This window comes from Triturus cristatus, chromosome 6 (genome assembly GCF_964204655.1).
Source record: "Triturus cristatus chromosome 6, aTriCri1.1, whole genome shotgun sequence".
Lineage (NCBI taxonomy): Eukaryota > Metazoa > Chordata > Amphibia > Caudata > Salamandridae > Triturus > Triturus cristatus.
The window spans coordinates 1,728,317,119-1,728,389,207 of NC_140589.1; positions in this window are offsets into that span (position 1 = coordinate 1,728,317,119).

Genomic DNA, 72,089 nt, shown 5'->3' on the forward strand with positions numbered 1-72,089 from the left:
TAAACATGTACAGATACCAGCAAAAAACATAATTAGCATTTAAAAAATAAAACAAAATAAAAAAACTACTAGCCTTTCAACAAATCAAATTCAAGTTACAAAACTGCTAGTAAGTAGAAATACTTTACCAATTAGAAACATTATAAAAAGGAAACAAAAATATGCAAGCTCTGCTGCACAAAAAAACAACCACTGCTCATCTGAATCTACACACAGAAAGGCTGCAACACTCTCAAAAAATAAAGCCCTACTACATCAAAGTAAGTACTAAATTAAAACATAGCTTAAACCTAAAAACAAAAATAATTTAAACATTGTCTTGTAGACAAACATAACTAGCAATTATTTAAACATAAATTCTGCAGACACAAAAAGAAAACCAAGCCATATAATTATAGAATAATCATGTTGCAGCAGAGGTAAATGAAATGTAAGTAGAATAAATAAAATACACAATAAACCATAATCTATCAAATAAATTCATGAAAAACAACGAACAAACAAAAAGAAAAAAGTAAAATCAACAAAAATTGAATTTAAGTAAGTAATGTCACATATGTTATAAAACAGACGCATAACCTATTTAATAGCATATTATATATATACAGCTAATAAGTACTACAATGAGAATTACTAAGATTTCGTACTTCAGGACAGTGAAAATAATTACTAAAGAATCATTGTCTATTTAACTAACAATAACCTATTAATCCTAACACAATGTATGTAACACATGAATGATGGACGGAACGTTTAAATAGTGCCCAGCACCATTCAAATAAATATATACTGTACATCAGCATTACCACTACACAAATGTACCTTTAGTATATTCACTTTTACCAAAGATGCAAAGTGAAACCTACAGTTAATGATTAACACTAATCAAACAAAATAGAATAATTGAATCAACCATACCTTGATTTTGAGCAAGGTATGATTTCCTCAATTGTAAAATCATATCCAGACACAGCAATCCAAGGGTCCTACTTCCATTATAATCAATGTATACAACAACCAACATTTTGGACAGAACATGAAACAAATGGCAAGTTTTGGTAAGCATTTTTTAAAAAATTCATTAGCCTTTATCCCTGTCATCAGTACCCAAACACTAATTGATAAAATCCCCATACTAAAATTAATAAGAACATTTACGACTAATAAACTAATTTGAAGACTCTTGCACTGGTCACCTGCACAAATCCGGACGCAGGCGCCAACAAAACTTTCACATTCCATGATGGAAAGCCTATAATAGTATCATAAACAAAGAGAGGGATTATAGGGCTTTTGTAGAGGTCCAGCATACAGAGCCCAAGCTGCAATACACAAAAAAAGGAGTATGCTGTTCCTCGAGGGTTAACATGATAAAAAGAGGAAAGCGAGAGATATATATGAGAATGCGTACCAAAAGGACAGTTATACCCGTCACCTCCAACCAATAATGTGGGTCCTGAGGGGAATTCCCTCTTTCCGAACTAGTGCCCTCACACACCCAGCCAGCTAGGTGTCATGCTTCATCATTGGGCCTGCTCCTCGTTGGGTTGGCGCTGCAATACCCTACGGGCTCCCAATAAGTGGCTCTTTTGCGGAGATCTTTTGTTCCTTGCCAATTAGTGAGGTGTGAGTGAGGGGCCTAGCAAGTGTAGGTGTGTGTAAAGAGTGAAAGTTAAAACAGGTTAGGTAACCAATATAATTTATTTGACTCTGGTTCCTACTTGATTAAAAGAAAAAGGAGAGGCGGTTTTGTCTGACATAATAAATCAGAACAAAGTGGTGCTCTACTCCAATAGGTCAACATGTTTCTTGCCTTGACAGCCCCACCGGGTCTATGGCAATTCATCAGGACCATGAATATAATGTGAAACTACCTACACACCGTGGTATATGTGAAAAAACTACCTACCACTTGAAGTATTGCTGCAGGTTAGATACCCTCAGATGTGTTCTGGAAAAGAAAGGGTTACAGCATATACATAAATTGCCGGGTATGCTAGCATTCAATATCTCTCTCATGTTGATGGTTTACTCAAAAGAAAAACCCTTTTATTTAAAAGGGAGAAGTTCCCTTTAACATTATATTTATTTATTAAAAATTGTTTCCATGATGTAGTCGCCAACTGTGCAACTTGTGAACAAAGTTCATGATAAAACATTAGCTCCTTCAAGGAATATAGACTCACCTAATCAATCTATACACCTCGCCTCAACAGTATCCGGCGGGCTAATACACCAGCGGATTCAGTATCCTGGAAAATGTATGAAAGTGGACTAGATAAAGCAACCACACAACCAAAGTTTCAATTACCATTCCAACACACAAGGTAAAGTAGGTGACAAACGTATGTCCAGCAGAATGGTAGATTGATTAAAAGCCCGCCCAGGTTACAATGTTACAAGATGCAAGGAGCGGCGTGCATTGACACTAGGGAAATTTAAGGTATCTCATAACTTATTAAATACTGTTGCAGGCCCTGTTGAAAGTATCCCGCCATGGAACCTGTAAATCTGAACAAGGGGGTGTAAAAAAACCTAATAATATTGAGGGAACAAGCGAACCCAGAATCGCGGGGGCACGTGTCAGTGATTACATCCAACTGGAGGCAAAACGCTGTAAAGTAAGTATCGGTCACTGCCCAAGGGAAGGACCCACCACCGGGAATCCTAGCATTGCCACAAGTAGATAAGGATTCATCAGTTGATTTAGATGGATAGCACCCTACTTACCCAAAAAGACGGTGTTGAAGTACTAACAACCTACCCATCCCCGTCGGTACCGGGTGATGGTAGGAGGCGTCTTTCTCATCAAGATATACAGCCCCCAATGAGGGTGGCATACCGGAAGTGACGTCAAATGCGTCACTAGTGTCTATAACGATAGTATCTAGAACGCTAATCTATCTAATTTATAGAAAGGTACTGAATCAAAACCAGCGGCCTTATCAAAATGTGCATAAAGGTACCGCAAGTTTAGTAACGAAACCCCTAGAGTTGTTGGACAATTATAAAGCCCATACTGGTTAGTGCAAAATTAGATGTATTACACCCACATTACATAAGGTATAACGTTCTAATAGGGGTTGTTCCTAAAATACATGTTCGTCAAAAGGGGTGCAGGGCCCTCACTTGATGGTAATTAGTAGGGAATGGTGAGTGTATATATACACAATCCGGAGCAATGTACACGGAAACAAATGTATAATAAAATTGCTATAATACAAAGTATACAAGATTAAATGCACAAAAAAAGTATAATGCAAGAATTAAAAAAAGGTGATAACAGGAGAGGCCATTCACGTCACTGGTAACCTTCCACTAAAATATGGGCCAGAAGAGGCAATTTGCGTCTCTGGTAACCTATAAAGAGAATCCCACGGGGGTAACCCGTTTTTTAATATCATAAACAAAGAGAGGGATTATAGGGCTTTTGGAGAGGTCCAGCATACAGAGCCCAAGCTGCAATACACAAAAAAGGAGTATGCTGTTCCTCAAGGGTTAACATGATAAAAAGAGGAAAGAGAGAGATATATATGAGAATGCGTACCAAAAGGACAGTTATACTCGTCACCTCCAACCAATAATATGGGTCCTGAGGGGAATTCCCTCTTTCGGAACTAGTGCACTCACACACCCAGCCAGCTAGGTGTCATGCTTCATCATTGGGCCTGCTCCTCGTTGGGTTGGCGCTGCAATACCCAACGGGCTCCCAATGAGGGGCTCTTTGGCGGAGATCTTTTGTTCCTTGCCAATTAGTGAGGTGTGAGTGAGGGGCCTAGAAAGTGTAGGTGTGTGTAAAGAGTGAAAGTTAAAACAGGTTAGGTAACCAATATAATTTATTTGACTCTGGTTCCTACCTGATTAAAAGAAAAAGGAGAGGCGGTTTTGTCTGACAAAACAAATCAGAACAAAGTGGTGCTCTACTCCAATAGGTCAACATGTTTCTTGCCTTGACAGCCCCACCAGGTCTATGGCAATTAATCAGGACCATGAATATAATGTGAAACTACCTACACACCGTGGTATATGTGAAAAAACTACCTACCACTTGAAGTATTGCTGCAGGTTAGATACTCTAAGATGTGTTCTGGAAAAGAAAGGGTTACAGCATATACATAAATTGCCGGGTATGCTAGCATTCAATATCTCTCTCATGTTGATGGTTTACTCAAAAGAAAAACCCTTTTATTTAAAAGGGAGAAGTTCCCTTTAACATTATATTTATTTATTAAAAATTGTTTCCGTGATCTAGTCGCCAACTGTGCAACTTGTGAACAAAGTTCATGATAAAACATTAGCTCCTTCAAGGAATATAGACTCACCTAATCAATCTATAAACCTTGCCTCAACAGTATCCGGCGGGCTAATACACCAGCGGGTTCAGTATCCTGGAAAATGTATGAAAGTGGACTAGATAAAGCAACCACACAACCAAAGTTTCAATTACCATTCCAACACACAAGGTAAAGTAGGTGACAAACGTATGTCCAGCAGAATGGTAGATTGATTAAAAGCCCGCCCAGGTTACAATGTTACAAGATGCAAGGAGCGGCGTGCATTGAACCTATAATAGTACCATCTCCCAAGAAGCAAAAACTAATAATACAATTGTGAGGGTGACATCATTCTTTCCAAAGAATACTTGAAAGAAACCACCCTACAATATAAAAAAATACTCCAAGAATAAAACCTGTCTTGAACAATCCCTAACACAACTGAAACCAAAAATATCCATACAAACTGAACAAATGTATGAAATGCTAACAATCACAATGTGATTATTCACTATTTACCAAGGTCTACCCTACCTTGAAACAATAGACAGAACACTACTCACAAAATATCACCAGAAAATAATTCACAAAATAAACTAACATAAAAATGCAAACAACAAGCTAAACAGTTTTAAAATAATGAATTGCTTCATTTGTATTGCTAACAATAAAATATTATAATAGTGGATAATTATCAATTCAAAGAGATGAAAAAAATCATTATTTCTTAAAAAGTCTCAAAATAACAGAATAAACGTACAATAATACACAGTGTACATAGATCAAAAACAGTACATTATGTAACAAAATGAGACGAAAAAGAATGACAGAATAGCAAAATATAAAGATAGGCAATATAATAAATGAATCCTACCCAACAAATGAGTTATATACAAATAAATAGAAGCCAAACTAATAAGAACACTTGTAAAAAAACATACAGGCAAACGCACCCTCAAAACAAACATACCTCACATAAATGGTAACACACTGGTCAAAGTTCCAAAAAATAATTAAAAATAGAAAATATTTTCTTATGATAAAAATATATAATGTTAATGTAGGAAATATAATGGAAATTGCCTAATTCACGTGCCTCAAACAAATATGATAAGACCACACACTAGCCATAACCTAAATACAAATACTACCCTTACTAACAACCTCCCACCTTCCTTTTCACATTCTAACCTTGGAGAATAGGTAAAAATGTGCCCTTTCTTTACCAGGTAACAGCAACAAGGATAAGAAACCACTGACTCACAGAGTTGCTGCTGTCCAGAAAGGATGAAAACAGACTACAAAATAAAGGACACAGTTAAAAAAAGACAGGTAGAATAATTATAATGAAAACAGATGTCTTGACACCAGAAACCACTATAATATATAAATGCAAGTATTGAATATATTTCCTGAAAAATGAATAACATGTTTATAAATTGTAAAAATATAAGAAGGTTTTTAAAAAATGATCTACAAAGAAATGCAAAAATACATACAATACTTGAAGATGAATGAAAATTAATTTATTTACAATATCTGTTATTCTATAGAAATACATGAACATGAAAATCATCTTATAAAAAAATATGAAAAACAACATGCAAGGAAACTTTTATGTAAAACTGAACAAAGTTGTGCATCCAGATAAACATATATTTTTAATGTAGAAAAAATAAAATAATATTTAAACTAACTTTATCTTTTTACTAATTTAAATATTCATATCTTTATACAACATTTACCAACCTATAAATAAATAATAATTATTTCTTAAAGCAATATATACTTTTTCCACTCCTCTCTTAACCTCTTTGGGGAAAATGGGTATACCTGCGAAGATACTCCGTTAAAAGCTATTTGTAGCAAAGGTCCCTGTTAAAAGCTATTCGTAGATTGAGTGATCTGGTCCTGAGGAATTGCCATTATGTGCATAGATTAATAAGGCCAGAAACATACCGACCCTTTAGGTGAATATAGATGGACATTATTTCCCATTATATACCAGCTTTGGTTTTCAACTTTTAACAGGGACATTTGCAATAAAGTACTTTTAGAGGGCTACCCTATTTAATTTTAATCTCTGGTTTAACAATATTCAGATGAATGCAATATTGGGATTCTTTAGACTCTGCACCCAGTGAGAAAAGATCTCTGGCAAGGAGCCCCTGTACAGGGACCAATTGGGAATTGCAGCTCTGGCCCAACGAGGAGCTAGCCCAATGATAAAGCATGCCACCTATTGGAGTGGATGAGGACTCTTGCTCTGATAATTTCAACATCCTGTTTAACCTGACAAACACTATGGTACACGAATGGTGTTAACCTGAACTTTCTGAAGGAACAGCACATTTTTTCTTTGGAGAGTAGATTGAGAGTAGTTTGAGGGACTTAGGATCAAACCTCGAGGCAAAGGGCATTCCCTGGGAAGTTGTTACATCTCTTATGGATTTCATCCTGTGAACATCACCCTGTGAACGCATCATTCACCATATTCACTTTTCTGTTCTGTCTTGCAATATGCTCACTGATGGCAATTGTCTACACATGTTCCATATTGCTGTGACTCATCCCACAATGATTTAATTCACCCTCAACTCTAACCAATTATTCTTCACTGATGGCCTTGGTGCTATTGTGACAGCAGCTAAGCCATGTTCTGATTGCTCTAAAGGAAATTCTTTGGTTAGGTGGTTTGCCCTGTTATTCAGGTAATGCAAAAGTTGCATCTCATTGTTTAAAGTTTGTCTGTATGGTTTGACAAAGTTTTCAATAATATTAGGTAGTTGACTTCTGTTTCCTTCCCACCTTTGCCATCCACTGTTTTTAAAGCTCATCCTTCACTTTATGACATAATTGTCAGTAAATATGGAGGACATTATATAATCTTCTGTTGGACTTGGCCCGTTTTGCAGGGTCACCCTTAGATTTTTGCCTTCTGTTGCTCAACCAATTTTTGCAACCATTAGGACTCTGTGCACTTTTTCCCTGCTAACCAGCAGCCGCGGTCGGTAGTAGGGGTAACTGAAGGGCGGTGACGTGGGGAGGAGGAGGGGCAGGGTGGGGGGTAGTAAACTATGGATTACGGAGGTTTACAGGTAAGTTAACATATAAATTAATAAAACAAATTTTGTTGCGTGCACTGCATCCCCAAATGCGATGCAGTGCATGCAACGAAATTCGTTTTATTAATTTATATGTTAACTTACCTGTAAACCTCCGTAATCCATAGTTTACTACCCCCCACCCTGCCCCTCCCCATCCCCACGTCACCGCCCTGCAGTTACTCCTACTACCGACCACGGCTGCTAACCAGTGGTAAAGAGTTTGTGCTTTCTCTATAAGGTGGGCTCTAAAGGCTCATAGGGCCGGTTGCATTGTATTTAAAAAGTAGGTCATCAGCGGTTAAGTTTTACATGTTCTGGCATGTGAAAAACTCCTAAAGTTGTTTTTCACTGTGGTAATGCCTAATCTCCCATTGGCTAATACTGGGTTACCTTCTTACATTTGATAAGTTCTCACTTCAGACTGGGAACCGATGGAGATATGTTGTTGACTTGAATTTGCCACTTTTGGAAAGTTGACATTTTAATGTCCTAAACAACTATGCCTTTCTGCCAGTGTCCTGCTCACAAGACAGTGAATGACTCTCCTTTTGGGGTTTGTATAGGAATTCCAGATAGTGAGACATAGGGGGTTTGGTGTGGACAGGATAGGCCATCCTGGCAGGATGCCAGGGTAGGAGCTGTAAACAACCCCACTTACACTTCAAAGGGCTTTGCCTACTGCCCTGACTTTTGTTATCCTGGACAGTCTGAAGCCTTGACCAGGGGAAGGTTAAGAATTTTCCAGAACCAGTTTTGGGGCAGGACAGGGAGTCCCACCACACAAAGGATCAGAGAGCACTCCTTCTTGCCTTACTGAAGGTTCCCTCCGATCCAGCGCAAAGAGCAAAGAGATGCAGGATCCCACGAAACCGTGCAGTTCTGAATCGAAGGCTTTACCGAACCTGACACCAAACAACACAAAGCCTCGCAGGGCCACGTCGCGCAGATCCCCTATGAAAACCACACAGGTTCCAACACAGAGCGACACAAAGCCCTGCAAAGCATCACTATGTATCTGAAGATTTGCTGCACAGCGGAAGGCTTCAGTTGAACCAACACAAAGCAACAAGAAGCCCCACATTGCACAGCTGCACAGACCTCGCACCAAGGACACAAGGTGCAAACTCTCAGCAGGCCAAACTCGGTCCAGTGCCTGTCCTGTCCTTTTCGTGCTATTTTTATCTAAGTTCTCCTGAATTTATTTTTCTCATTCTGGTATCATTTTAAATTGGTTTGTGATTTTCATTGTGTTGTGTTTTCATTTTATTACTTTTTGAGTAATGCACAAATATATTATACATTACCTCTAAGTTAAGTCTGACTACTTTTGTTCCAAGCTACCAGAGGGTTAACCACAGTTTAATTTAGTAACTTCTTGTGGTTCACACTGACAAGGATTGTGGTTGTTGCCTGAGTAGGGCACCACCCCTTCAACCAATAAACCAATTTAGTGCATCTTCCACGAGGGCACCTACATTCTGCTATGGAAGGGACGAGCTGGTTCATAGGCAAATCTCTAAATGAGGCTATAAGTCTTGATACTGTTTAACCTGTCAGCCACATACAAAAACGTGAACCATGAGAGCCTTTGTGACTTCCTATAAAAGTGAGCTGACATATCTGGCACAGCTTTACATTGGTTATATTTGGTTTTGTTTGTGGCTGGGGCTAACCAATTATTGAACATTATTTTACACCAATGACCATACTTGACTCCTGTGCTGTTCCTCAAGAATCTTCACCCTCACCTCACCTCTTTGATGTTTACTTGCAGTCAAACTAAACATCATCTTCAGAACTCATCAGCGCCCTCACTCTTATGAGATAGATAACCAGATAGATGTTTGCATACTAATGGGAAAAAAAAACATTAAACAATGTGATCCTGAACCTCCTTAGCATTCAGGATGAAGGAGCAATGGTTAGCCTGAATTTGATTAAATGACATGACATCACCTTGGCCTTGAAAGAACTCCAGTGGCTCCAAGTGGAATAAACAGTGAAATTCAAGATTCTATGCAATGTCAACAGAATGCGGGTAATGGAATTGAATCAATCTGGGTTTATAAAGCACAACAAATCACCTGTGAGGGTCTCAAGGCGCTGGAGTAGCTAGCTGCTTCACAGAGAAAGGATTGAAAAACGAGGCAAAAGCAGTAGAAAGCACTCAGAAAAACGGGGGAGGGGAAGGAGAAAAGTGTAGCAAATGAGGCAAAGGCAGGTGAAAGTTGTCAGAAAACAGGGTGAAAGTATGGAGAAACCAGTAAAAAACACAAGGCCAAAGCAGGAAAAGGCACTCAAAAAACAGGAGGAAAGGAAGGAGAAAGCAGTTAAAAAATGAGGGAAAAGCAGAAGAAGCAGGGAGGAAGACAAGCGGTACAGCAGTAAGTGAGAGCTGGGTCAGGGGCCTGCTCCCAGGTGAATAACCACAAAAGCTTGTGCACATTACATTCTAAATCTTGCCTTAAGTTGAGCAGCACTGAGGGTGTCATCGTATCGAACTGCAATCACAAAAAAAAACAATAGGGAAATAACATCAAAGGTCTAGGCGATGACCTCTACAAAGACCTTACCTTAATTCTGAGGGCTCTACATAGCTTTCAAGAGAGCACTGAAGACAATGCTGAGTGCTATGTTGGCACTGATGCTTTGTATGTACCAGATGCAGTATACCTATCCCTGTTTAGGGCTCTGAACCAGTCTCAACCATGAATTGTCAAACCAATGCATCCATTGGTAAGACGATCCCAAAATCACATTCTTAGTCAGATAACTCTAATACCACTTGACCTTATTCCGCACATAACAACAATTTTTTTTGGGTCAGCCAGAAGGAGGATACAAGATCAACATCACTTTCACAATAGCATACTCGAGACTACCAGTTAGTGGTTATGCTTTTACAGGGTTCTGACACACAGTAATCCGAGCCTGGCCATCCATCGTTGAAAGAAGCTGGAAACACTATTTGACTTTGAGCCCTCAAAGGTTATTGAGTGTGAAAGGTACAATGGTAACTGCTAACCTGGGCATGTGCAAAGCTATCCCCAACATGGCCTTCGTCTAAAGGTATCTCCTCCTCCTCCTCCATTGTTACGGCTTGCTCAGAATATGCCTGCTAGTGAACAGGTGCATAAAGCTAATGTATAAGAGCTCACATGGTGAGGAGATATTTGTTGTGCAGCAAATTCTGCATCACCACTGCAAAACCCCAACACCAGCAGCAAGCCCTCCAGCCCAGCAAGGGCGTATCTCTTGTATGATGCATGTAAAATACCACACCGGGGTGCTGGTAGCTGTTCCACGTTTATCCACCACATTACATTGACAGAACACTGGCAAACCTCCTCGGGCATGTTCACCCCCTATTACATGCACAGACCAACACCAGCGAAAGCACCCAGGGCCGGCCGTCCCCTCAATGGTATTAACTCTCCATGATTCTCCGTTCACCGAAGTGTTTCTAGTCAGGCGCTTGTGAGTTTCTTTAAAACACGGAATTAGCAAACAAGTTCTGACTTCGTCATTGCCTCATTGTTCGCACTGCTACTCGTTCCGAAATGATTTGGCCTACTAATAGTTTGCAGATATTTGTTAATGCAATGAAATGTGCATAACCTATCTAATGTATCAGTGCTTGGAGTCAGTGATTCCTCGGGCACTACGCAGACTCTACATAAACAAAACACGTAACTTTACCCACTACCCTGCATGACCCGACCCAAGTACTTGCAATCTTCCACACCTGTACCTAATACAGCCCGTGGAGACCACCGGTATTCACACATTTCACTCGCTAGATGATACAGCTCACCTTGTAGCACTTGCACTGGCATTGTTTCACCCAGTAAAATGCATGAACGGAGCACCAGTAGCGTTGCATGCATAAGGCGCGTCAGCCATAGAGTTACACAGAATGCATTCAAGTGAAGATTCAACAAACCTAACCAATCCTGAAGCTGCGCTCATGCATGAGAGCAGCTTCATGATTGCTGGGAGCAGGCTAACCAAGCACTCCTTTTAAGACTTTGAGCCTGAGTGCACAAGGATCCCTTTCAACCTAGTCCAGTCAGTCAGGTTATCTATGGGGGGTAATCAGCCCTTTGTGTGAGGACAGGACACAGCCTATTCAGGTGTAAGTGTGAGCTACCTTTCCCCCTTCCTGCCCAGGAAGGCTATCAGAATGCAGGTAAATGCAGATGAGTCGTCTGCCACATCCAGTTTTTTCTGTGTTTGTGGCTGTCTAGAGGGAATGCTCAGAGTGTAGCTGTCACCCAGCCCAGAGAATTGTCCACTTTCTAAAAGTGGCATTTCTAAAATGGCAATGTCAAATCCAACTTTACCACTAAAGAGGATTTATCGCCACCATTCCAAAGATATGAAACATGGTGTAGTTACTCATTTCTGATCAGGAATTACAGATTAATAAGTGTTTTAAGGAATTCCCAATGCTAGCCTATGAGAAGAGTATGCCTCACACCAGTGATAGACACATTTATCTGTTTGTCACTACTAGGACATGTAAAACGTAAACTACAGGTCCTGTCTTTTAGTTACACAGCACCCTGCCCTTAGGGACACCTAGAGCCTACCTTCGGGGTGACCAATATGCAATAAAAGTTTAGTTTAAGGCTTTGCAAGTGGTTTTAAATGGCAAGTCAATGTGACAGTGAACTCAATCAATCACTCAATGAGTGAGATTTTAAGCGCGCTACTCACCCATGAGGGTCTCAAGGTGTTGGGGGGGAGGCAGCTCCGGGCAGCCGAAGAGCCAGGTCCTGAGGGTCTTCCTGAAGATGTGCAGGGTGGGGGCGCACCTGATGTTGATCAGCAGCTCGTTCCAGGTCTTGGTCGCGATGTATGAGAAGTTTCTTCCACCCGTTCTTGCTCTGTGGATGCGCGGGGGTTTAGCGAGGGCAAGGTCGGCCAATTGGAGGTTCCTCTTAGGTCTGTGGATGGAGATTCTGTCATTGAGCTATTGGGGCTGGTGTTGTGGAAACATTTGTAGGCGTGGGTGACTATCTTGAATGATACTCTTTTCTCGACATGGAGCCAGTGGAGATTAATCAGGTGCTGGGTGAGGTGTTCGTGTCGGGGATGCCAAGGACGAGTCTGGCTGCGGTGTTCTGCACGGTCTGGAGTTTGCGGAGCAGAGATTTGTTGATACCGGCGTAGAGGGTGCTTCCGAAGTCCAGTCTGCTGGTTATGAATGAGTGGGTGACGGTCTTCCTTGATTCGGGGGGTATCCATTTGAAGGTCTTTCAGAGGATGCAGAGGATGTTGAAGCAGGTGGAGGCTATGGTTCGGGCCATGGAGAGGGAGGATTTGAGTACGATGCTGAGGTTTCGGGCATAGTCTGTGGGGGATGGAGGGCTGCCGAGGATGGTGGGCCACCAGAAGTTGTCCCATGTGAAGAGGGAGGTACTGAGGATGAGGACCTATGTCTTATCCAAGTTTAGCTTCAGGCAGCTGCTGCTCATCCAGGATGTGATGTCTTTCATTCCTTCCTGGAAGTTGAGTCTAGTGGTGATGGGGTCCTTGGTGAGGAAGAGGATGAGTTGGGTGTCATCGACGTTGGATACTATGCTGAGTCCATGCTGTCTGACAATGGCGGCGAGGGGGGCCATGTAGACGTTGAAGAAATTGGAAGTTAGCGACGATCCTTGGGGTACTCTGCAGTTGATTTCCATTGGTTTGAAGAAGAAGAGTGGCAGTCTGATTCTTCGGCTTCTGCCAGCGAGGAAGGAGCGGAGCCAGTTGAGGGCAGTTCCCTGAATGCCAGCTTTATGGAGTGTGGCGGTGAGTGTACGGTGGAAGACGGTGTTGAGGGCTGCAGAGAGGTCGAGTATGATCAGGGCTGCGGCATGTCCTTTGGTCAAGGAGGGTGCAGATGTAGTCTGTAGCGACGAGTAGAGCGGTCTCCGTGCTGTGGTTGCTGCTGAATCCGGACTGGGAGGGGTCAAGGAAGGAGTTTTCTTCAATGAATTTCGTTAGTTGGATGTTGACAGTCTTCTCTGTGACTTTTGCTGTGAAGGGGAGGAGGGAGATGGGTCGGTAGTTCTTGAGGTTCGTGGGATCTGCAGATGGCTTCTTGAGTAGGGTTCTCACTTCTGCGCGTTTCCAGTCATCGGGAAAGATGCCGGTTTCGAGGTGGTGTTGATTGAGTATCGTAGTTCAGGAGCGATGGCAGCGATGGCTCTGTGGAAGATGTGCGGGGGCAGGGGTCTGTGGGGGCTCCTGAGTGGATGCTTTTCATGGTCGATGCGGTGTCTTCGGTGGTGACTGGGGTCCAGGCAGAGATGGTGGGAGGCTGGTATGCTGGAGGATGCAGGAGTGGTTTCGGACTCAGGTGTCTGGTCATTGAAGTTGTCGTAGAGGCCCTTGATCTTCAGATGGAAGTAAGAGCCGAGCTTGTTGCAGAGGTCCTGGGATGGGGTGATTTCCATAGTTCCGCTGGGGGGTTTGGTGAATTCCTTGATGATGCTGAAGAGTTCTTTGGAGTTGCTGGAGTTGGTGACGATCTTGTTCTGGATGAATGTCCTTTTGGTGGATCAGATGCGTTGGTGGTATTCTGTCATAGCATTCTTGTAGGTGGTCCGGTCTTCCGAGAATTTTATGTTTCTCCAGTTCTTCTCTAGACGTCTGCAGGCGCACCTGGATTGTTGGAGGTCAGCGGGTAACCAGGTGGCCTTCCTGGGGTGCTGTCTGTCGGGGTTACGTAGGGGTGCAAGCTCGTCTGTGCAGTTGGAGATCCATCTATGAAGTTTTTTTGCTGCAATGTTGGCATCGGTCAAGGTGGTGGGGGCCTCGCGGTTGAGGGCAGAGTTGAGCTGCTCCTCTGTGATATTGCTCCAGTTTCTTCGTAAATGGCAGGCCTGAGGCATGTTTCTGAGGCTACTTTGTTGGGTGGCACAACCAGTGCTGCAGGCCCCCTAGTACCACTTAGATTACAGACCCTGGGTATATGATATACCACTTTACAAGGGACTTACAAGTAAACTAAATATGCCAATCAGGTATACACTAATGTCACCATGCTTAGCTGAAAAGCACATACACTTTAGCACTGGTTAGCAGTGGTAAAGTGCTCAGGGTCCTAAGGAAAACAGAAAGATACACCAAAAAGTAGAGGTAAGCAGGCAATACGTTGGGAAGACCACCCTAAGGTTGACAGGTATAACAGTGAGTATTCGATCATCTCTCCTATTAAACTTCAGACACAGCACAGATTCTAAAGTCATAGCATTAAAACAGTCTTCCTTTCAAAGGTCTGCTAATGCAGGCATCTCTAACACTCAAGAGTTCCTCCAAATGCAGAAACTGTGATTTGCCCCCCAAACTCAGGGTTCTCTGAGCTGGGAGCCTGGAAATTGTCTTAGGTTTCCTGTCATTAGGTGCACCATTCTACCAAGCAGTGCAGTTAGCTAACTTGTATGTGGACTATCACTCTTTTCTATTTGAGTGTTACTTCAGCAAGAAGACACTTCTACTCAGCCCCCTACATTCTCTCATGACAGCACATACTCCAGAAAGATGCTGCTCTTTCCAACTTTTCCACATTCTACTGTGCTCTGACTAGATCTAAGGCCAGAAGCTGGGATTCCATTAAGTGTGGGTTCTTGTAATTATTTACTAAGTCCCTAAAAAGGGGCACAAGCTCAACCTATAATGTCTACAGGGAAACTACGGAGCATAGTGGCTGCATATTGCCAATGGGTGACTTACTACTTAGAAGCTCAGGCTAGTTACACTACTGTGAAGGGACCTTCCCTTACTGGTCAAATCTTTTAACTTATGTTTGGAGCCGAAATAACACCCACTGAAAATTTATGAAAATATAGGTTAAATCTAGGCCTGGGTGGTAAATTCTGTTCCGCTCGCGGAATTTGCGGAATTTGGGTCATTTCGCATTCCGCGGAGAACGCGGAAATGCCCAAAATTATGCGTTCCGCAGCTTTGCAGAATTTTTTGCTTGTTTGCGTTCTCAAAATGCGTGTTCGCAAGATATTTCCCCCGAGCATGCAAACAGCGTTCGCGAACAGGAAAAAAGCATTGCGAACAAGCAATTCCGCGTGTTCTTGGAATTTCTGCGTGCTCGCGGAGATTTTTTACAGTTTAGCGCCACTACGCAAATTCCGCCCACCCCTAGTTTAATCCTAACTAGACCTTTACTTTGCCGAAGCCTGGGGAGAGTTCTGCCTCTCTTTGCCTGGTTCTGGGGATTTGGTGGTAAGATCATTGTGAAATTCTGCGAGTTCCATCCACCCCTATATTTTGGAGTTGCGGAAGGACTCTCAAAAGACTGCCGGCTACTATGGCCTATTGTGTACTCTACAAGATTGCCACACCTGAAAGGACTGCTTTGCTGCCTGGAGCCTGCCTCAAACCCTCAGAGGCCTACCCTTCTGTGTGAGCTCTGGTTCTTCACCTGAACCAAGGACTACCTGAGGGTCTCCAAAGGCAAGCTTGCTGGCCTCCTCTTCAGAGCAACAGGGATGTAACAGGCTCCCACCATCTTGAATTTGCATCTGTACTCAGCCTGAGCGACTCCTAACCCCCCAAGTGGTGCCCCTCATGTCTTCGTGGGGGTTCTAAAGATGCCTATTTTTTATTTTACAGAGTTTTATATAGTGCAAACTTGAGCCGAAGGTATTGGGTATCAGAGCGCTTTACATAGCACCAGTTGCATTACATGAGGACACATTCATTTTTGTTGAGCACGGGAAGATTAAGTGATTTGCCCAGAATCACAGGATTTTCAGCGTCATTGCCAAGACTCGAACCCACTTCCCCAGATTCGAGGTCGATCGTCCTAGCCATTAGGCCAACTCCTCTCCCCAAGAGTGCCTAGATAGCTGAACTCCAAAACTTGGGTCTAAGAAAATTTTTGGCTAAAATCTGCTCTGAGAACCAAGGGAAGATGAAGACCAACCTGCTCGTCTATCCGTCCATGGTGCATCACCTGTCGGCCTGGCTTTGTGGCTGTTCCTGCTATGTTCTTCTCCACAGCAGCAAATCCTGTTCAGTGGTCCTTGACCAAAGGTGTATCTGGCCTCTTGGAACTCTCCTTGGCTACACCTTCCTGCCTCATCCCACTGGAGAATTTCGACTGCCATAAAAGTGACTAAGTATGAACAAAGAAATCTTCACTGTGACTTCATACAGTGGCTCCCCGGCGAGGATGCTCACACCTCGGACACCGCCTGCAGCCTTGCTCCTCTGAAATGTACCTTCTCAGAACTTTTTCACCTGAATTTCTTCTAAGTCCAAAGGTAAGCACCGATTGGGCTCAATCCACTTCTTGTATCCGCCCCATGCTGCGTCGCTGATGGCAATATTTTTCAACTTTGACCCAGTCTCGCAAGACTAGATGTCCGCGGATGGTGGTTTGATCTTTTAGGTGCTAGTTTTTACATAAAACTTTGAAAATTGATAGCTTTTTGTCATCTTGGAGTCAATTTATTAAACTGTACTCAATTTTTCTAAATTGGTGTGGGATTTTTCTATGTTGTGTTTTACTTTGTTACTGTTTGTGTGCTGCATAAATACTTTACACATTGGATCTACGTAAGCCTGACTGTTTTTTTGTCACCAGCTACCCAGGGGTAAGCATAGCTTAATTTGGAGACTTTTTGTGGGTCAGCCTCCCAGGGATTGTGGCTGTTGCTTGACTATGACTAACAGCCCAGTCAACAACAACCCAATTTCTCATAGTCTCCTATTTCATTACTTATTCCTAGATGGAGGATTTAGGCATTCTATAAATTTTACTGACATTAGCTTCTGTGTGTGCTCTCAATGACAGCTCATTGATGAGCCTCTGGACTAAAATTTAAAACATCTTTGTTTTAGCATTCAATCCAGGCTTAAAGATGACCCGTGCCATACCAATGAACCCTTCTCCGTATATTTTCAGGAGTTCTCTCCCCTTTCAGCTGACAGTGACATTAGGGCAGCTAGGTCCATCAACATCCATACCACATAGCCCTTCACACCCTGGCACTTGTTTTGACCAATTTAGGTCATACATCTCTGTCTACTGCTGCTGTCCCTGTTAAGTGGAAACAAGCTACCTTGCTCCCCTGTTACTCACAGCAGGCCCTCAAACTTTAAGTCATTTCAGATCTATTACTGTTACTATCAAATTATTTGTATTTCATGTATGAACTTTCTAACCACATTAAAACCGTATTGTCCTGGTTTCAGTCTTTCTTAACTGACTGCCACAAGCAGGGTTCTTGCCTCCATTTCATTCTGCTTTTAAGTCTCTTACATGTGATGTCCCCCAGTGCTCATCCTTTACTACGTTCTGTCTTTACATCAACCCTTTCATTACCTTAGTCAGATCTTTCAGTTTTTCCATCATGTCTTATACAGATGACACTCAGATTACAGTTTCCTTTAATGATAAGTGTTTTCAGGATGTCTCTATTACCTTTCGGTTCTGCAAGCATGATGTGGCCAAAGTTAATGCCAATTTGCATGTTAGCCCAAGCAGGAGGGAAAATAGTTATTGGGGAGAGGTCAAAAAAGTTGTAGTTTCCTATTTTAGTTGCCAAAAGTTTGCTCTAAGCTACAACAAAAACCACTGAACAGACTTTTGCTAAACTTAGTAGGGAAGTAGAACTTTACTAATAAATTGTGGTTTTCTTGGTTTGGTGTAAATCTCCTCAGTAGTTTTTGAGGTATTAGTATTTAAAGAAGGTGCTGCCTTCAAGTGAAAGAGTTGACACTTTTGGTCCTTCAAAAATCATGATTTCCAAAATCGCAATTTCGGTCGGTTACGTTTGTGTTTTTTGACAAATGTGATTTGCAGATGTAGAGGATAAAAGCCTTTTTTGGCTCTTAGAATATAGTGATATTTTTACAAAATTGTGACTGTTGTGCTATTGATACACAATTCCAACAGTAACGAGGGATGGAAAGGCAGTATAAGTTGTTTCTGACCCTAGAGGGGCCCTGGGGAGAAATCAGAAGCATGGACAATAGTGACAAAAAAATTTAAACAATAGGTTTGATGTGGTAAAATTCCAGTTTTCATGAACATCGCAATCACACTGCCACAATCAGCGCTTAGAGACCTTTCGGTATTAAGCGCTCAACAAATCGAAATTAACATAACATAACAATTTGGCACCTATAAAAAAGGCAACATTTTTGCAAAAAATCACACTTTCTTACTTTTATGAAACTTACATTTATAAAAAAATAACTGGCTATGTTTGAGGAAAGACCAAGGTAGGCTGCCAGACAGGTGCTGCTGGTCGAGCCAAACACCATGGAAATAGAGTAAGTATTGGAAGAAATTGTAATTGTGCATGCTGAAAGTTATATGTTGCACCTTTACAAATCACTAAATTTTGGGGTGAAAATAGTGCTCCATGTTAAAAAAGGTATGGGCCGAGCATATCTTAACTGATGTGGGTTGTAGAGTTATTATTGAAAGATGTTGTGGATTAAGGGTAAAATTTGTTGCAAAAAATTGTAAGAAGAGCTAAACCTGCTGTTGACAATAGATTATTCACCAGTGGTTATATAGTCATGTGCACATCATAAAATACACAAATACTATGAAACAAAAACGTTTATGATTTGTTGATATTTATTTCCAGAACTTTCCCCCAAGGTTGTATGCCACTGTGCCCAACTAAGGAGGGTGTATAGTGTTTTTAACTGAACTAGAGACAGTTGTCCATAGGGCCTCATAGCAAGTGTGTTTTCAGTGGAAATGTTTACTTGTCAACCTCTTGCCTTTAAATTGCAGGTTACGTGAAGTCTTTCGCAGGGTAATTCCATTAAGGTGGACAGAAAATTGTTTGAAGGTGTAGCATGTTGAAATACATCAAATTCACAAATCCTTTTGGACGGTGTCCCAGTGATTGTATGATGTTATCACTGATTTCATTTGAAATATCATCAGGGATGTCATCATTGATATCATTTAACATGTCATGAGTGATGCAGTATGTGAGGTCATAAGCAGAGCATAGTGGGGCGTCAGTTATAGTTAGCTCAGTAAACTATAATTGGTGAATTTCAGTGTCTTTTAGTTTTTTAAACATTAGTTTTTGTGTTATTTCAACACTTAACTGTAACACCACTTTGGCCTTTGGTTTTTCAGCAAATTGCTAAAGTTATTAACATAAGCTAAAATCTTATCACCATACCTTACTATAATATCACCTTAACCTTTGTTTTTTGCAATGCATTTCTGAGGATTTTTAATGTAAGATAAGCTCTTATCATCATAACTAGCTAAAACATCACTTTAACTTTTTTTTTGTTAATACTTTTAAAAAAAATCATATTTACCCAACTTCCCCGCTAAGCACAGCTTCTAACCAGGCGTCACGGTGGGTTGACCACAGGTACCAACTCACAAGCATCATCTACATTGCCCGTGGGACCATGCACTCATCATCTACAGAAGCTTGCATGGTCCCATGGTACAATGAGGTGCTGATTGTGTGTTGGCTCTTATGGATGTCCCACAGTACCTCATGGGAAGGCTGTACTGGGTCCTCTGTGAGTACTCCAGTACACATGGCATAAGAAATGCTTTTGGCCATGGGAGAGTCCCTCTGGGTCCTCTCCACAAGTGGTGTTAGGGGTCAGGGTATTCCCACCTGGCCCCCTTGTATGATTTATTTTAACTTCTTCAGGAAATAGGTGCCTTGTCCTGTAATTGCAGTAGCATAATTTTTGTAAACGTTTTGGCTAGCCGATAAGATTGCTCAGTACAGCTGGGCAACTGGAGGAAACAACTCTCAGCTAATCAGATGCCCTTATTATTCACATTTATGTTAGTGTGGGACTCCCACAGGACCAACCATCCATTTAACACTATAGTTTTAACCCCTTCATGGCTACCACAGGCACCCCTTTAAATGCAAATTTCTTAAAAACAGCTGAAAGGAAATACACCAAACAATAAAAACACATTTTCTGAGTAAAGTTCTAACTTTCTGCTACATTTAGTGTAATTCTGTTCAGCGATGTTTTCCTGTATTACTTCCCAAAATTTGCTATGGGAATTAACATGTGGGCCCCTCCTTTTTCTTATTTCCCACTTGATGGACCACCACAAAGCTTTCCAGGAAGGAGCTGAAGTGGGTGTACTTTTTTTTAAAGTTTCATGTAGATTCGTCAAACACTGCCACAGTTATAGCATACCAAAAACACTCTTTCTGTGGAAACGCTGACTTAACTATGACTACACAGTGGTATACATACATACATTCATACATTGGGACTGATTCACAAAGGTAAATGTACACGTTGATGTAAGTTTGGAATGCTTGCTATCCACAAAGATATGTTACGAGTGGTATCTTTACAACTGTGGATTCTCCACACCTAAAAAGATAGGAGACTCCGCAATTGCAAATATACTACTTGTAAAGTACCTTTATGAATAGCAAACACTTGCAAGCATACACAAAAGTGTAAGTTTACCTTTGTGAATCAGGCCCCCCACAGTACATATATTATAATATAATAACACACACACACACACATATATATATATATATATGCACACATATATAGCAGCACATAAAGTAGAATGTATATTAAATAACTGAATTGTGAGTTTTATGTGGCATGCAGACGTAAACGTGCAATAAACACTGATGTGTTCTATCTATCTGTCTATCTGTCTATCTAGCTATCTATACATACCCATCAGAAATATTGCCATGATTTCAGGACTGAAGGGCATTTTTTAAATTAAACTACTGAACCATAGTGCACAAGTGATCACATTTACAGATTATATTTATGATAACTGCCAGTGAATCTTAAATTAAAGGATTGTTTGAGTGATACAAAAAAAGGAAAAAGAAAATAAATATATGGGGCCAATTCACAAACTTTACTCTTTTTCGTTATTCACAAACGTAAAGTTAGACCAAAAGTCTAACTTAGACCAAAATTCTAACTTTGCTCCTTTTCGGTATTCACAAAGGTTAGTTATTACTAGAAAAGTAAGAGCCTGATTCACAAAGGTAAACATTGCTCTGAAGTTAGACCAAACATCTAAGTTTACGACTTTGGGAATCCACAAAGGGCATTTACGAGCATTATCTTTATGTACGCACTCGGGCAAATTATCAGCTCTCCACAATTGTATCTAAATGTGCCAGCGGGCTGTCACAGAAGAAGCAACCAGATGCAGCTGAATCTATACACTGCAATCAAAAGATACATTGGATAAAAATGTAACCTGTTTCTCCATCATTAAAAGGATAGCAGTACAGTCATTACCCTGTTGCTACCCTTCATCCAAGGAATGACAGTTTATGAGAACAGATTGTATGGCATAAGTGTTATACGTGTTGTTAGGTATTGAAAAATCTGAAGCTGATAAAGATATTCTTTCAACTACTTCCATTTTGCTGTTGAGCACGTCAACAGAAGATGAGTGTTCCACTATGATGGAACCCTGAGAGGAAAAATCAGCCACCAGTAAATGAACTTTCACTACAAATGGATACTCTTCATTAAATCCATCCAAGGGATAATGCTTTGAAAAAAGCAAGGGGAACCCAGAGCTCTCCACTTCTCTCTATTCTGTTGATAGCACTTTGCACATTGTGTTGTGGAATTGAAGACTCTTACGTGTTTACTGGTTTTGGAAAAAAAATGTTTTACCCTTCATATTGAACTGAGTTAGGTAAGGTTAAATTAAACCAGGTGTGGTGTAATACTTTGCTTATTTCAGGCCTCAGGCTCCCACTGTTCAAATCAAGCTGTTCCTCCGATTTGTATACCTTAGGATTAGGCGACCCCTTTCTGGCTTGGAGGATTGCATGTGCAGCATTATTGGTTATTGTAGATCTGCAGTTACAGCATTATTGATCATTTGCTGAAGCAAGACAAAAGAAGGGAGTCCAGAAGGACAGAAGCTAATTTTACCCCCAAGACAGGGAAAAGGAGGCATGTTCGAGCTTCTCAATTCACTTTTGTAGGCTCCATAGCATTACTCAGAGTTTGAACAAGATAAATGACCAGCAGCCACCTCCACTCATCATCAGAATCCCAGTAAAGCTTTCCTCATTGGCCAATCCTTTAGGCAATGAACTCAGAGACCCTCCTGATGTTTCACAGGACTGACACCAATCAAGAGTCAAGCACAGGTTGCAGCTGTGACACAAGAGGATCTGCTCGACAAAGAACATTTCTTTTCCACGATTTAATGGTGAAATGACCAATTCATACTGATAGGATTAAAGAAAAAACCCTCTTTAAACAAATAGATCAAAGTGCGGACTCAGTGACCGTGAATGTCGGACTCTGATGCAGGTTATATACCCTAAAAAAACAATACAATATAGCAGATTCTTGGCTAATTCACTGCCACTGAATATAATATTCAGACATAAAAATAAGCACATAGAGAAAAATGTAAATTTACCAACAGAAGTTAGGCATGACATGTTCAAGATGAGACAGAAACAAAATGTAGTGGTTCTAATTAGTTGCACGTTTCAGGCTCAGGGCGGGGTATAAAGGTATAAGGTATAAAGCTATCTTACTTTTGTAGGGATTTGATATTTTCTACGATTGGTAAAAACTGTCTATGGAATGAGGTAATACTCACATGTAGTGCTTAATTTGAGCAGGTGGTTGCCGGTGGGGGGACAGAGGCCCTCATTTTATTGGACAGGCACATATTTTTCTACATCAGAGGTTTACTGAGACAGGAGAAGAAAAAACAAACAAAGCCAAAAGACAGAGGAAGAGAAAGATGGAAAAAAGTCAAAAAAGGAGAAATAAGGAACCTGTAAGAGTAAGATAAGGGGCATGGGCTGTCTGATATTGATTTAAAAGGCATGAAGTGGATTTAAGACCGCACCGCCTTGGTATTCAGCGCCGACATTAAATTGAAGTGACCATGGACTTGTGAGCAGAGTTTTGGGCACCGGCACGCGTTCTTTTTTAAATAAAGTACTGATCACATATTATAGACTGGACCAAGAAAGATGATTCTCCACTCATTCAGGGCGAAGGTTGTCATTTGATCTCTGAGAGGGAAGGAGGAACTTAGTTTTATATAGGATTGAGCCTCACTTTGATCTAAGTCATCTATGCCTGTATTTTGGTTAAGGAAGGTATGAGTGACAAAACCATCTATGCTGTCAATTCTCAGAAACAACAGAGTGCCCACGTTGGTTAAAAGAGATTCTGAAATTGATCAACACAGCAAAATATTCATTGAGGGGTTCAAGAGCAAAGGGGAAAGCTTAGACCCCATGTGGATGCCGAAGGGAACAGGGAATGGATCAGAAAGCGCATCTCTGACCTTTCCCAGTTGTAGTCATTTTCCAGAAAGAAACGAACAAGCAATAACCTGTGGATGTGAGTTTCGGCCGCCATTGCATTTTGAAGTGATGAGTCATTCAAGTAGGGTGATCACATGACCCCTGGCATGACACACACTATCCCCAGTGTCTTGTCATGTGATAACCTAAGATATTCTGAGTGTTGCAATCATGGTTTGTTTTCATCAAACTAGTTAAGCTAACACTCTTGAGATCACTGATGTGTAGGTTCAAAGCTGAGGGATGGAAAAACTTTATATGATGACATGGAGTTAAGTGACCACTTTCAAGTTTGTTGGTTTTGCTGAAATGCTATGTTATGTTGTGTTAAAATGCCTTCTACAACTCCCATACTGCCCATGAGGCTTTATGAAACTTTGAAATTATAACAGGCAAACATCTTAAAGAATAACATGAAATGCAACATCTTCAACAGACATGTAAGGTCCTCCTTCCAAGTTGACAGGTGTTTGAGTGCAGTAATCCTTCCCAGGAAAATTCCCATACTGTGCGGTAGCATTTTTCCTACGTTTAATATTTCCTCGCTTTTACCAGTTCCCAAGTTAGAAATGGAGGATTACCCAGTAACATTGTATATTTTTCAGCAGCTCTAATCAGCAGAATTCATGATCTTGCATTCTTTCCTTGTAGAAATTCAGCTAATTTTAACTGGTGGCATTTGTGTGGGAAATTGACCAGATAAATGCAAAATTCGGTCCAGACTTTTACGGTGATTCGGGAATATAATCTAATTTGACCATGAGCCAATGATACTGGTTGACTCTGAATGAGGACCCAAGGGCCTCACTTTGAATGAGATCCCTGTGTCAGTCAGTGCCTTCTTGCGGTGATCAAACTTTGTTGCAGGTATTCTGAAAATTCACTTTATTTTAGTTAATTGTCTCACTTAAATTTGACAAGGCCCTAAATTGAAAATTGCTGCATCGTTTATTCAAAGAAGTGATCTGTGTGTGAGATCATTCATGTAGCTGTCCTGTGGGGCAATGCTTAATTTGTAAAATAATAAGTGCCATGGCCCCCATCAGAAGGACACTGCAGCTTGCAACACCCTTTGCCCCTTCCAGCACTGTAAATAACAGATTAAAGACGTCTACTAACCACACACTCCTACAAGTATAACAATTTAGACTATTCCAGGGCCCCAAAGCTATAAGAATTGCTTGGATTTCAGGTATTAGTCATTTTTAATGTGTATTGAGTTAATATACAACTGTTGTTGTGCTCATCTCTAAACAATACAAACAGCGCCACCATGTGGCAGACTGTCATAAGTGCCAGTGTTGGTAATTAAGTGCCAGAGCTGTGCACTGGAAAACACTGCTCAAATTAAGCACTGCTGAGGGGTCAGTTGTTTTTACTGTATATGAAGACTACATTCAGTGTGTGACCTTATATTTAGGTATTTTACTCTGTGGTTTATGCCTGTGTCTGTTTTATTCTAAAAGGGAAGTTGTATGTAATAAGGAGGCTATTGAGCGAATGTTGTATGCATGTGTGCATGTATATGTTATTTCTGTACACAAACCTAGCCAAATAAGGAAGAGTGAGCATGAGGATGGGGCATATTTATAAAGCAGTTGCATTGCCTTTTGTGCCACGCAATGGGGAGCAAGGGCAACGCAACTCCGTAAGATTTAACAAGCCATTAAGGTGAAAGAGTGCCTGCATTGGCACTAGGCAGCACATTGTGCACCAGCGCAAGGAAAAGAGAGGAATGTGCTGTATAATGTTAAATATTTCGCATTTCACGCAGTGCAGCAAGATGGCTTAGTGCTCTGGCTGCTTTTTTTGATAAATGTGTCAAATATGTTACAGGGTGTTTTTCTTAGAAAGATCTACCCCCGCCAGTTATTCCAAAGCATTGTCAAAGGGCACTACTGAGAATGAGATGTAAACATAGCTTTTGATTTACGTTTCCATTTTTTTATAAACAGCACTCGATTTTGCATGTGAGCTCAATCTTGTGATGTTTTCAAGACAAACAAAATACACAAAACATCTGATAGTTTTCTGTAAAATATACAGGAATTATGGCAAAAATTTCAGTGATAAATCTGTCAGCAGGTCTCCAATATAGCTGAAATTTGGAGAAGTGTTGGCTTCTCTTCCTAAAATGTGCATGTAAAGCTTTTTGTCATTCAGGACCAGTGACATCAAGCAAAAGGAGCATCCAGTTACAGTGAGTGGGAGGGAAAAGTAATTAAGGGATATTTTAGGGGTTCTAAAGGCCAACTGTGTCAATTATTTACATTATTTCAAAAGTAACTTCTGGGAAATGTATCCACAATTGCAAATGCATTGGATAGGAATGTCTAAGGAGGGCAGACGCAGAGGCGAAGATGCGGATCAGTCCTCAGCTGGCAAAGTCCAATCTGTCAGTGGCATCATTAGCCATTTCTAAAAGGGTCCCTGGGATGAGTGCCTGCAAACAGCAAATTAACTGTTCTGCAGATCACTGCATTGCAATGAAACACTATCCTGTGGTGTTCCTGTGAGGATAGTCTGAAGAATATACAGCAGCTAGCAATCCAACAATCACCATAATGTGGGGGCTGTCTGGTAATACTGCCAATCACTCTCTGGGCATCATCTCATGTGGAATGGCAGGCTTCTTTAATGGCAACACATCCTCAAAACACCCGAAGCACACCAGCATGAATGACGTCAATTAGAAAATCTCACGCGATTTCGCGTTACCCAGTAACATGAAACAAACTGAAGCAATAGCAGAAACCATTCCAGTGAGAGGGGAATCCAAACCCAACACACCTTCAGGCTCAAAGCGAAAGAGTTAGCAGATGTCTCAGAGGAGGGAATCTCCACAGAAGCAAGGGGAAGAAGCATTACAACTACAATTTCAACAGGTCTCCCCCAAAACCACAATAATTTAGACTCACTGCGACCCATGAATGTCAACTGAACAATTGCTCCAAATCGGGGCTGGTCCGGTCTTTTATCCATTCGGACATTTCCCCCTGAGGGCTAGAAGAATTAGAGGCCCAGGGTCACTTCCACACTTCTCTCACTTTCCCCACCTCCCCTAGGATCATTGCAGGAGACTCGGCGGGGTCTTCAGGCGAGAGGGAGAAGGGGAGAGAGATCAGAGATGGAGGAGAAAGAGAGAGAGAGAGCAGAGAGTAGGAGAGAGACAGCATGGATAAATGAAAAGATAACTGGGAACAAAGAGAGAAAGCGAAAGAAAAAAGAGCAGGAGAAAGAGAAAGCAAAAGAGAACAGGCAGAAGAGAGTGGGTTTCATTTAAACACTTTGTTTGGGCTGCTTTTGGTTCCTATTTCGGCCCTGCACCAAATCAAGAAAACACCGCCCAACACTCATTAGAACTTTATAGGAGGGTTTCTGCTGCATCGCCCACACATCCAGCTTAATGGTTGTACTATAAGCCCAAGACCTCTCTCACAAAGTCCTACACTGAGATCAAGGGAATAAACCAGCACTACACCATCAATTAAAAGAAAGCAACTGAATGAAGCAAATCCCTGACCATCAAACTTAAGACACATTCTGTTAGAGATTGGGTTATAGTTGCGGAGGTGTATCCCATAACATTAATAGGTTTGATTTTGTCTTATTACTGGGAACCAAGTACCCAATTGTAGCACTTAACTTTCTCAGGGTAGTGAAGCACTGTAGTCCAAGGCCTGCTCAGGGGAGGTGGGGCGGGCTAGCAATACGAATTCGCTAGCATGCAACGACAGCACTCAATAACGTATGGTCCAATCAGTGCCTTTTTTCCTTTTAAAAGAGGAAAATGGCGTTTATTACACACACACACATACATGCAAATGATACACTCACATGGAAACACTCACTCAGACACACACACACACTACTAAATACTATGTATTAAATTACAAGTATGTACATCAGGTACAAGGACATACCTGTGGTGACACCCTCGTCTCAGGTTTCACCCCTCGTGGGTCCTGAACCCTATAATCTTAATACTCTCTACCCCAGAGGCAATAGTACAGTATAAAGGGCTGTCTTTAGACATAAAGCAGACCCGCTGACTTTGTCAGGATTTCACCACATTAATAACAACCACATGTTATACCTTATCAATATAATATCAATATATTACCATTAGAATTAATAGAATCCCCATGAGGATTCAAAAGGTCAACAATGCATTGTTGATTACTAATTCTGTTAAAAAAGCATTTGCAACCAAGAAATCATTAACATATATGTCAGAAACGATTTTTACTTTCTATAGACCAGATAATGTAGCCTTAGGACTGCCCACTAGGAATCCACCACATCACAGCCCCAGAGCAAAAGATCCCGCTGTGGGATTGCTTGAAATCAGCTACATCATCTCCACAGGTCATGCATTTTATGACCTGGAGATATAGTTTGTTTCGGAGCAAAACATTTCTGAGGCACTGCTGCACGCTCGTCAGCCCTCTGAACATGCTTGGACGATCATTGGTGGTGCCCCTGCACAGTTTGGGGCCACCACAAAAAAGCAGATATTCAAATTTCAGTCCTTTCCTGGGGCAATATGGGGTGCGCCAGTCAGGAATTATGAAAATGTAATGAGTTAGTTTGCCCACTGTCAGGTCTTTTCTTGGGCAGCCACATGCCACAGTCTTTTCTTGATGGCCTTGTCCTGGGTGTCCTGTTCCACCTGGGACATCCACATGTGGAAGGATTGGCTGAGGGGCTGCAGGGGGGAGCCTCGAAGACCCCCACAGACCTGCTGGCTTCCTCCATGCACTGCACTCCAGTTATCTTCTGCACCTCCCCCGCATGAGTAACTCTTCTTGTGCTCCTGTGGGGGAGGGGGTAACAGCTCCTTTTACTGCCCATGTGGTGGCAAGAGCCACTGTTAGATGCTGAGTGTGCCTGTGCTCACCCCTCCCGGATACGGGCATGGTGGGTGGCAAAGCGCCAAGCGCACTGCTTCTTGCAATAAGCCCTGAGGCAGAAGGAATGTTAGTGCCAGGTCCCATGCACTCTGTACGTAGCGTTAAAAAGAGGATTGCAGTTACTCCCAGGAGCCTGACCCACCCTGAGGGTATTTCTAAGAATTATGGTGGAGCGCCACATACTCATTTGAAACAGGCATATGTTTGGCCTGTTGGGCTGATTTTCATCATTTTGGCCTCGCTTTTGCTCCTACTGATCATGCCTAGTCATCAGGAGTATTTTTTCCAGGCCTTCTGTCTTCTAAAAGAGCACATTTTGGTGGGAGCAGGAGTTTTGGGCTCGTTGCGCCATACCAGTCCTCTGTTTGGCTAATAGTGCTCCTCTCCTGTTTTGGGGGCATCTGGTATAGCCCTTCTACAGTCAGCCAGTAGAAAACCCTCCCAGATGCGCTCTCCAGACCCCTAGCATCTTCAAGGGCACCCAGTTGGTAGTGGAGTTCAGGTCTTTTCCCCCAACTGGTCATCAGGTAACATAAGGGGGCCAGCTCCACTGGCCCTCGCGAAACCCATTCTAATACTGGGGTCAGCTGGAGTCAAAGTCCTTGGTCGATTCCTCCGGAGGATGAGATGGCTTCTTCTGCCAGCTAGGTATTTTTTCGCTGCTGTCCCACCAAAACTTCAAATGTGAGTGCCACATTTATTGGCTCCTAAGGTCTGGGCTCCCTCCATTTCTCCAGTGGGCTTGGGATGTCCCAGCACTGATGTAGTGTGAAAAGTTAATTACCAGATACAGATTTCCTCCCACCCCTTCCTTTCCCAGGAACTGAGTCAATCATGGGTGATTGCCTTTTTGTGTGTGAAGTTATTTGATCCCTCTGCTGGGAAGAAGAGTAATTAACTTAGCCCAGAAGGGTGGACAAAGGCCTGGAATCCAGTTATGAGCTAAGCCAGAGAAATATGACAAATCCTGACGTACCATAAAATGTGGATATGGTTTACTGGGGACTACAAATTTAAACTCTGTGTCCTTGTTTTGCCCCGTCTTGGCACCCCGTCTTGGCACCTTGCTGTGTTTAAGGCAGATTTCGTCTATATGTATGATAATGTGACAATACCACAGATCTACACTATGGAAGCCCAATCATATTACAATTTTTTCCTCAGGTCAAAACCAGTCCTTGCAGATTCCTTTCGGTGACAGAATATCTGCGCAGAGATACCAGGGCGTGCACAGCAGGAGTCTCACAACCTCAGCCCGCACAAGTGCGCATGTGTGTGCTCATGTGTAACCAGACCAGTGTTTCTAATCCTAGCTCCACGGCAGCGGCCTTACCTTAAAAGGCGGGCACTGGCAGATAGGACATTCAATCCAATTGCCATGAATTTACCATGATTGAGATTAAGGGAGTGAGACTCATTTACAGTAAACCCCAATTGTGAAAAATCATGGCAAACTAAATGGATGGAACTGATTTTCTGCACATTTTAAAAAACGACTAAAATCTAATCAGACACTACTACTTTAAATTACGTTAAACTAATCTGACTTCTCCCATACTGGTAAAAGGTTTTAGAGCAATCGGCTGCAACACAATGTGGAATCACGTGACCTCCTTGAATCTTTCCAAGTAAGCTTTTTGTCTGGCAAAAGCACTGGACTGTGTGCTCTCTGTGCTCGATGACATCTGCAGATAGGTGAACAAAGTCAAGGTTGCGGCAGGTTGCGGCCCTGGTACTTTTAGATCAGTTGGCCATTTTGGACACAATTGATTACATTACCTTCATCTACATTTTTAAATAAACAGAAATAGCTCATTCAGCTTTGAACTTACTCTCCTCATATCTATCGAACTGGCACTAAATTGTGGTGGGCCCACCTACTGAGTCAAGACCAAAAGATCTCAGTTGTGGTGTCCCTAAGGGCATAATTCTTTTGCCATTACTTCATAACATATCTATGAACCCCATGGCCAAATTATTTTCTAAAATTGGTGCCTCGTTTTACATGTATGCAGATGGCACCCTACTGGTCTTTGGATTTGAGCAGAGTGCTTCTTCCATCTCAGCCATGACCCCAGCCCTGTATTTGGTGCACTGGTGCTTTTCTCAGATCAAACTCTTCCAAGACTTATTTCTTGTGAGCACCTGATGGAGTGCTGACCCCAATGATCTTAGATCATCTTCTTCAATGGACTCTTCAATGGGCATCTGCCTCTCCCTTGGTATGTAATCAGGGTATAAATCTTGACTCAAATTTGTCATTCGTTTTTCATTTTTCATTAAAAAAAAACAAAAACAGCTCTTGTTTCTTCTGTTTAAAAACTATTCGGAATGTCCTAACTTTCCTGGATAGCTGTCATCACGTGACTGCGATAACTGCATGTATCCAGTCATTCCAGCAAAAGCACACAAAAAAACTAAATTGGTTCAAAATGCAGCCTCATTGCTGTCAGAAGGTTTGCAGGCATCACCATATTCGAAAGATTCTGAAGTAACTACAGTGGCTTCCCATAGACCAAGGATTTCTTTCAAATCTACGATGATCGTGCACCACTCGTTATGACAATCATTTTCTGAATTCATGGACACTAGAATTAAATGGCATATGGTCCAGGTAACCTGAGATCAAACGACCTTGATCTGTTAAGTCTTCCTAAAGCAAGAAGCATCACATTCGGTGAGGATTCATTTTCTCTATGATGTTACAACGTGATGTCTCGTTGGGGCTTTTGGGGCCTTTCTGTCTTTAATCCTGTTTTGAATTTTAAGACAGCTTTTTTGCACTTATGTGCAAGGATCGATTTGTTACACACAAGCATTTAAAAAAAAAATATACCCCTAAAGTCTAACCATCCTTCTGATATCAGCCTTGCTAGTGTTGCCAAAATGGGGCTTTAATCCATGCATTAAAATTGAAGAACAATTCTCGGAACCTTACTCTGATTGGGCCTGTCTGCCTTCTCCAATCCAATCCAATATTTCTTTATTTCGGTTGTTCTCCATAAAAGAGAAAGCTCAAGCATATACAAACAAGTTAAAATAATTAAAATAGTTTAAAAGCGAGAAGATAAAACAATTTATCTGACATAGTGTATTTTAAGATAAAAAACAATAAAAAGTCAACAACAATCAAGACCTTGGTTTTGCATGTTAAGGAAATATCTCGTAGCATACCACATGAAATTTAGGAAGCGTGAGACCGAAAAGACTATATGAGAATCTGTGTTGTATTTTAATATTCTAAAGGCTTCAATACAATGGGTAGTGCCTAAGTTTTTACATAGCTGGACTAACCATCTCTGTCTTGCTATGCGATATCCTGGATACAAAAAGAACACATGAAGTTATCCCCTGTCCATCTACATGTGAACGCACGCAGGGGGTGACAACTGTGTCGAAACTGTACATATAAGTTCCTGGCTAATGCCGTGCGGATTGCATCCAGGCATGCCTCCAGCCTGCAAGTGTCTTTAACTTCCAAGAAGAGTGATGTGAGGGAGCCATGAGCGGATTCTGCTTGAAGTTTTGCGGATGAGCTGCACCAGTAGCTGGAAATTAATAACTTGCGTGGTGTACTCAGGCACACTGTATCAGGGTTATCCCATAGTTCTTTTAGGCCTATTTCACGGAGGCCCTACCTGACAAATCTAAACCATGGTAACATCCCTGAGCTGAGAAGTCTCAGAATTTCCAATAACTCTAATCTGTATTCTTGAAGCTCCAATGTAGCCCAGTGGCGCCTCCAAAATAATAATGGCCTGCAGCCAATTTCCTCAGAAATGGATCTCACCCCTAGGTCCATACACAATGGAACCAGGGGGGAGCTGGTCGGTAGATTGAGTAGTTGTCTAAGGAATTTGTTCTCGGTGGTAACCAGGGGCCTAAGGTTGGAGTGCCCCCAGAGTTCAGCCCCATATAGGGCTGCACTCCTGGCCTGTGTTTTGTATATCTCCATAACCGGGCTCACTGGTTTCTGGGATGTTTCCCTAAAGAACTTGGCCAGGCCACCTCTGGTTTGTGTCATTTTTAGGTTAGATTTGCTAATTTGAGCCCCCTAAGTCATATTCTCTGTGAGAGTTAGTCCCAAATTGTCAAATACAGAGACCTGCTCCTAAGAGCTACCATTCATGTGCAGGTTTGGACGTGTGGATTTACTGGGGTTAAAAACCATTAATTTGGTTTTGTTGATGTTAATCTTGAGACCCCTAGTCCTGCAAAATTCGCAGAATCCATCTAATATTCTTTGGATACCTATTGGTGACTTAGAAAGGAGGAGAAGGGTATCGTCTGCGAACATCATGTCAGGGATTTGCTTAAGCGCAATTTTCGGAGCGTAACTGTCCTTGAGGGCTCTCAGCGCATTGATCAGACCGTTTATGTATATGCAGAACAAGGTGGGGGCAAGCACACATCCCTGTCTGACTCCCCTGTTTACAGGGATGGGCTGCGTTAATTCCCCATTTTTACCATATCTAATTTGGGCATAATTTTCATCATGTAGCCTTCTCAATACATCTAGAAGGCAAGAAGGCAGTCCCAAATCGCTTAGTACCTTCCATAGAGCATCTCTAGGTGCCAAGTCAAACGCATTCTTCAGGTCAACAAAGACCAGATACAGGCTGCCTTCTTCATTCAGGAGCCGACTCTGAGATGAGATCATACAAACATTTCTTAGAAGTCCTCTCGCTCCTATGTAAATAAAAAGGACATGATAACACAAGATGCTTCAATACTTTTATTCACATGAAGTTGGAAAGAATATTTGGGTATGAGAATCTTCGTTTCTGGTAGCTTTGCCCTCGATTACCAGTTTAAGGGACAGTGACGCCCATTTTTAGGCCAACTACCTAGAGCATTCAGCAGTGCCAATGTTTTTGCATTTGATGCTCCTCAAAGATGTGCAGGCACATAATGCAATCATGTGACATCACAATTGATTTTAACAAAAATGTCTCAGTACAAGTCACATTTGATCAATTTCTTCCCTTGAGCTGATAAGCAATGTGCTAAAACTCCCAGGAAAGTTAATAAGGCCAGATAAAATAAAATCGCTTGCTTGTGACAATGCAAGCACCCTTCAGGATCCCAGTATTAATGAATAAAAAAGAGTTGCTCCTGGTATGTATCATCTCGATCTAAATCAGTGACAATGTATAGTACCAAATTATTCAGTTTTTAATATCATGCTACCATAACTTGGTAGCAAAATCATTATCACTGAAATATTGAATATTGAAGCAAGGTTTATGTGTAAGTATAGGTCTAAATATGTATGTATGTTACCTACTGGCGGTCACTTTCAAAACTAGTTTGGAGCTCACTTCTGCTGCTGTCTGAAAGTTTCGTGGTGATCCGTCAAGCGGGGGGCTGAGAAAAAGGGGGGTTCCGAAACATGTTCTTCCCATAGGAAATTTTAAACAAGGCTACAGCCCAAACTGCTGAACGGAATTACACCAAATTTGGCAGAAAGGTAGCTGCTGGTCCAGAAAGCGACCTTTTTGTCAAATGGTTTAAATCTGTTCAGTAGTTGATGAGTTATTTAAAGAAATTTCCAGCTGTATATATAGGGACCAGAGGATTTGGGGCCCTTTCCAATCTTGTGCTGAGATCTGATTGGCTGTCAACAATTGTCCTAGCGGGGTGGTGTAAAGTTTGTGTGATGGAGTGAGTTTAAAACTGACTGACGGATATTGATGCAACCTTTAATGTAGGAAGTCCTCTGTCAGGTTAAAAATCCTGATAGGTTGGTGCTACTTGACGGGTTACAATGTGACCTCGTAGCTTTATTTTATTGTCCTTAGTGGAATCAGGGGCAACATGTTTTGCGTCCCTGTTGGTCAAAGTGATCTGTGGCGCTTCTTCAGTACCTCAAACAAGGGTGAGTCGCCTACCCCACACTTTGTTAGTGAGTAGTCCCCCAAATGGGTGGTACCTACTTGCATTCAAAATGGTCATCTGACCTAACCAGAAGCTCTATTATGCCTCATGGGATGGGGCAGAGGTTCCATACATTGGTTGAGTTTCAATTTGCGTGCTGCTCACTACAACTACCCTTCACCTCTGCTCTCCCGGTTGAAAAAAAACATTTTAAAAAAACAGTAAAGGGGCGGGTAAAAAACATCCTGACCCATAGGCCTCTTGGGGGAGTCCCACAGGGACCTCCCATGCCCCAAAAAGCATTACAAAAAAATATTTTGGCACAAGTTGTGCAGGATCCACAACCTTGCCGAACTTTTTTACAAAATTGAAGTGCGGGCTCCCGTGATTCATTTCGAATTGGCCCTTGGGTGGGCCAGGTCCCAGGTGCATGTCTATAATATTTAGGCGGGAATGGATGGAACCTCCCTCTTAGGATCCCTAAAGCATGAGGACTGCCACCTCCCGAGGCATATTTATTAATTTATGCAGTGGTTGCCCTTGTGGCAAACTCGCGCCTTGGGGACTGCCACCTCCCCAGGGCAAATGTTTTAATAATTCGGGGGCCCACACAGGCCTTGCGTAGCCCCAGGGACCAAAACCTCCTGCATCAAAACATGACACAAATGTGTGGGGGCCACGTGGCCCCCGGGTCTGCTACCTCCCCAGGGCCAAATATATTATTAATGCGGGGAGACTACTGCCATGCTGCCCACTGCAGCCCCAGGGACCACCACCTACCTGGGGCTGTGGCCTGTAATAGAGGGGGCCATGCAGCACCCCCTCCTGGATCCATAGATGGCCCTGGGACCGCCACCCTCCAGGGCCTGCTACAGGAATGTCCAGGGGTTCCCACCCCTGGGACAGTGTTGTTTGTTATGATTTGGCAGGAGCTTTACCACTCCCGCCAAACCATAGCAAACTCTGCTCTGCTTCAAGTAAGCGAGAGCATGCAAAATGCTCTCGCTTACTCGAAGCAGAGCAGAATTGCTTTTCGACAGAGGAAGCTGCATGTTCAGCAGCTCCCTCTGTCCAAAAGCAATGCTGGCTGCCACATGACACAGATGAGCCAGCATGGGTGGAACCAGGGCACCCAGTGTAGAGGCCAGGCCCCGAGGGATGGGCTCCCTCAGACCAAAATCAGCCTGGGCAGTGGGCCACACTGCTCCCTCCCATGTTTTAAAATAAATAAATAAAGGGCATGTCTGGGGGCTTAGGGTCCCTGGGGGCAAAATCGGACCAGGGATTGGGGGCCACATTGAAATTTAAAAAAGAATAAGCCAGTCCGGGGTATAGGTCCCCAGGGCCAAAATTGGTCCAGGTAAGGGAGACCAATTAAAAAAAAATGCTACAGGCATGACACTGGAGGCCCCACCTCATTTCTGCACCACTCTGCAATTACGCCTCCTGCACTCTGCTGATGGGGGGGATGAAGCCCCTTAGGCTGCTGAAGGTCCTTGGGGGCTAACAGCCCCACCTAGTTCCTCCAGTAAGTCCCACACAGTGGGAGTGCTGAGAGGTGTTCGGAGGCCACTCCCCCTTTCTCCACCACTCTGCAAATGCACCTCTCGGTGCACTGCTGATGGGGGGATGACGTTTCCTTGGCTGCTGAGGGTCCTTCTGAGCAACAAGACCTCCTATCACCTCCAGTAAGTCCCAAGCAGTGGGATTGCTGCAAGGTGTTTGGAGGCCACTCCCCCTTTCTTCCCCACTCTGCAAACGCACCTCTCGCAGACTGATGGTTGAGGTTTGAAGTCCACTTTGATGCTGAGGGTCCTTGGGGGCCACAAGCCCTTCTGTTACCTTCACTAAGTCCCACAATGCACAATTGCTGAGGGGACTTCAGAGGCCATGCCCTCTTTCTCCATCACTCTGCAAATGTGCCTCCTGGCACACTGCTGGTTGGGGGATGAAGTCCTCTTGGATGCTGAGTGTTCTTGGGGGCCCAGAAGCCCTCCTGTTACCTCCAGTAAGTCCGACAGAGCAAGATTCCCGAGATGGTTGGAGGTCACTCCCCCTCCTCCACCACTCTGCAAACGAGCCTCTCGGCACACTGCTGGTGGGGAGATGAAGTCCTCTTGGCTGCTGAAGGTCCTTGTGAGCAACAAGACCTCCAGTAAGTCCCACACAGTGGGATTTCTCAGAGGTGTTTGGAGGCCACTCCCCTTTTCTCCACCACTCTGCAAACATGCCTCTCGGCACACTTCTGGTGGGGGTATGAAGTCCACTCCGATGCTGAGGGTCTTTGGGGGCTGCAACTCTCCTGTTACTTTCATTTAGTCCCACAATGCGCGATTGCTGTAAGGACTTCGGAGGCCACACCCTCTTTCTCCATCACTCTGAAAATGTACCTCCTGCCACACTGCTGGTTGGGGGATGATGTCCTCTTGGATGCTGAGTGTTCTTGGGGGTCCAGAAGCCCTCCTGTTACCTCCAGTAAGTACGACAGAGCAGGATTTCTGAGAGATGATCAGAGGCCCCGCCCCCATTGTCCACCACTCTGCAAACATGACTAACAGTTAAAAAAACATAGAAATTCACTTAAAAAACCAAAGGTTACAGCAAAGTTGTAGTTAAGAAATAGAATTTAAAAAAACCTGCGAAATTCACTGAAAAAAAACAAAAGTTACAGGAACATTAAAGTGAGGCTCAGTTTTCACTCACACAAAACCAGTGAAATTCAGCAGTTATAGTTACCTGAGCTAACTATAACTTACGCCCCGCAATGAACTGCTTATAACCTCACATATTACATCACTCATGACATGGACAGTGACATCACTGAAGACATCTCAAATGACATCACGGATGACATCATCCACAGAACCACTCACACACCTACTCACACCCACACACAACCTCTCATACACCCACTCACACACCCGCACACAACCACTCACACACCTATTCACAGACCTATACCAGTACTCACACACCCATCTACTGCGCCATAGAGCCACTCCCACTCCCACTCACTTACTCACACACCAATTTATGTACCTACAAAGTCACTCACACATCCACTCACTCACCCAATCAGCCTCTTAACACAGCCACTCACTCACTCATACACTCCTTCATATTCTCACTCACACAATCCCATACTAACCCATTCACACATCCATACAAGCACTCCCACATCCCTGTACTCACCCATACAGCCATTGACACAGACACACACTCTCTAATACACACACTTTCTTAAATTGTGTGTGATACCAGCATCACACAGAGGTTTTCTTTCCATTCAATGAAGATCAAAATGTATTGCGTTCCAGCAGGACCAATCAAAGTACTTATTAAAGGGTAAAATGGCCAAATACTTAAGAATGCTGGGATCACATACACTTTAAGTAAGAATCTTTGCTTCTTTTTCATGTGCAGCTATATCTATTTAGAACTGCATATTTGGAATTCATTTTATCATCTATTTGTGCCGATGCACTTTTAGAAAGTGGGCCTTTCTCTGCTCTTACTGCTTTATATACCTGCAAACTGACTCCAACACACATCTGGGGTGGTTAAAAGCATCACTTTGTGAATTCCCTCTCTTCCTGAGCAGGAAGGGAGAGAGGAACTGCCACTTGCAACTGAATAAGTAGTGTCCTGTCCCCACACAAAGGGCGTATTACCTGCTAGAAAGGACATTTGTGCACTTCAAACACCCTTATTTGAAGTCACACTCACTTCAAAGGCACAATTGGGATAAGTACTGGGTCTCTGACCCCACCACGTCAGTACACTACTGGACTTGTGAGGAACTCTGCCAGGAAGTAGGAATGCTGTGCTGCTACAAGGACTACTTCACTGCTGGACTGCTGCTCTGGAAGAACTGCTTCTCTGCTACGGTCTGCTGTCCTGCCTGTTACCTGCTTCTTGCCGACCTCTGCCCTGCTAAGTGGGAAAGGTGGCTCACGCTTACAACCGAATAGGTTGTGTCCTGTCCTCACAGGGCAGGTTCTTCCCCACAGATTACCCCTCACAGATAGCCTGGCAGACAGTACCATGTTGATTGGGATCCTTGTACATTTCAGAGAGTTCATTTGAAGTCACCTCTCTACATCAAAGGCACTTTTGGGTACAAGTACTGGGGCTCTGGCCCTACCAAATCAGTACACTACTGGACCTCTGAAGAACTATGCTGGAGTAAAGACTGCTGTGCTGTAAGGATTGCTACTTTGCTGGGACTGAATGTTCTGAGGAACTGCTTCTCTTCTTTGCTGAGCTGCCCTGCTGCCTGCTGATCTCTGCCCTGCTGAAGACAAGGACTGGACCCATCGCACTTGAACCCAGAGTGACTCCAAGGGATTGCCCCCGTCCTGAAGTCTTAGGGGCATCAAAGGCTTCCTTCAACCCTGCAGCGGCACCTGGACTATGCCATCTGTGAGTCCTGCCTTGCCACGTACTGGGCCATTGGAAGTGGCTTGTTTTGTACTGATCTATCAGAGTTCATACATCAATGAATTTGCAATGATCAGAAACTGCACTACCCCATTCGACGCAGCTGCTGCTCGATGATAGCGGCTTGATGGACTGCGCGAGTTATAATTATCTTAGGGCACGAGTTATCGTTACTTGAGATAACTATAACTGCTGAATTTCTATAGCTTGGTTTGTGTAAAATCTGAACCTATCTATAACGTCCATGTAATCTTTAACCTTTATTTTTTGTGTGAAATTCTAAGGTTTTTTTACTTTAATTTCCTAACTATAACGTCCCTGTAACATTTTTTTTCCAGTGAATTTCTAGAGTTATTTTGACGTAAAGTAATATTTAATTTTCATATGTTAATCCAACCACCGCCGCACACTTCACAGGGTTGGCAGCCGGGATCGGGTCCATGTGGTCATTAAGGGCTGGTCACCCCTCCCATTTGTTATTGTGGATGACCTGGAGAGATGGGGTTCTTGAGGCTCAAATCAGCCTGGAGAGGGGGGCCATTTGCCCCTCCTCCCATAGCCATTAACAGACCTGGGGACTCCATCCCCCAGGGCTGGCTCCTGCTATGTCCTGGGGTGAACACCCCCAGGACATCTCGCTTTTGCTGCTTGCTTGGCGGGAGCAATTTCAGAGCTTTAAATGCTCCTGCCCGCTTGGAGGGGACTTCAGAAAACAAATCTGAATAGAGCTCCCAACCCCAACCAGTTTGGGGTTGATTGAATGCGGCTGGTTGGCCGCAGGGCCTGGCAGCAGATCAGGCCCTGCGGTGAACCTCCTGCTGTGTGTGGCGGTGGTTGGATTAGCTTTGGGTTAGCATATTACTTTAAGTTATAAAAACCCTTTAAATTCACCGAAAAAAACAAAGGCAAAATCGAAGTTCAGTCCCAGGTGGCGGTAGCTTAAAAAATGCTCTTGCTAGCTGGGAGCGTACTTCAGATCTGTTGCCCTGCCCATAGTGATGCAGGAAGGGAAACAGATCTGAATATTGTGGCAAAAATAATAATAATTGTATGCTCCTTCTGTATACATCAGATCTGAATATTGTTCCCGCCCGCAGGGTGCAGCATTGTTAGCTGCTCCCTGCAGGCAGGAAAAATGCCAGCTCCTGCTGTATGCGTGGAGGCGGCTGAGGCAATGGGGGTCTTGTGGTCCACCCTTTGGCCCTCAACCAAGATCTGGTGGGTGATCTGGGTGGACACCAGGATACCCACCATTTGTTGGCCAGGGGTTGGGTTCCTCTTGGCTGAAATTGGCACAGGGAGGGAGCTGCATGTCCCATCTTCCTTTTTTTACTTTGATCGAGCCCCTGGGGATTGGTCCTCAGGGCTGAAATCGGCATGCCCTCTCCCACTTTTAGTAAGGCCGATCTCCGGGGATGGGGTCCTTTAGGGATGGGTCTCTGGGGCCATAACCAGCCTGTGGAGGGCCTTGTGTGCTACCTCCCCCATAATAATAATATAATAAAAACAATACCCCCCGGACCTGGCCCACCTGTGGGGGGGTAAGAAAAACAAGCATGGGAAACCGTGATTGGTTTTTTAATATGTTTTTTATTACAAAACAAAATTTTGGGCCCTTGGCCCGGGTGGGGAGGGGGTCAAGGTTTTACTACTGACCCCCTTGTGTTTTTTTAAGTATTTTTATTGGGACTCGGGTTGAACCCCAAGATGGCTACCACCACTTCCTGGTTGAAGTGGTGGCAGCCAGTCAGATATTAGCATGAGATCTGTCGGATCATGGACCCTCCGTGTCCCTAGAAATACATACATCTTTTTTTTAAACAATTAAAAACTACTGCACAGACTTGCACCAAATTACGAAAAGAGATCTTTTTAGAACACGTTCTAGCTTTCTGCCAAATTTTTGATAATTTAGTTCAGTGGTTTGATCTGTTGTCGTGTCTAAAATCCCTACGGGAAATTGCATGGGGAAAACGCTTCCCCCCTTTCCTTGCCCCCTGCCTGATAAATCACCCCAACACTTTCCAGACAGCAGCTGAAGTGAGTGGCAAACTAGTTTTGAAATTTTCATGAAGGTTCAGTTTTTGCCCTTTAATATAGCTGCCATGACACCAATCCTTCTTCATTCTACAGCCCTCACAAATCCTTTGTGTTTTCACGTCAGACTTTGATGCACTGTGCAAACCCCCTGCCGCAGCCGCTGGATGTATCTCCTAGGAATGCCCATAAGCGTCAGGCATATGGCTTGGCATCTTGGGTTTAAATAACCCACAGTCTTCAGTGGCCTTCGGGAAAGTTGAACAGCGTCAGTTCAGGCTGTTCAGGAAATCTCCATGCCACACTTTCACCCAAACTGCCGAACTCAGGGCGGGTGCTGTATCCATGCATGAGGGGGAAGCTTGTGTATGTTCTACAACAACTACAAAAAAAAGGTTTGGAGCACTCACAGGGTAATTAAAAAGGATTTATTTTCCTCGCCCATGCATACATGTTTTGACATTGTGCCTTCTTCGGTGCTGGATTTGAGAGTCATTCCTACACAGTGCCAGATTGGTCAAAAATACTGAGGCCACCATTCTCATTGGTTGTTGGTAAACCAATGGGTGGGCTAAACAAATGTTTGCAGTTCTCTCAGTATGATTCCAATACATCCTCACTGCACATTAAGTATAAGTCATGGTGAGCAATTGTCCATTCTTTTAGTTTCAGCCCATTAAAAAAGCTGCCATGACACCAATCCTTCTTTGTTCTACACCCCACACAAATCCTTTTTGTCTTCACCTCAGACTTAGATGCACTGTGTAGACCCCTTGCCGCAGCTGCTGGATGTCTCTCCTTGGAATGCCCGTATGCGTCAGGCATATGGCTTGGTGTCTTGGGTTTGAATAACCCATGGTCTTCAGTGGCCATCGTGAAAGTCGAGCAGCAGCAGTTCAAGCTGTTCAGTAAATCTCCATACCACACTTTCACCCGAACTGCCGTATCAGGACAGGTGCTGTATCCGTGCACGAGGGTGAAGCTTGTGCATGTTCCATAACAACTACAAAAAAAGGTTTGGAGCACTCACAGGGTAAATAAAAAAAATTTATTTTCATCTCCCCTGCATACACTTTTCCACGTTGTGCCCTCTTTGGTGCTAGGTTTGAGAGTCATTCTTACACAGTGCATGATTGGTTCAAATTCTGAGGCCACTATTCTCATTGGTTGTTGGTAAACCAAGGGGTGGGCTGAACAGATGTTTGCAGTTCTCTCTGTACGATTCCAATACAGCAACACGGCACATTAAGTATAACTCATGGTGAGCAATTGTCCGTTCTTTTAGTTTTTGCCCATTAAAATAGCTGCTATGACACCAATCCTTTTTCGTTCTTCAGCCCACAAAAATATATATATTTGTATTGTCCAAAACTCAAAATAACGCACTCTCAGGACACAGAAAGAGATGATGCTGATAATCCATTTAATTCAGCTCCACATTACACGTTCGGCAGCCTTCGAACACATGCAAAGTCACCCAAAAAAATAATAATACATATATATATATATATATTATCTACTGGCGGTCGCCAGTAGATAGTTATAGTTAGGACCGTGTTTCCATAGGAAATCCGCAACATTCTATTTGGAATAACTTTGGCACCGGTTGACGAATACTCGCGAAATTTTCAAAATAGGTGGGGCGCTCGGCTCCGCTCCTACCCTGAAAGTCTCGGGGGGATTCGTCAAGCGGGGGCCGAGAAAAAAGGGGGGTCCCAAAACGCGTTTTCCCCATGCAATTTTCCATAGAGACCTTTAGTTCAAGGTACAGCCCGAACGGCTGAACAGAATTACTTGAAATTTTGCAGAGAGGTAGTCCTCAGGTCAGGGAAGTGCCTTTTGCAGGTCTGGTGTCAATCTGTTCAGTAGTTCCTGAGAAAATCAAAAGTAAAATCATATATATATGTGGGCGGAGCCTAACCACACATCTCATCCTGAGATCTGATTGGCTGTCAGCACTTCATCCAAGAAGTGTTGGCAGCCATCTTGGGACCAATATACATGATAGCACCTCATTAAAAAGCATTGCAGTTAATAGAAGGTTTTAAGACTTTAGTTACATTATAAATCATTTGTTATTGATACCATACTCATTTTAGGAATTGTGGTCGGTTCTAAGGTGATTTCACCATGTGAAAAAGCCTTCTGCTGGGATATCATGATTGAGAGAAAAATATTTTCTCATGCTTTTCCAACACAGGTTTGGAAGGTGATCTATAAGCTAAACTGAGAGCTTATTTTCTGTGAATTCACATTATCTTTCTCAGTCATGTGAGAATGAAGTCTGACATTCTCAGTAAAACATGTACATCCAACAAGGGCAGAGACTGTCAGTTGATTCCTTTGTGTTCTACTGCAGCTTCCCAGAGTGTTCCAAAGAACAACTAGAGCGCTAACAGTCCTACTTATGATAAACGTATGGCACACCTGAAGCCATCTTGCTTGGATTAAAGTGCTAACTCTTAAAACATTTAATTTAAAAAGGAACAAAAAGAGGGGGTTCATTTTTCCATAAAAAGTATGATTAGTGCTGCAGAAAGAAAAATTAGGGCACATTTTGAGTGACTTATCTAATCCTCTTCTATTTCATTAAAAAATTCTGACATGCAGACTGAAACATGCACTTTTAATACCAGCAGCAGTTTTCCCTGGTGAGCAGTAGCTTTACTACAGTGATCTAATGAGCAAAAAGAGTGCTAACATTCTGAATTTATGGCAAATGTGTGACACATCTGAATGCCTTCTTGATGGAATCAAAGTAAAAAACTGAAAGTATTTCCTACTGAGGAGACTGCAGTAAATGAGGAAATTAGGAAACTTCATAACAAATAAGTCTCCCAATATGGCCACCAGAGACAAAAGAGCCCAAAGGTAGCCCAAATATCACCCAGATGTAGCCCAAGTATAGCCCAATGACAGAATGTCCCAGAGTGTTCTTAAAAACAACTAGAGCGCTTACTGTCTTCATTATGACAAAAGTATGGCACACCTGAAGCCATCTTGATTGGAATAAACTGGTAACACTTAAAACATTTAATTTAAAAAGGAACACAATGAGGGGGTTCATTTTGCCATAGAAATTATGATTAATGCTGAAGAAAGAAAATGAGGGCACATTTTGAGTGACTTCTCAAATCCTCTTCTATTTCATTAAAAAATTCTGACATGCAGACTGAAACATGCACTTTTAATACCAGGAGCAGACTTCCATGGTGAACAGTAGTTTTACTACAGTGATCTAATGAGCAACTAGAGTGCTAACATTCAGAATTTATGGCAAATGTGTGACATATCTGAATACCTTCATGATGGAATCAAAGTAAAAAACTGAAAGCATTTCCTACTGAGGAGACTGCAGTACATGAGGAAATTAGGAAACTTCATAACAAATAAATCTCCCAAGATGGCCACCGGAGACAAAAGAGCCCAAATGTAGCCCAAAATCACCCAGATGTAGCCCAAATATAGCCCAATGACAGAAGTGTGCAAAACACTTATTATTTTGTGTTTTTGCAGCGTTATATAGTGCAGACTTGTCAGGTATTGGAGTGCTTTACATGAGCATTGGTTACATCACACAAGAACAAATTCATTTTAATTGTAGACATGGGGAGACTAAGTGATTTGACCAGAATCACAGAATGTCGAGCTGAAGCAGAAACTCCAACCTGGTTCCCCAGTTGCAAAGTCTGCAGTTCTGGAAGTAACACCACACCCTCTCCCCTAAGTGCAACATTTAATCAAGTGGTCAACTGGATAAAAAAACATAAAGATACCAAATAATTTAAAAGTGCTTTGTCGCTATTTGAAAACTCGGAAAATATGTCCTTATTTTAGTCTTTTAGAGCACTAACCATAATTTTGATGCCAATAAGACCCTCTCATATATGTAATTTCTAAAGGAAATGTTCTAGGTATTACAGTTTTGATTACATCAAGATGACGTCAGGCGTTCCACACTTTTGTAATAAATATAGAATGTTAGCAATCTAGTTGTTCATTAGGATACTGTTGAGAGGCAGAGGCCCGGGGCACGGGCTCTGAAAATTGAAGGCAGGTAGGAGGGTGCAAAGGCAACAATTTAACCACACTGAGCCGGCAGGAAGGGCCGTGGCAGCACAACAGACTATGGAGGGCAGTGGAAAGGGGGGCAGGGGCAACAAACCAACAATACAGGACTTGCAAGAGAGGCTGTGGCAATGTAATAGACCATTGTGGGCAAAAGGAAGAGGCAATGGTAGTACAACCATACATGCCAACAGACCCGATTCAGCCAGGAAACGTCCAATGTTTTTAAGCTCAAATGGGCTTTATTTGATCTGTCTCCTGTCTACAATCTCCTCTTTTTCAATGTAACTCAAAGGGGAAAATCAATACCCCAGTTTTTTTTCAAAATCTCCCTCTTACCAAGTTCAAAATGTTCGCAAGTATGGTACATTGGATCATGGAAGGAAATGGGGTAGGGACATGGACTTGGATAACAGAGGACAGGAGGGACATGGAGAGGTGCACCAAACTGACCCTGCAGGGCAGGCATCAGGGTTTGCAGCAGCACAATACACCACACAGGGCATGAGGGACAGGAGTGCAGCACAACAATCCATAGAAAGCAAAAGGGAGGGGACAGGACCATGCACATGGACAACAGAGAACAGAGGGGCAAGAGGCAATGGTAGCTAGCTGACCATAATGGACAGCCAGGAGAGAAAGCTGCAGCATAACAGACCATAAAGGGCAGGAGGGACGGATCAGGGGCATTACAATGGAACAGACAAGCCAGGAGGGAGGGAGTAGGGGTCTGCACATGTAAACAGAGGGCTGGGGGCAAGGGGGCAGGGCAGGAGCAGCAAGATAGCCATGGAGGTCAGGCAGGATGGGCACTAGAAGCAAGACACACCATGAAGAGCAACAGTGAGACTGTGATGGCATACACACAGACCATGGAGGGAAGGTGGGAGGGGGTCAGGGGCAGCTAACTGACCACACGGGGAAGGTGGGAGGGGCCATGGCAGCACAGAAGACCATGCATGGCAAGTGGGAGGGTTAGTGGCAGCACAATGGCTATGATGGGCAAGAAGGAGGGTGCAGGGGCATGCACAAAGGACCATGGAGGATAGAAGGGAGGGTCAGGACCTGTGCACAGACAAGAAAGTTCAGGGGAAGGGGCCTCACAACAGACCGCACGGGGCAGGCAGGAGGAGCAGTTGCAGCACAACAGACCAGGGAGGGCAGAAGGGTGTGGCAGTACAATGGACCATGTAGGACAGGAGGAAGAGGATAGGGGCATGGCATGTGGACAGGCAGGGTGGAGGTGGCAGGGACAGGTTACAGTCATCTGACAATGCTAGGCAGGTGGGAGGGGAGTGGCAGCTCAACAGAACACTCAGAGTAGATAGGAGTGGCAGGTCCATGGAACATGGTGGGCAAAAAGGATGGAGCAGGGGCATGCACAAAGACATCGGAGGGCAGGGGGAAGGAGAATAGGGGCAGCAAGCTAAGCACAGAGTTTAAGCAGGAGGTCAATGATGGGGCATAGAATTGGGCAATGGAGGGCAGGAGGAGTGGACTGGTACATCATACTAAATTGCGGGCAGTGGCAGCACATCAGACCATGCATGGCAGGAGGGAGGAGGCTAGTCCATGTATTCACACAACAGAGGATAGGGAGGAGGGGGATGGGGCAGCAAGCTAACTGTTCAGAGAAGGCGGGTATTAGGAACTTTATTGTTTTTAAACCGTGTGTCTGTGCGAACTACTTAAAATATGAACAAGTATGCAGCATAATCTCACTTTTATATAGGAAGAAGAGGACGTTTGTGACTGTGACTCCGGGCTCACTTGGCAGAAGCACCCCCTGACCCTCCACCCCCTATCGCAAAATGTAATGCCCGTGAAAAGGGTAGGTGAACACAGTGTTATATAGAACATAGTCCTGAGAGCACGATTGAAAATGAAAACTAGATATAGTGTATGGTATAAACCATGCACCAAAAAGTGTGATATAAGATGAACCGGGCATGAAATATAATATGCAATACATTGTGCGCAATGACAGATTCATTGGAGAGCGCGAGATAGCACAGGCACTAGCGCGTGCTATGCTATATGCGCCTTGGAGTGCAATATGCACAGGGCAGTGTTGTGTAACCTAACTAGTCTCTAAAGTTGTAATATAAAATATGTGCTGGGGAGTGTAACGTTGCATATGCACTGTGACAAAGATATGGATCCCAGATTGTAATATGTATGGCATAGCACTGTGCGTTATAACATAGGCATCGAGGAAGGCACGTTAGATGGGGCAATATAACCCGTGCGAAGACAAGTGTGGCATGACATATTCACGGGGTGGTGTTACAGTGCACATGGGCTAGAGAGTGTCATAGCATATGCACTAGCTAGTGGAATACAACACAGAGGTGTGTGGCACTCAGCAGGAAATGGTGGGTGCACGCTGTGACTCTCAAGTGATGTTCGTCCCCTTTCCAGAGAGTAAAATAAAAAGTATTACACATCCGGCAGTGGATGTGTGTTTCATTAACCGTGAAGGGGGTTTCTTGCATAGTTTTTGTCGAATTTTTGTCGAATCCCCTTTGAATGGCTTGGTGTGCATGTGTATTAAATGTGCCCGTCAATAGCTACCCATGTTTGTATAAATAAATGACAAGGGTGTCTACCGGGGTTAGGCACGGTAGGGCATCAGACATGTCAGAGCTTCACTAGTGGTGTAAATACATTCCACGTGGATTCATTGTATGCATAGTCGCCTTTTAATGAATATCACGCAAATCGTCATGGTGATAGGTACGTACGGTTTGTCCAGCATGTTCTAGGTGTGTCTATAAATATATATTTTTTAAAAAATAATAAAAAAAACAGTGGCCGGCCCTGGGGATTGGGGTCAAAAAAATAAAATTAGGAGACAGGCCCTGGGGGATGGGGTCATCAGGGCCAATAAATTAGAATAAGAAGGGGAACCACACAGCCCCCCTTCTTAAAAAATTAAAATAAATAAAAGACTGGCATCGTGCCGGAGGCCACGCCCCCTCCTTGCAGCACTCTGCAAACGCGCCCCCCTGGCGAGTTGTAAGTTGGGGAATTAATTCCTCTTCAATACTGAGGGTCCCTGAGGGCCAACTAGCCCAACAGGCATCTCCTGTATGCGCCAGGGAGCTGCGCTGCAGACAGGTGTTCTGAGGCCAAGCCCCTTTTTACACCTCTCTGCAATGCAGCTCTGTGGCGCTTACTGGAGGTATCTAGTGGTCTAGTTTGACCCTAGGGACCCTTAGGATTCAAGGGGACTTAATCTCTCAACTTAGAACAGCCACAGGGCGCGTTTACACAGTGGTGAAGGGAGGGGACGGGGCCTGAGGTGACGTGTGCAAACACGCCCGCAATGCACTGCTGATGACGTCACATATTACATCACTCATGACATGGTCAGTGACATCACTCATGACATCACTGATGACATCTCAAATGACATCACTGATGACATCACTGATGACATCATCCTTGTGATAGAGTGGCAGACCTCCTCTCACCCTAATAGAGACTAATATTTTCAAAACAATGGACATACCAATACTAGTTACTACAACCTCTTCAGTAATTCTAAGATCCACATACACATCCACTCATTCACCAACAGTCCTATACAGTCACTCATACATGTACTCACTCATCATATGTACTCATACACCTATACATCCTGTTACACAATGCCACTCATCCATAGAGTTACTCACACACATAGTCACTCATGCTAATAAAGAATCAAACATACATTTACTTGCATATACAGTTATACACACACCACCACACTTACTTCTACGGAAACTTACACATACTTAGTCTTTTAAACAATCACTTATAGAAACACATACTTATTCATACAGGAAATCTTTCAATCTCTCACTCTCACATATACTCACTTATATACACCAATAGTCACATATACTAGTTTAAAACATATGTAGTTACTCATAAAGACACTATTGAGACAGTCATTCACTCACTAACACACCCATACACACACTCATCCACCCATACAGTCCTGCACACATGCTGTCTTCAACACATACAAACAGCGAGTCACTCATTCATGCACCTATGCACTACGTAATACCCCCACCGAACCATGCAGACACTCAGACTGATACTCAAAAAACCAACTAATAACCTATATAGACACCCATGTAGCTACTCTCCAACCCATGCAGCCACTTATACACAAAGTGAGAGACTGATACAGATATTTACATATTTAAACATTACGCACTTAGTCATGTATTCACTATGATGCACTTAATCAGTCAGTTACACAATCAATTTTTCAAAAACAAATCATCCATTTAGACACTTATATACCCATTTATTCTTCCATCGACCTTGAGATATACATATATAAAACATATATATGTGAGAGTGAGAGATTGAAAGAGTTCCTGTATGAATAAGTATGTGTTTCTATAAGTGATTGTTTAAAAGACTAAGTATGTGTAAGTTTCCGTAGAAGTAAGTGTGGTGGTGTGTGTATAACTGTATATGCAAGTAAATGTATGTTTGATTCTTTATTAGCATGAGTGACTATGTGTGTGAGTAACTCTATGGATGAGTGGCATTTTGTAACAGGATGTATAGAGTACATATGATGAGTGAGTACATGTATGAGTGACTGTATAGGACTGTTGGTGAATGAGTGGATGTGTATGTGGATCTTAGAATTACTGAAGAGGTTGTTGTAACTGGTATTGGTATGTCCATTGTTTTGAAAATGTTAGTCTCTATTTTTGAATGTGTGTATCAAAGGTTATATTAGGGTGAGAGGAGGTCTGCCACTCTATCACAAGGATGATGTCATCAGTGATGTCACTGACCATGTCATGAATGATGTAATATGTGACGTCATCAGCAGTGCATTGCGGGCGCGCGAGTTATAGTCAGCTGAACTAACTATAACGGGGGAATTTCAATGGTTTTGTACAAGTGAAAAGTCCAGCTAACTATAACACCCCTGAAACCTATGGTTTTTTCAGTGAATATATATATATATAACTCCAGGTCTACAAACCCCAAAGGCCAACTTGCAAATCTCATGCAGGAACTAGAGCCCAGGATTTCTTTTCCTAATGTCATCCCCCGTGACAAAAAGGAGCAATCATCGTGGAAGTGGGTCATGTGTTCAGTGTCCCATACTCAACCTCCCTGTGCCGATATATAGCTACCAACAAAGGGACAAGTGCCCTAAACTAACAAGCCCACATTCCATGATATGTAAGTGCCAGTGTAAAAAAATGGCACACATGCTGGATGTAACCAAATTCCTCCTAAAAGAACCCAGTCTGCCCTATGTCGGGTCAACCTCAGTACGTAACTTTGTGGAGTGGAGCAGGCACCGAGTATCATGAATCGCTGACACGTGCCAATGGTACAACATACTTCCACATCATTGACAGCATTCCTCTCAGGAATGAAAAAACTGACCAACACTGCAGCAGACATCTATGGTCCACCCACAGATAAATACTTGAATTGAAAAATTGTGATAAAGTCTTATCTGTAGGTGTTACACCTAGTCGTGCCTCAGAAGAAAAGTGTAGGGAACTTGTGCTGGTATCACCGCTGAAGCAGGGTGGGTCCTTTCCTTTCCTCCTGTAACCAAACAAGAAACACAAATACAGGTTAAAATCACAGAAAATAAAAATAGGTTACCTGTGTAACAACATACACATTATTTATACCTCAAAGAAGATATAATAGAATGAGCAAATAAGATTCAGGGTGCCCCTCAGGGGGGGAGAGAAAAAGGGGGGGAAGCTAGTTGTTCACTCCTCCTGTAATTGAACCCCCAATTCTTCATCAAGATTGTTTGAAGGTCAATAATCTATTTAGATTCTCTCTTTCTGAGCTAGAGAACTCTATTGCCACCTCTGGTCGTATTTTTTATTTGCTCAATGGCAAGATAGGATATAAGAGAGCTGTCTTCGGAGGGCTTATTGAGAAAATATTGTGCAACTGGAGATTGCATGTCCTTGTTTGTAACCGCCCTCATATGTTCCAGTACCCTTTTCCTAACCATCTGTGTGATACTGCCAATATATTTCAGTTTACAGGGACATTCTAGGATATCGATAACACAAGACAAATTATAGGTTAGGAATTGTGTAATAATTCTAGTGCTGTTCTGACTAACCATGAGGTATTCTTTATTCACAAAACTGTATCTACATGCCTTACAATGACCACACTGGAAGAAACCCTAGAGATTATGTTCCCTGCCCGCTGTGGGCATTGTAATGTCACTGTGAGCAAGCATGTCCCTAATGTTCCGCCCTCTTCTGTATGTTATCCTGGGTTCTTTCCTGTATTGTATGACCTATGGTGGGACCACTTGTCAAAATGTCCCAACTCTTGGCCAAAATTCTTTGGATATCTTTGGAGTTATCATTGTATGTCAGGATAATTCTGGCACCTTCTGCACTATTATCATCTTTGTTGCCATTAGAACTGAAAAGAGTATGGTTCCTGTCGACCTTGGTAGCTTTGTTGATGGCCTTGTTGAGAACCCGTTGTGGGTACCCTCTTACCTAAATCTGTTGATCATGATCGACTGTTCTGCTGCAAAGGCATAATTTGTGTTGCAATTACATTTCACCCTCAGCAGTTCACCAAATGGTACACTCCATTTAAGGGTATCTGGATGACTGCTGAGTGCATTAAGTATGCTTGTCTCTTTGCGAAAAAGTTTGGTGTGTATACTGCCCTGTATGGTTTCAATCCTGACCTCCTAATAGTTCACTGATTTGTTGCTGATGGTACGTGTGAGGAGGAGGTTAAGATTATTGACATTCAGTTTGTCAATGAACCTGTTAGCCTCATGTTCAGTCCCTTTCCAGATGATGAACAGGCCATTGTTGTAACGTAGCCAAAGTATGACCTGTTCAACATCCGCAAATTTCCCTATGTCTCTGAAAATCTCCTCCTACCATTGCCCTTAGAACAGATTGGCAAAACCTGGGGCAAAACAAGTACCTGTTAAAGTCCTGAGAATTTGTTCAAATAGGGTGCCATCAAAGAGAAAGATATTGTATTTCAGGCAGTGTTCTATCATGTTAAGGATCCTGTCCATGTGGGCTTTGTCCCTTACGTGTCTTGTCTAGAGAAAATGTTGACATGCATGGACACCCTGCTCATGGTCTATAATGGTGTATAGTGAGCTGACGTCCAATGTGATCAAGAGGAAATCTTTTCTCCAGTGAATACCTTCCAGTTTGCCTAAAAATTCTTTCGTATCCCTGACATGGGAGGGCAGATTAAATACCAGGTCCCTGAGAAAATTGTCCACATATTTTGAATCATTTTCCAGGGCGCTGGACCTAGAAGATACTATAGGCCTACCCGGAGGGTTTTAGGCATCTTTATGTACTTTAGGTAATAAGTACAAAACTGGGAGTTTGGTGAAGTCGCTCTTCAAAAAACAATATTCTTCCCATTCTAGTATCGCTTTGTCTTTCCACTCAGTAAGCTTATCCCATATCTCAATTACACTGTTGGTATATGCCTCCTTTTGAATAATGGTGTAAAATTTGTTATCAGTGAGTTGGCGATTGGCTACTGTTATATACCTATCATGATGAGAAGAACAATATTGCCTCCCTAGTCCACAGGGCGCATTACGATGTTATTATCCTCAGCTAGAGATTCGAGAGCCTGCCTCTGTGTAAATGTGAGATATTGGGGAGAGCGGTTCTTAAACCAAATCTTGTGTCAAAATTTGATCAAATTGTTGGTGACATTCTCCTGAAAAGTGTCTATATTATCATCTAGTTACGTAGAATAAAATGTAGAACATGGTTTGAAGGTGGTACTAGCAGTGACATCATGAGGGATGCCCAAATCATCCAAAAGGGTGTCCACACTGGTTCTATCCTCTACTGAGTCCATTTCTGTTTGTAATTCATGGAATGTCATCAGGGTATCTATATCTCAAATCATGAGAACCAAATCAGGGGTACTCCCTGAGTGCCCATCAGTACTAGTCTGCCTGCTACTTCTCTGGTAATGCCATTTTTTAAACGTAAATTTTCTATTGAATTTAAAAAGATCTAGCCGTATATCTGTATAGTCGAAGGGGGTGGTTGGACAGAACAAGAGTCCTAAACAAAGCATCATTTTTTCCATGTCACTCAACTGTCTAGTAGAGAGGTTAATGATGGTTCTATTCACCATGTCTATGTCCATCATGCTGATTTCTTGGAGCTTGTGGTACTGGTTCCCATGCGCCCCTTTCCTCTGCCTCTTTTCCCACCTCTGTCTGAGTCTTTTTCTCCTCTTCCGGCTACTCCTCTGCTTCTTCCCCTTCCACGGCCCCTCTGGCCCCTTGTTTTTGGAGTTGGGGTTACACTTGTAGTTTGACGGCCCCGGCGTAGAAGCTGGTTCTTGTCTAAAAAAGTGGCCTGTTTAACACTATGATCACTTCCAGAAATGTTACTGCCCGATGTGCTTGATGTGTCTTTTTCTCGTTGTCGCTGGTAGTGGTATGGTCAGACATGGTGCTCTCTGGTGCCATTATTGGGAGCCCTGTACCCGAGGTTTATGATTTAAAGACAGTCATATTTTCTGCTGAAGGTCAGGATCCTTCTGCTTTCATAATCCTCACAGTCCCTGTGAAATATCATTTTTTTCCTTCCTTTAATGTCTTCTTCGTGGTATTTGAGGCAAACTTTCATTGCCTCCAGCACTCTACTGACCTCCTCCTGTTCAGATCTATTGTTGAGGTCATTATTGATTGATTTGATTTCAAGGAGTAATGATTCTCTATTGATGCAGGCATATTTAACCAGGATCTCCAACATATGTCTCAAGGTAATTGCTGAGTTCTCTGCCCACTGCATGTCTCTCTTTCTCTCTCTCTCTATATATATATATGTATATGGTTTTGCAGTTTAGGTAATACGGGTTTATTTTACAGCAGTAAAACGACGCGTTTTGATCTCAGTCGAGATCTTGGTCACATGACCTTGGATAAGTTCCACATATATTTGAAGGTGCAGTTCAAATGCACGGCGCAGCGTGCATGGTGACATAGAAAAAATATACTATGATAAGTCAATTCATTTTGTTCAATTAATTTTAAACAGAGAAAAACAAAATAATATAAATGTTAATGTCACAATATGTTAGAAGTGTTCCACTGTGTACGTTATAATGGACATTGAAGATAAATTGAGTAAATGTATAGTACATATTCCCTACAACCAGAGTGAGTGGCACTTTCTAATGTATATGTAGATTATATTGTGTGCCCATGCCTTGTGTCATCTAAAGTTTAAGTGATTAGGGTGTAGTACCCTATTGTTCGACCCCTCATCTTACTAAATTTGTGGGTCTAGTTCTCATGTGTGGGTGGTATTGTGCTCCTATTGGTGATGGTTATTGCCATAAGATCATAATGCTAACATGGCCAGTAGTAATATAGAGATTACAGTTCAAATGAACATGCTGGAGCTCATGTGCTATTATCGATAACTCAGTGGCTATTCTCCTCTCATGTTGCGTTACCCATATGTCAGAAAAATGAAGGAACATAGGAATGTTAGAGACAAAATTACTTGTATTATTGTTTGCACCTCCCGTTAACCCATAGCAACATAATTCTTCATTTATCACAAGGCAATACAATTTTAAGGCATTTGGACATTCTACTAAGTTTCATGTGATGTACAAGAACAGTGCATCAGTATCACATTGAAAGTAGGGAATATCAAGTGACAGTAAACATTTTTTGAAATTTAAAACTGAACAATACGCAAATCAAACAAATATGAAAATAAGTGAGGTTAAAATTAAAAACTCTTATAATTATACTGTATATAAGTGGGAACTAATGGATTGGTTGACGGGAAGAGTCTAGGTGTTATAAATGTACATATAATTCTTCATCGTTGTTCATACCTATGGGGAACATACGATATATATATATTCATTGAAAAAACCATAGGTTTCAGGGGCGGTATAGTTATCTGGTCATCAGTCATGTCATATGAGATGTCATCAGTGATGTCATCAGTGATGTCACTAACCATGTCATGAGTGATGTAATATGTGACGTCATCAGCAGTGCATTGCGGGAGAGCGAGTTATAGTTAGCTGAACTAACTATAACGGGGGAATTTCAATGGTTTTGTACGAGGGAAATGTCCAGCTAACTATAACGCCCCTGAAACCTATGTTTTGTTTCAGTGAATTTCTAACGTTTTTTATATGCTAATTCCTAATTATAACATACCTCAAACCTATGGTTTTTTAAGTGAATTTCAAAGGTTTTTTAAATGCTAATTCCTATCTATAACTTATCTCTAACCTATGATTTTTAATGAATTTCATAGGATTTCTAAATCTTTATTTTTCAGTGTATTAATTCCTTTATTTATGTTTTTACTGTTTTTCAACATTTTTTTAAAGTTTTTTTTTTTACATGTTTTTAAAAACAAAATTAATAAATATTACATGTTTTTAATGGAATTTTTTTAAAAAATATTTGTAATTTTTTTAACTCCATTTTTGAATTTTTTTAAATATTTTTTAAACTATATTTTTAATACTTTGTTATTATTAATTTTTTTCAATCATTGCTTGGAGTCGCGCACCCAACACGCTAGGAACCGCGCACCCTACGCAAGAGAAATCGTGCACCCAACGCGTTAGGATGCGCGACTTCTAATTTTACCATAAGAAAAAAATAGCCCCTATCACTAATTTTTATTATCCCCGGGGACTCCATCCCCCGGGGCTTATAAAAACACGTTGGGGACTGTGGGGGGAGCCCCAACGCCCCCACGGTCCCAGCCGGCTCCCCTCGTCCTTCGGGAGCCGGCATTGCTTTTCCACATGGGGAGCTGCTGACATGCAGCTCCTCGTGTGAAAAAGCAATATGTTTGGATTTTGAAAGAGAGAGCAGGTTTCCCTGCTCTCTCTTTCAAAATCCAAATGAAGTTTGCTATGGGAGGGCGGGAGACTTCCGCCCTCTCATAGCAAGCAACAGTTTCCTGGGGGTGGGCACCCCAGGACACTGTAGGAGCTGGCCCTGGGGGGTGGTGGTCCCCAGGGCCCTTGAGGGCTCCAGGAGGGGGGCCACGCAGCCCCCCTCCCTCAATAAATAAAGCCCCAGGGGTTGGTGGTCCCCGGGGCTTGGGGGGGCCGTTCAGCCCCCCCACCCTATTAATTTTGTAGCCCCGGGGGGTAGCAGACCCCGGGGCTTGGGGCCCCCCTTTTAATTTTTTATGCATTTGCCCCCGGGATTTGGCACCCCAGGGGCAGTGACATCCAGTGACTGTGTGTTTCTGTAAAGTTTAAATATGTTTAATATATATAGGGAAAGGCATATTTAAGAATGACTGGGTGTATAAGTATCTGAATGGATGATTTAGTAGGCACTAACAAACTTTGGTCATAAATCATCCGACAGCAGTCCGAAAACTGTGGATATATAGATTAAGGCTAAATGCGCTACCACGAGGTAATGAATACTTGCACTACTAACACACTGCCAAAATCGCCACAAACAAGATTAATCACTACGTCACCATTAACCCTAAACTCAGTGGCTACCTCAGCAATCATCTAACTAGAAATTACGTTTAAATCTTTTGATACTCCCCAGACGAATGCCAGTGGGCCGAAATGGATTGGGAGAGAAATGAATATGTCAACTCCGAAATGATACATTCTGGGAACTGAAGTCTTTTTCTTTTAAATGAAACTGAAAAAATAAGTATTGTGAATATTCATAAGATCTAAAGGTGTGTTTCTCTATTTGCTATGATTCGACAGACACTAAAGATCAAAAACAGTGACAGAACATGCCTGTTTGAAATCATGCTACAGGAGCAAACTCTGTAGGGCTTCCCAGGCCCCTGTTTTTTGCTACTTATTTACTGGCGCTCATCGAGGTAGCACCTCTTCTAAAATCATTTATTCCCAAGTCAGCCAAGCCAGAAGTAACATTACCGTTCAATAACATCTCCTACCTTCCATTCCTCTGCTGGTTCCCCTGGCTGGACAAACAGAACGATTTTAGGAGAGGCTCAACTCCTCAATGACCTCAATTAAATAATAAACACAACAAAGAGGTCATAGATATCCCACAGAGTTTGTGCCTCAGGTTACAGCATTTCAAGCAGACTTAGGAGAGGAGCGCAATGGCTTCAGCGAGTAGATCCGACACAGTTTGAAGTCAGTTTCTACTTAAAACCCTGTGATGGGGTGGCAGATTGTCTTCTGTGTCCACCCCTCCAAAATCTGGGGGTATACTATCTCCTTTCCCCTATAGTTCCTATGCCCATTGTACCACCAGTCACTTATTGGAGGTCAGTGCAGATAATGTTTCCACCTCATGTTGTGCTTTTAAGGTGTCAGTGATGTAATAGAAATGCATTACACAACAGCATTGACAACTATACTTAAAATCTACGGAAACTCTGTGATGTGCGCAAATGTGGTTTACTCTCAATGTAGCCTTTGCTAATGATCCCTTGTAGTGGAGGCAGCGTTTTAGATACATTCATTGCTACGTTAGCATAAGCGCGTTAGATGTTAGAAACGCCATCTTGCCACTTCTTGCTGCTTTTGCACACAACACTGCAGATACATGTTATTATTTGAAAACTGGGAACTGTCTGTTGTTCACATCCCTAGACGTGCACTGCGACCTTGGTCTGAACATTATGTGCAGAGACGGTCTGAGCCATCAAACAATGTATGTTTTTGAGTTCAGGTTGATCGGCCCACTCTCAAGCCATAACACGCACACAGCTGCAAATATCTGAAAGTCGAGAGCCTTTAATATTGCAGTTTACATGCGTTAGACACACATTCTGGAGAAGAACTTTTCCAGGTGCAAAGCAAAGGTGATCCTGTGATGTGATTCACCTAAGCTGATCTTTACGGTATGGGGTTCCCCATTCAAACCTAGAGACCTTCTATTAGTATAATAATAATAGCTCACTAGCGAAAGGAGGGTGGTTGTATTCCACTGTCATTTGTAATATGATTTCTCCCTTCATTTTCTATGGTATTGTAACAATGCTGACGGTTTTAATTTTAATCATTTGTATACTTATGTTAGCCAAATTACTACATCTTAGGACACGTAGTTTATGAAATAAACATTTTAAACTTTACCGTGTCTCTGATTACTCTTGTTGTGGACTGATATGAGAATAATAACGGACAGGTATTTCTGATTCCCACCATTCCTGAGAGTACTCTAAGTCGCTTGTTCTGGGTTGTCTATACATTGGGAGCTCCGAGAGAATACGGATAACGAATGGGACACTGATGGTAGTCGGATTGGGGTTCTGGGTACTGAGGTGAGTTTTTGGTACACCGCAATTCACTGAGGTCCTGGTTTCCTGCGCATAGTTCTGTGCATGAGCAGGATCCCTGCAACACCGTTAATTTGGTATGCTTAAAAAATAATGGTAAATCCCTCCTAACTATAAGGTAATGCAGTCAGCTCCCCAAACTATCATAATAATAATTTCTTAACAATTATTGAGAAAAAAGTATAGAAGCAAGTTAAAAAACCATATGCGGTTTAATGCTATTTCGTCTAAGAAATGCGGATAACTGCAGATATCCAGGAGCGCTTTTCAATACATCAAAATAAATGTATCCTACATAAAACAAACAAATGGGGAACCAAAGAAGAAAAGTTCATGTACTGTGTTCTGTCTGGCTTTCTTTCTGAAAATCAACCCAGTGCCTAAAATTAAAAATATATTGCATGTGCAGGAGCAAACACACATAATGGAATTTGGTGGGTAAAGAGCATACCTCATGGGGGAGAATGCTCAGTGATATGGATACTCGCCACTGACAAATGCGGTGTTCTGGTGATCCTGTGTTTGAATCCCATCAAGACATATCATTCCGAGGAGGATAAAATGAATTACATACATTGTGTATTAGAAACATCTATTATTTACAGTACTTAGAAACGGCAGACATGCAATTTTGCATAAAAAGCAAATTATTAGTATTTAATTTTTTCACATTCATGTTTTAAGCAGTTCAGACATTGCAATGTTGGGAATTTTTCATCAAATATACTGCGGTACAATAACAAAGAACTGCTTAAATTGAACCCTGGAGAAACGATACTTCGTTGTCCCCTGCTGTCTATTGATACATCTAATGACAATACAAAGGGCTCTTTGTGTGTCTGTTGCCGGATACCGCACCCACATATTATGAATCTGCCAGTCAGTACACGAGAGGGCACATTGGAAAATGCGATGGATAATGTTAAGGGGGGTCCTTTGCAATGCATTTTGTTTAATGCTAGATCGCTAGTCAAGCATAGCCTGGAATGTGCCCTTTTATTGGAGGAAAACAATATAAAACTAGCATTTATTACTGAGACATGGACCGATAGTACCTCTGGCCCTGATCTGGTAAAGGCAACACCTCCAGGGTTTCATTGCTACACGCTTCACCGGCCACTTAAAAAAGGGGGAGGGCTTGCTATTATGTATCATGAGTCACTTACCCTCAACTTTATCCCCGCCTCTAATCTGACATGTGAGGCTCTAGTCTTGAATATGTATTCAGAAAATCACAAAACCTTCAAAGGCATATTGATATACCAGCCACCAGGTTCCAAAAGTGGGTTCCTAGATACCATGGGTTCTCTGCTTGAAGATGGGCTGTGTTCAGAGTCCTTCTCTGTGTAGGGAGACTTTAATTTCCATCTTGAAAATACTATTGATCCCGACACTATTCGGTTGGAACAAGTTATGGGCGTAGGAGGCCTTAAACAATTGGTGAAGACTCCTACACATGAAAAAGGTCATACATTGGATGGTATATATTCCAATAATAGAGATTTACCCGGTATTTCTGTCCTCCCTATCTCATGGTCTGATCACTATGCGATTAAGTTTGAACTAAATAGTTATTTGGTTCACTTTACTGGCCAGAAACAGACTCAGGAGATAGTAACTAGAACATGGGGCAAACTAGATGTTAAGAGTCTTGAAAACTCTCATATAAGTTCAAAGTATCAGCTCCCATTGGATGTGGAGGAGGCAACGACTCTTCACAATAAATGGCTAACCAATGCCTGTGATCAGCTAGTACCCAAAAAAAATGGATACCTAAACGAGCTTCTCCCACTGCTCCTTGGTACTCAGAAGAGCTCAGAGCCAAGAAATTGGTCTGCAAGCAATTCGAAATGATATGGTGTAAACGCTATACAGAAGCCGATAAGGAAAGATACAAAATCTGCATTTTAAGCTATAAACAATTACTCTTAGAATCAAAAAAAGAGTACTTTTCATTGCAAATAAGCCAGGCTAAATGTAACTCTAAAGAACTTTTTAGAGTTTTGACAAAATTGTCGATTCCAAATACTCCTAAGAGACAGGGTGACCCAGAATTCTGCAATAAAATTGCGATATTCTTTAGACACAAAATAGAAACCATATTTTCATCTCTCACTAGCCTGATCAATAAGACTCAGACCAATTCCAATATAAGGGAAGTGGACGGAACTGGCTCCGCTTTGGTGCCACTTGACCACTTTACATCTTTGGAGAAGTCAGACACACTTAAAGTGTTGAATTCGATCAAATCAGGAGCTCCTTGTGATCCCTGCCCAGTTTGGATTATTAAACAAATCCCTGAAGTATTTGGAACTGCACTCACACCTTTGCTCAATGCAGTTCTGTCATCCGGAATATTCCACACAATATGGAAAAAGGCATCTGTCCTTCCATTATTTAAATAAACATTCTCTGGACCCTAAGGATCCCAACAATTACAGACCAATCTCCTGGCTCCCACTCCCAGCCAAACTTTTGGAAAAGGAAATGAACAGCCAACGCAGTGCTTTTCTATCTCTTAATAACTCGCTGGACCAATCACAATATGGGTTCAGAGCTTTTCACAGCACTGAGCTGGCTTTGTTAAAATCCATGGAGGAAATCAGAGAGGCCATGGATAAGGGAGGAAATGCAGTACTAATCCTACTGAACCTATCCACGGCTTTTGACACGGTCTATCACAAGGTAATGATGAATCGGTTATCTGAAATAGGTGTAAAGGGTTCCGCTTGGAAATTATTACAATCTTTTCTGTCGGATAGGTCACAAACTGTAGACCTAGACGGTAACGCCTCAGGACCTTTTTCACTTCCGTGTGGGGCACCACAGTGTTCGGCTCTTAGCCCAACACTTTTTAATATTTATGTGGCACCTCTGGCTGGATTCATCAGGTCATTTAGCTTTCAGCTCACCTCCTACGCTGACAACACACAAATTGTGTTGTCGGTGATGGAGGGAGCGGAAAAGGAGGCAGGTGATCGCTTCCATGATTGCATGAGTGCCATATCGACCTAGATGTCCTCCAATTGTTTAAAACTCAATTCTGCCAAGACTGAGGTTTTAAAATTTGGCAACAATCCACGGTTGCGGTCACCAGAGTGGTGGCTGGAGGATCTGGGCCTGTGTCCAGTTCCCACAAGAAAAGCCAAGAATCTCGGAATTGTGGTGAATAATAAACTTACCATGGGGGACCAAGTGGGCATGGTGACTTCAGCCTGCTTTATGGTCCTCAGAATAATTAAGAAAATTAAGTTCTTCCTGACTGAGAGTAACATCAGGACTGTGTTTACAGCACTTATAATGTCGCGTCTGGACTATTGCAACAGTCTATATCTTAATGTTCAAAAACAACACATGAACAGGCTGCAATTGGTCCAGGACGTGGCAGCAAGAATGCTGACACATAGGTTCGCCTCTGTCAAGGGAGAACTTAAGAAATTGCACTGGCTCCCAGTAAAGCTAAGATCACACTTTAAAGCACTGTGTATTGTCTTTAAGGCTGTTAATGGGACAGGACCAGAGTTTCTCAAATGTAAACTTTCATGGTACATTCCAGGCAGAACACTTCAGTCGTCTGGTACTAAACAAGTGCAAATTGCCCCTTTCAAAAACACTAACTGGGGAGGTAGAAGCTTTATTCATTGTGCCTCGAGAGCATGGAATGAACTTCAGTTCCAACTTAGAAATGCCCCAGATCTTCTATCCTTCCGCAAGGGCCTGAAGACATGGCTCTTCTCTCACTATTAGGCCTTAGTTTCCCCAGGTAACCAGTACTTAGCGCCAGGACACCCAAGGGTAATCGTGCACTCTATAAGTATAAATAACATAACATAACATGCATATTTTCACAAGTGCTTCAGGCAAGTGTTGGTGTTTAGAGACAATTGTGAAGCGGATGAGAAAACTGCAATGCAGACCTGTGCGCTCAACCCAGTGCACAAACCAGTTATATCCTTCGTGGTACAAAAATGTCATTTGAAACATATTCCGTATTGCTCAGTAAAAACTGAAGCTAAACGCTGGGTTCAAATGCTGTTGTGCATGACATTAAGGGGGATATTCACAAGAACGTGTGATAACTACTGCAAGAGTAGCGGAACACAACTTTCAATATCGCAGCCCATCACGGGAAAATAACCCTGTGTCAACGTGGAATTCACAACACGGAGGTAGCATGCGATAGTCCGCCAACAAAGCGGCCAATGTCCGCGATACAACCACCCCAACGGAGATAAAAACACAAACCACAACACCAGAAAACTCGCGATGAGCCCATCCGCGAGGAGGAAAGCAGGGATAAGCACCGCCCGGACCGCGAAACACACAGCAGGCGGGAATAAGCACAACCAAAGCCAGAAAAAGTAAGACAGACCAAATAGAAAACAACAGCCAACCACAATGGAGGCAACCCGAGCCAGCAGACAACCCCACCAAACCCATTGGCAACAAAACATCGTATAACATGCAACCATGTGGTATGACAAGTGCAATGACTCACATCCAGTTGTGGCAGCAGGTACCTTGTCGCGCGTCCATGAACACAAGTGCAGAAGCGTAGGCCAACATCTCCAATGAGCGATCGTCGGCCACCACATCTGACATGTCCTCGACGTAATCCATCAGCTGACAACGACAGATGTGCTGACTCCAACCACTGGACCCAATGTGCACCAAAGCCCAATTGGATAGTGGCTCAATGTGCTCACTGAACACAACGATTTGTGCAATCTTGCAGGTCCAGTTTCCAGCCTGCAGGCCGAACATCCATGCATGCCATAAGCGGTCATCCTGGTGACACCCTTGGTCGTGGTCCAACAGGGGGCACACACACACATCGAAATCCAGGTCAGCTACCGTTACGTTGGAGAGGCAGACATCCATTGACCACTCGAATATGCACGAGCGACAATGCAACAAAGGCTCAACGCAGGTGACTTGCGCAAGGCAGAAGCTCAGGCGATAACTGTTCCACAATACTGCCAACTGCAGTGCCCCCAGTACCTGCAGCTGACGTGCATGGTACAGCTCCACGTGACTGGAGTAGACCATATGTCCAGGATGGCCTGCCATTGCGTCAGTGGCTCTGCTTGAAGCGGGACTGGCCTGCCCTGAGACAGTCTGGAGGGTGAAATGGCACGGCTCGGTGCAATGAGCAGTGTCTGTGTGCAACGGGTGCAGGCCTTGGGTGGGGTGGGAGTATGTGCGAAGGCCATATCACGCACCCCAACTACGACCAAGGACCACTGCGTTTGGGATGTGTACACATCGTTCTCACGCCGGGCAGTGCATAGTGTGGGAGTCGCAAGTAAATGCCCTCGTACCTGGCAGGGGGTGCTGGGCAGATGCAAGGTCCTGCTCGGAGCTGCAGATGTGCTACGGCCTCATACTACAGACAAAGTACCTTTCATCCCTACGTAAACTTCGCCAGCTGCATGCATACAGGAGACGTACAGAGGCCGGTCGTGGGTGTGGTGGGACGTCTGCGACCCTGGGAATCATGGATGATTTGCCCAGCACGATGCACATGAGCTGACTCACTGTGTGTCACGTTGCCACACAGCTGCTTCGCCCTGCCACGGGCACCCACACTTGTGTGTGATGCACGCTTGCATCACGTGCACTCCTACGGGACACCATTCCAATGCCTGTCCGCGCATGTCCAGCGGCATGCCAACAACACCGCGATGCTGGCCTTCGAAGGTGTGCGCCCACTTGGTTATAGGCCAATGGTCCGGACAGGGTGGACACAGGTGTCCAGCCCATGGCTGGCCGGGACTGCGCAGCGAAAGAAGACAGGCAACAGACTCATGCATCCGCAATACTGATACACATCACACCTGGCATGCATGTGCCAAGAGCCCGAGCATTCTAGAGCTCCTGCATGTCCCCGTACTTGCGGGCCAGCCCTCCTGGTACATGCCACATTGCAACATTGTGTACTGTAGCCCTGGTGGCGACAACACCCCAATACAGAGACACACTTACCGCACTTCCTGCACCTGGCCAGGTCCGGACCACGGCCTGCCCTTCCTGCCGAACCAGCACACACAGCCTGTGCATGCAGGGGGGCAGGTGCGGGGCTACATGTCCAGGGTCACTGCCAATGCTGAGGTGACATGGCAACGTCCTCAGAAGACAGCACACTGTGATGTTGCAGGGCCCGTGCACATCAAGCTGACACAATGAACACACGGTCACACTTGCTCAGATGGTGTGAATGGCTACGGGCACGTGCGCACGGACACATTTATTAGCAGGCACACCTACCTATTGACACCTGTGTTGGATGTGTGTGGGGTGAGTGCACACCAGCCGGCAAGGCCTGCCTGGTGCAGTCAGAAATCAACAACAGTGTACATCATAAAGGACACAACCATATAACCATAAAGGCCCCGTGATTTGTGCTGCACAGAGTTAGTGGCCCGGATGTACTTCATCCTGCACGGGCCTACCACCACGGGCCGCTGACTTGCGGTGCACTGGGGCAGGGTCCGAGTGCAGAGCAGGTCCTCGTAGATGACAGGGGCTTGTCGTGGAGTGTCTCTGTGGAGAGTGGAAGGTGTGACCCCAGGGCAAGATGCAGAGGGCAGGACCACGCAGAAACAGTCACTATAGCGAAGCGTAATGGAACAGACACATGTCGAACACCAAGTCCGGTCCAGTCAGATGAAGATGCAGGAAACCACCAGCCTCTGGACTCAGTCGCCACCAAGGTCCAACCAGATTGTGCCCATGACTCATTACGCACAGAGTTAGTGGCACCAGTGCCGTTAGGGGATGCCGCCTGCGATGAGGCGTGTCCAATGGTGTTGGTTCCTCCACATCTTGGCCAGGACACAGTTCCACATGTGTGACATACTGGACCGCAGTGTAGGCCTGAGGCAGCGGTCAGCATGGGTCATTCACCTAGTGTCGCTGGCTTAGGTTGGATGGCCCCACCGGCCTGCGTAGTTCAGGTTTGGTGGCACCACAGCTCACAGACTTGCTGTAAAAAGGGTTGATGGCACCAGGTCAGTTGTTGATAGTGGGTGATCACCTCCGTGACTCGCATCCGACAAAGCCGCATCTTCCTTTTACTCCTCTCCATGCGTTCACTGGTGTGGACTCTGCCATTCATGATTCGCGACTAGGTGTAGGATGTGGGACCTACTGGTCTGCAGGGTAGGCCTGAGCCCTCATCCACGTGTCGCCGGCTGGCGGTGAACAGGGTTAGTGGCACCACGTGTCGCAAGATGCCCATATGGAACTGTGCCTCACTGATGGGGGGGGGTCTGGTGCTGTGGCCGCTGCCCAGGTTTTGGGGTCACTGCCATTCAGGACTCAGGACACAGTTTCACATATGGGACCTCCTGGGCCAAAGAGGACGCCGGTGTAGTATGTGTTTATGGAAGGAGTAATATGGGCCAGTGTCGGGGGGCCAGGGATGGTCTGCGGAGGCCACAGAAGTCACGGATCTGGTGCTTGGAACTTGCACCGGCATGTGGTGGACCCTCCTTGACACAGGCCGGTGTCAGCAGGTGATCAGTGTGGCCTGGCTGCGCAAGGGTGGGCCTGACGGGTTCGTGGTCCAGCGTGCCGGGGTCCGGCAGGCACACAGGATCGCAGGCAACTCCGCTCATGAGGACGGCGTCGTCCTCGTGGTGTGGTGAGAGGCGCCGCCCTGGCAGAGACATTGGGCTTTCTGGAAGTGGACCACGCCCAGGGTTGCGCGCTTTTTATTCACACCCCTACGATGGCCTGGCATACGCTGGGCAATCTAACTCTGCTTACGCTTACGGGGGATACTGACAGGCAACATTTGCGCTGACTCCACCACTGGCCGGGGGGACATGGTTGCGTTCACTGTACACCACACTCCATACACCAGTGGTGTGTGTCGCCATGGATGTGGGTGTGTTCTGCATACTGCGGTCTGTCCAGCACATCTCCGCCACTCTTGGCATTGTGTGCTTTGCCAATCATGGTTCTCCTGCCTCCTTCACACATGCCTCGTTGCAACCTCTCCCCACATTGGGCTAGTGTGTGGCTGAGGTGCCATGCCGTTGATGGCTCATGTGCACAGCTTGCCCAGTTTACCATTGTGAGTTGTTCTATCGTGTCTGGTAGGTGGGCATGTTGTTTGGCATTTTAGTTTTGATTTTGTGACGTGTGCATTACTGGAGTTGTGAGTTGCATGGTTGTGGGGTTGATGTGAGTGGGGTGTTACTTTTGAACTTGCCAGGGGGCTGTGCATTTCGCTTGGTGGCATCCTGGGGACGCTGGTTGCTGATGGACTGTCAGAGGATGACGGACTCATGCACACTGGCTGGGTATTTGGAGGCGAGATTGCTGATGGTTCCATGGTGTTCGGTTGTTGTCTTCACATTGCTGTGAGACGTGTGCTTTCTGTTGAGGTGATTGTGTGCTGTGTCGGCAGGGGGCACGGGTATGACATGTGTGCTGTGGATTGCCCACAACAGGTGCGTGCATCCAGCTATGGTGTATGGTCCTTGCTTGGTGTCCAGCGTATCCTGCGCATTGTGTTGGAAGTATGGGTCTGGGGTGACAGGCTGATCGTGTTGTCCAGGTCAAGTGTGAGGGACTTGGATTTGGCTGGCTGTGTGACTCCTCCAACTCTGGCGGGTGTTGGTTGGGGGGTACCAGGGGCCAACAGGTGCAGCACAGCCAGCAGCTTTGTGTGGGGTGGGCTGTTGGTTGTCCGCTGTGTTGGTGCCATCGGCCTGTTGGGCGTTGTTGGTCAGGATGCTTAGGATGGTTGTCCCTTTCAGCCTGTGGTGGACGGTGATATTGTCAGAGGTTGAGTCTGTGCGACTGGTACGCTTCCTGGGTGTCCGCTGTCTTTGTCTGCACTGCGTCTGTGGTTGTCAGGGGGGGTGTTCCGAGTGTGAATTGTGGTCCTGGGGTGATGTCGGTGGGTGTTGCGGCTCTTTTGGGTGTCCGGGTCGCATGATAGGTGGCTCCATGGCTTCTGTTGCCATTCGGGTGTGGCCCTGGGCGGGTCTCCCTTTTGTGGTGCAGGCTGCCATCCGACTTTACACCAGGTCAGAGCAGGTGTAGATTTCCTGTTGCTAACGCGCCTTATCGCCTCTTTTGTGTTTTTATCGCCGATGTGGCTGGTCATTGAGAATGTTGTGGTGTGATGTTGTCGCGGCTTTTGGCACGGGAACGCCCACTCTGCATCTCATTAGCGATAGTTGCGCGGGTCCTCTGTGGCGATGTTTTTTGCGGCTGCTATCACGGGTAAACTGGTGCTGTGGGCTGTTAACAGCAGCTTGTGAATGGGGCGATGGATTTATCGCAACTTTGGCTGCGATAAAGTGCTGTTGACTCGGCGATAGTTTCTTGTGAATATGCCCCTACGTTGTTTTTTTCCTCCCAATTACATTTTAGAGGAAATGGGGAATAATTTGCAAAATGGCATTGATAACTGGTTTTATCGATTTTTTGCTAAGATTGCTCAGTTTTGCATGCACAGTTTCCGTCAGGTGGGACCTGGAAGTGCCTTCCCGCAGACAGATCAGCAATAGGCGGTTTTGGCGTCCACCCACTTTGCACACACTTTGGAATGATGTCTCCAAAATCTTGTTAAATGCTTGTCAATTATTTGAAAAAGCGGTCCCGGGTTATATTGCAGACTACACACACAAAAAAACGCAGTAGCATGCAACTCGCCGAAAAAGCGCTTTGGCGCCTCGTCCGAAGTAGTAAGCGCATAAATGCAATTACAATAAAATACAGACGTCATGTTCAACCGACAGAAAAGGTTCCCAAAGAAATGTTGTCGCTGTGGTTGGAATCCTCCCATCTGCACCTCCCAGCCCTCAGCTCTCTCATTTTAAATCTTGTCTTTGGAACTCTTTCCTCCTGCTCTTGAGTGAGTGTTTGAAAATACATTTGCAATTTCTGTTTCTTAATGGCTGTCAGCACCCCCAAATGGCGCTGGATTTAAGGGCTCAGTGGGAAAGCAGGGAGACAGCGCTCCCTTTTACTCGGCCGAGATGAAGTACCAGGCGCGGCCGGTGACAGGTGTGAGGTTTTGCGTTGCCCCAGTCACTGTTTCCACTCCTATATTTGATGACAATATTCCCCAGCGTAAAACTTAATCTCTCATTATGCCGCGGAGCTGAGTGCGCCGCCGAGATCAACTTCTATTGCGAATGCTTGACGCTCATCCGTCTCTCATCGGGCCCTCCCTCGGCCGCATGTGACTGCACAGTGTTCAATGGTGAGTGACGATTGTATGGGCCGAGGCTGTCCCAAATGATGTGCTCAGTCCCAGGATGTTGGGGAAACATTGGCATATGTTACCTCTCGAGGCAAATGCCACACGATTATATTAGAAGCCACTTTTAGCTCTTGCGGCACAGGCCCCGGCGTTCTAGTTCCTTACATCTCAAATAATTTACAATTCTCCGGAGAATCGCTGAAATCGTGCTCTACCAAGCTAAAATTGTATTAAATTTATGTTTGATTATTTTCTGGTTGAGTTGCCCCCGTGCTGAAGATTTTAGAAACCTGGGTTTTAACCCTTCTTTCTGCACAGACCAAAAAACAATGAGGCTGGGCAAATAGCTGATCACCCAGTTGCTGAAACTGCATATATGTGTAAAGTAAAAAAAAAAGTCTCAGAAGTAAATTTAAAACACATTTTTACAGGAAGCTGTTTAGAACTGTGGAAATGATATGTTTCCCTCTTCTTCACAGCTGGTTTCTCGAATCTGGGCTCACCTGGACCCCAAACCCAGTCTGGTTCTGGATACAGCACCTCGGGTTTGCAATGGTCTGTGTCAGCAGGAGGCAGCTGTGAGCAGTGACCGTGCTGGACTTTTAGGTATGGCGGATTTGTCAGTATGATGTTACTTGTACAGCCAAGTCCTGCCACTTTCCCGCCACATACTGTCGCCCCACTATCCCTAACGGGCAAACTGCCGGCGCCATGGAAAGAGGCTGGTAGAGCTGGCGGCGGCAGTGACCATGCGCGGCAGATGGCAGTGCCTTTGCCCGGGTCTAAACAGGGCCTTGTTGTCTTGTAGTTCAGGTGTGAGCGCACTGACGCCACTATAAAGCGCTCGGCTGCTTCCAGAGAATAAAATAAGGGTGCATAAAGTACAAGGCCTTCTGCACAGAGGTGAGTGAAAGTGTGCCTGCCGTTTTTAAACAAAACGTTTGCTTTGATTCTGCTTCCTGTGCAGGGTTTCATTTCTGATTTTGGTTCGAGCGGAAAGCAAACATGCAGGTTCATGCAAGTGAAGTCAGTGCAAATCCGCAGTGACATCTTGTGATACAAAGATACTCCAGGAAACAATGAGAAAACCTGACACCGTGGACTGGTCTTAAGCTGCAGATCTGCTGTGCCCACCATGAAGCAGAGGCAGCAACCGCTTCATTTTCAATCAAAAAATGAAATCATCTGAAACAATTCTTGAGTAAACGATAGCCAAGGAAAAGATGGTCTGATTAATTGGTTATGTGTAAAACAGATCCTACAGTCAAAATACTAAGACAGAGGTCCAACCGCAAAATAATAACGCAGGCAGACTGCACAGACATTCAAAGCAGAATTTACAAATTTTCACTAGGGTTGTGGAAAGTTGTGAAATCTTTTACTTGTGACCTCTGCATATTTCTCACCAAAGTACGAAGCATACTTAAAGGCCGTTATGTTCTAAGCACTACAGCCTTTTGTTGTGTGGAAGCCATTCTTCTAAGCCAACAACTGGTGCAAGGCCAGGCGAGGACTATTCACTTCTGGGGAGGTGGGTCTGTCTTGGAACATGTGTTCGGGAGATCCCCTGGGGAGATGAGCCACTAGGAGGTGACCTCACCAATGATGAAGATGAGCACCACCTCACAAGGCGAGCACACACAAAACCAGCACCACCTCACAAGACGTGCACCACCACACAAGATGAGCACCACTTCACAAGACGAGCACCACCACACAAGACGATCACCACCTCATAAGACGAGCACCACCACACAAGACCAGCACCGCCTCCTAAGATGAACACCGTCTCACAAGACAAGCACCACCACACAAGACAAGTACCACCCCACAAGACGAGCACCACTTCACAAACAGTACCACCTCACAAGACAAGCACCATCTCACAAGATGAGCACCACTTCACACACTTAACCACCTCACAGGACGAGCACCACCTCCCAAGACAAGCACCACCCCACAAGACAAGCACCACTTCACAAACAGTACCACCTCCCAAGACAAGCACCACCCCACAAGACGAGCACCACTTCACAAACAGTACCACCTCACAAGACAAGCACCACTTCACAAGACGAGCACCACTTCACAAACAGTACCACCTCACAAGACAAGCACCACCCCACAAGACGAGCACCACTTCACAAACAGTACCACCTCCCAAGACAAGCACCACCCACAAGACGAGCACCACTTCACAAACAGTACCACCTCAGAAGACAAGCACCACCCACAAGACGAGCACCACTTCACAAACAGTACCACCTCACAGGACGAGCACCACCTCCCAAGACAAGCACCACCCCACAAGACGAGCACCACTTCACAAACAGTACCACTTCCCAAGACAAGCACCACCCCACAAGACGAGCACCACTTCAGAAACAGTACCACCTCACAAGACAAGCACCACCTCACAAGACGAGTACCACTTCACAAACAGTACCACCTCACAGGACGAGCACCACCTCCCAAGACAAGCACCACCCCACAAGACGAGCACCACTTCACCAACAGTACCACCTCCCAAGACAAGCACCACCCCACAAGACGAGCACCACTTCACAAACAGTACCACCTCACAAGACCAGCACCACTTCACAAACAGTACCATCTCACAGGACGAGCACCACTTCACAAGGCGAGCACCACCTCACAAGACCAGTACCACCTCAATGCCTCCGGGCTCAAGGTGGAGGTTCTGACACCAAGGAATGGTAGAAAGTCATATTTTTTTAAATTATTATTATTTGTAATTACATTCATTATATAACTTTTTGTGTAACCTGCTGTTTTTCTTACTGCACACTCCTGACTTTGGTAGTGTGTGAAGTGGCGAAGCTATCACATTCCAAGTTTGCATATTTTTCTAACTTTTGCCAGGTAGCAGTTCCAAAGGTGGGGTATTTGTAATATTACATTTGATTTTCACAACAAGTCGATGCAGTTTGGGTGCTGTCAGCACCTAGAGATCACCATTGTGGTAAATCATGTTTAATATTTCTTATTAATTACAATTATAAGTTAATATAATTATTTAACTTGCTGTGTGACCTGCTTTCAACTTTGGTAGTGTGTGATGTTGCAACTCAATATGGTTCGCAGCTTTGAACTTAGATCAGATTCAACGTTGTGCAGCTGGCAAGCATTGGCCCAGATTCTCAAAGAATCACAGAATACAGCGCAGCAGCCAGAAATGCTGCGCTGCGTGACAGGGAGGGAGCAGGAGAGTGCCATATCTACAGAGATATGGCCCTCTCCTCCCCTCTCCCTAGCACCAGTGCAGCTTTTAGTTGCCGTGCACCAGGCACACAAATTAGCGCTATAGTGCAAGGGTGGGTGCCTGAGTCTACCATAGGCTTTGTACATGAAGGGTAACCTTCCTGCACAAAATACTATGGCTAGACAAGTTTCATACCTTTTTACTACTTTTAACTTTGCTGCACAGTGCAGCACACATGCCAAGTCAGAAAAGCAAGGCGAAATGAAAGCATTTCTCTTTTTAAC